This window comes from Carassius gibelio, chromosome A6 (genome assembly GCF_023724105.1).
Source record: "Carassius gibelio isolate Cgi1373 ecotype wild population from Czech Republic chromosome A6, carGib1.2-hapl.c, whole genome shotgun sequence".
Lineage (NCBI taxonomy): Eukaryota > Metazoa > Chordata > Actinopteri > Cypriniformes > Cyprinidae > Carassius > Carassius gibelio.
Window position 1 is genome coordinate 9,354,732 of NC_068376.1, and position 72,089 is coordinate 9,426,820.

The 72,089-nt window shown below is 37.7% G+C and overlaps 3 protein-coding genes across 7 annotated transcripts; all 3 read right to left on the reverse strand.

The window, feature by feature from the left end:
• Positions 1-2,919: 2,919 nt before the first annotated feature.
• Positions 2,920-43,212, reverse strand: LOC128015431 (leucine-rich repeat flightless-interacting protein 2-like). 4 transcript variants are annotated; one of them, XM_052599250.1, is made up of 18 exons: positions 42,621-43,212; positions 20,357-20,443; positions 17,689-17,733; positions 16,969-17,019; positions 16,172-16,240; positions 12,768-12,845; positions 12,415-12,444; positions 12,183-12,308; positions 11,926-12,096; positions 11,105-11,197; positions 10,854-10,946; positions 10,517-10,609; positions 10,242-10,377; positions 7,724-7,773; positions 6,721-6,838; positions 6,545-6,624; positions 6,217-6,321; positions 2,920-5,413 (listed from the first exon to the last, which is right to left on the reverse strand). In XM_052599250.1, exons 1-18 carry the CDS (start codon positions 42,708-42,710, stop codon positions 5,303-5,305), a joined length of 1,626 nt encoding a protein of 541 aa, XP_052455210.1. In that variant the 5' UTR covers positions 42,711-43,212; the 3' UTR covers positions 2,920-5,302. The 4 variants fall into 4 exon arrangements, with proteins under 4 accessions (XP_052455210.1, XP_052455209.1, XP_052455213.1 ...); XM_052599249.1 differs by having other exon boundaries at positions 16,969-17,025; XM_052599253.1 differs by lacking the exons at positions 10,517-10,609; positions 10,854-10,946 and having other exon boundaries at positions 16,969-17,025.
• A 3,175-nt stretch (positions 43,213-46,387) lies between these two features.
• On the reverse strand, positions 46,388-57,129 carry LOC128015432 (melanophilin-like). Of its 2 annotated transcripts, XM_052599254.1 has the most exons (16): positions 56,951-57,129; positions 54,727-54,871; positions 53,851-53,978; positions 52,464-52,685; positions 52,213-52,325; positions 51,180-51,221; positions 50,956-51,014; positions 50,171-50,260; positions 49,973-50,087; positions 49,549-49,745; positions 48,564-48,647; positions 48,231-48,449; positions 47,596-47,766; positions 47,271-47,435; positions 46,755-46,826; positions 46,388-46,656 (listed from the first exon to the last, which is right to left on the reverse strand). In XM_052599254.1, the coding sequence occupies exons 3-16, from the start codon at positions 53,958-53,960 to the stop codon at positions 46,603-46,605; spliced, it is 1,713 nt and encodes a 570-aa protein (XP_052455214.1). In that variant the 5' UTR covers positions 53,961-53,978; positions 54,727-54,871; positions 56,951-57,129; the 3' UTR covers positions 46,388-46,602. The 2 variants fall into 2 exon arrangements, with proteins under 2 accessions (XP_052455214.1, XP_052455215.1); XM_052599255.1 differs by lacking the exon at positions 47,596-47,766.
• Positions 57,130-67,780: 10,651 nt separating this feature from the next.
• On the reverse strand, positions 67,781-69,406 carry LOC128015433 (E3 ubiquitin-protein ligase TRIM63-like). Its single transcript, XM_052599256.1, has one exon. It carries the CDS (start codon positions 69,202-69,204, stop codon positions 68,167-68,169), a length of 1,038 nt encoding a protein of 345 aa, XP_052455216.1. The 5' UTR covers positions 69,205-69,406; the 3' UTR covers positions 67,781-68,166.
• Between the last annotated feature and the right edge of the window lie 2,683 nt (positions 69,407-72,089).

Genomic DNA, 72,089 nt, shown 5'->3' on the forward strand with positions numbered 1-72,089 from the left:
GTGTGTGTGCATTTCGGATGGGTTAAATGCAGAGCACAAATTCTGAGTATGGGTCACCATACTTGGCTGAATGTCACTTCACTTTCACTGTTCTGTTTATTGTGTTCCTGTTGTGGTATCTGTTGAGCACTTTACTACCTCTTGTATCAGTCTGTCTTGTCAATAAAACCTTGTTATCTCACTGCAATTGGGTCCTCCTTCCCAGATCCCTGACACTTGCGGGCCAACCAAATGACCAAAGAAGAGTTTGGGATAAGAGGAGAGAAAGAGCGAGGATCAATATCGGTGTTGCATTTTCTTGATGGAGAGAGCTTCGCGGCAAACTTCAACTAGAAAGAGATGCCGATCTCACTTGTGTTTTACTCGAAAGGTGAGTTGTTTTGATTTGTGTCTTTACAGAAAACGTATGCTATTAATGATCAACAAGATTGGTATTATGGGGCATAAACGCCAAACGCGGGGTATCGTGTCTCTAGACTCACGCGAGGACGTGTCTGATCCATAGTCTGATCCATAGTCTGATCGTGTCTTTGCATCAGTTAAATCCATGATTTATCTTTCCATCTGACTGATGGCCATCAGCGGTTGGGTAGAAGACAACAATTCCCATCATTCCACGCTCCTTCGTAGCATCATTAAACCACGTGATTGTTATTGTTTTGGTAGTGCGCCCTCTCATGGCAGGCCCTACAACCTGTACCTTTAATTACTTGTAATTTAAAATTTGTGGTTCGAAATCAGGCCTTAAACAAGTTTCAGGTTTCACTAGCCTGCAGCCTTCAGCACCAGCATATTGACTTATTTTACTTTAGCTCCTGTCAGTGCTGAGCAAAGATTTTTTTTGTAAGGATCGTGTTTTGCATGTTTAGCTAGATCATCTTGAGAGAATTTGCACTATTTAAATAATAAACTAATCATTCAGCCTGGTACTGGTTAAATGTTTTTGTCTGTTTATCTGTTGTATCTGCATTGTGTTTTAGGGTTAACAGAAATGTCCGTGAAATGACCAATACAGTTTTGTTTTATTTTTTTTCCCTTTTCTGAAAGCACATCATAATGTGAAAATATAATCACACCTACAAGTTAATACTGTTATGCCTTTTGGCTGTTCATTTTGTTTACCAATGAAGTTCTATTTTCAGATTCTAAATATAATTAGAATAATATTAGCAGATTATCTTTACTTTAGGGCTGTCAGTTGATTAAAACAATTAATCAAGCTTTAATCATATGATCATACATAGTCATGGCAGAAAGAAAGAGCATCCTGGTAGAGCATTGTTAATGGACTCATTTATAATTACAAATCCAGAAAAAAAGCGACCTTATAAACAGGAACTACTCAAATGACCAAAGACAAACAGGTCACAACGAATCAACTGATGAGGCCCTATTTGAACCAACAGCAAATGGACTTTGTACATCTCTAGTCTTTTATTTAATCTAAGCACCACCAGCACTTCATTGATGTTATCTGCAGATCTCATAAGTCAGTCAGAAAAGCGAACAAGGTGTAATAGGTGTAATTGTTTTTATACTGTACAAACTGTATATTCTATGGCCTTACACCAACCCTACACCTAACCATAACCCTCACAGGAAACTTTGTGCATTTTTACTTTCTCAAAAAAAAAAACTCATTCTTTATGGTTTAAGTGTTTTGAAAAATGGGGACATGGGTTAGGTCTTCATAAGTCCTCTCCTTGTAATACCTGTGTCATATATCTTTATTTGACCCTCTAACTTTAACCATCACTATTCTACTTCTATTCTTTAAAAAAATCTAACTACCTTTCCAATCTTTTTGTATTCTGTTTTGTTTTCATTTATTATGCAAGTGTGTGTGTGTGTGTGTGCGTGCGTGTGTGTGTGTGTGTGTGTAAAGACCTCTAACTAGCTTGCTCTATTCGTTTTTTTTATTCTCTCTGTTTTCTTTTTATGTATTATATTATTTAAAATCCCATGCTACGTGTACTGTGTTAACCTAACTGAGACTTATTATAGCACTTATATATCATTACTCTTTTTGTTGTTTTTGATTGCTTCCACTGTCTTCATCTGTAAGTCGCTTTGGATTAAAGCGTCTGCTAAATGAATAAATGTAAATGTAAATATATGTCATTATACAAAGTTGTATCCTGATGTCACAAAAACATGCACACACACAAACTACTACAGTTAACTACTACAGTTACAACACCATGTATTGTAAAGGTGTTATTAATGAAACGCATTGTGTGTGTGTGTTAGTGTGCATGTAACATTTCATCCTGCACAGGCCTAACATAATTATCATGCAAGAATGATGTATCACTCAACATTCTGCATTAGTCATCTGACTTGAATCCCTGTCATATTCAGTACAGTCTGAAGTGGTATCACACCAAAAAGGACAGGCCTGCTATGCAGTTTTCAAAGGAAAGAGCTCCGAGCTGCCAGCCAGAGATAGGCTGGCTTAATGGAAGATAAGCAAAATCTCCAGGGGCCAGTGATCAGCTGTCTGTTTCTGAGGGCCAGCATGTCTAAAAGACTTTTATTTTATTTTCTTTTTTTAGGGTTATCACTCTCTTTCTGTTCCTCTTTTTGATTTTGCATAGAATATTTAACAGATTTGTTTAGGAGGGATAACACAAAGGTAATATATTAAAGAAGTGTTTTGGCTATAGAGGCAATAAATAAGAAGAAATCTAATTGCCCAAAGGGTGCCAACTATGCATATTACTGAGAGATTTTATAGTGCCTGAATGCAGAACTGACTTCAGTGATCAGTGCTGCCCTCTTCTGTTCAAACTTGTTTTTATTGTTAAAAGGAAGCATGGTCCATTTATCAATTATTGTTTGCTTTCTCTTAAGACATTAATAAAACATTTCAAAATATTTAATAAAAGAATGAAATACATAAATAAAAACCTTTAAAAGTCAGTGTTATTGCATGAGTTTATTTCTTGCTATGCCATGTCATACAGAAGAGCTGTAATACCGGTGAACAATGTAATAGTTCAGCATATCATTTCTTTAGAGATGGCAAGTTCATGTTCACTGAGTGTGCAGACAAGGTGTCTCCAATGGTAGCACAACCCAGGGGAGGAATGCAAGTGAAACGCACAATCAGCAAAAAAGAATAATCTTACCACAACCCATTACCCAGCAGATACAGCATCATGTCGATCGTTATTATAGCTGTTTTCATAATGATGTACATTGGGCAGTTTTTGTGTAAATGCAATGGTCAATTTACACTTGAAAGCATTATTGCAAAACAATACCCCTTTTTTTTCTTAAAAAAGCCATGTTCATTTCTATAAAACCCAAATCCAATGAGATTTAATGTTAGACTTAATGTAAATGGCAGACCATTACTGAAAGTGCTACTATGACCAGCTTAAAAATATATAATAATAAATAAAAGAGCTGCACTCCCATTTATTGTCTTGGCTCAGCATGCTTTCAAAAGCAAGACTCAGATTATAGATTATATCTTTAAATGCTGGTGACATCTCATATGTCCATTTAGCCCTCAGATGATAAAGTTGCACCATGATCTAAGTTTAAACTGGACATGAATCAGTACTGATGATAAGCTGTGTTTCCTGTCCGTCTAATTCTACTAATCATATTACAACGAGGCTTCTGTATTTTTAAACAAAGAAAGTGTGTTCTAAAACCTGCATATTAAACAAAAGAAAAGTATTATCATTTGGCCCACTTCAACCTCAAGAAAAATATATTGAGTGCTTTCATAAAGCAACAAAGTATACTTTGAATACATCCACTGAGAACATTTGAAACAGGATAATGATTCAAATCATTTGAAGCCTGGCTTATCCCCAGATATACTCCATAAAGTTATAACAGCATTGTTATTGCATCATTATTTATTTATTTAAAGTTCCCCTTTTTTTTACACAAAATTAGCGTACAAACAAAATGACTAACATTATGAAGTGCTAGTCCACCTTATTTAAGTACAGACCAACACACACACTTACACACAGAGATTTGGTGTGAAATAAAATGGACATTATAGCAATTCTCCAATAATCTTATAAACTGTTGAGAGTATAAACAACACTCCCCGCCTGCACAAAAATTGCACGAACACACACTTTCTCTGTATAAGAGCATACATTCAGTCATATAATATCTGGGCTACATAAACTCCATTACCTCTTTTTGCAAATCTGTGTGCAGATAAGCTACTACGGTGCCGGTAAGGTGACTTGTTCGGTTTACTTAGTTTTGTCGTGGCCATGAAATAATAACTTGTGTGAACGTGATAATACGTCGTTTATATTCTTTTTTTTTGCTTCAATTTCGATCTCTTTGCTTACCATTCTGAATATTTTTGTAAACAATACCGTACTGTAAATACTCGACATTAACATAAAATGTCATAATGTAAATGCATAAATTTCATATGTATAAATAATATAATCATTTCTTAATTCAAAATAAAATATCAATGAATCCATCTCTGAAAATCCCGGGTTGCTATGGTCATGCTGGTTTGTTTACCCATTAAACTCGTGGCCACGAGAAAAACATGTCGTTCCCTCAACATAAGAAGTCTTGGACACGAGAAATGGATGTTGTTCCCTCAACATAGCATCTCGAGGCCACGACATAAGGATGTCCTTACCTCGACAACATGATCTCATGGCCATGACATAATATGACATTCCCACGAGTTAATATGACATTCCCACAAATTAATATCTTGTGGCCATGACATATTATCAAGTTCCCACGAGTTATTATGTTGTGGCCACGACAAAACTAAGTAAACCGAACAAGTCACCTTACAGGCACCGTAAGTTACAGTTTCCACATAACACAAAATTTGAGTACTGGAATGGATAAAGTGCACGGTCTGCTAAGATTATTTAATGTCCCTCACCACTGGATTACATAAGTAACATGCTACCATAAAGGAACATGCTGCCATAACTGTGCTCTTCCTGTGCTGAGTTGGTTTGTAGACTTAAGAGATCCGTAACCAGTCAAAACATTTTGAGAGCTCATTGAAGGCCTGAATTCTGCTAATCCAAACAAAAAGTCACTTTGATGAGCCTCAGTATGAGTTGTTGATTTGTCCGCCTCTTTGACTCCCACTAGAAGACAAATGAAGTTTGATGTACATGCCTGTCAGCCATAGGCTATTTAGGCCTACTTTCAATTAGGATGATAATGATTGGGCTTATTTGATATGATATTGATAGTTGTTTTAGTTTAAAACGGGTGGCGGATCATTAGTGCTAGATGGGAATCATGCCCCTGACTTCAGAGTGGGCACAGATGGGCGTCACTGCTGTGCCAAAAGGGCACTCCGATTGGCCTTCATCTTCTCTAGTCTCTTCGTAAGGTGGCTGTTGCTTGCTTCCAGCTCATCGATACGGTCAAGTGCAGACCTCAGCTAAAGAATAAATACAGCACTTGTTACATCACACTCTAAAATTGTAAATGGCAGAAAATAAATGTAAAATATCTGAATATCACTTAAGCGTTTGTTTGGGCATACCCAACTAATTGACCAAAAATCAGTTTACAGTTTATTTTGTCGAACATCTTCTGTAGTGAATGGGTGCCATCAGTTCACCCAAAAATGAAAATGATCCCACAGTTTAGTCACCATTGAGCAATCTTAGGTCTTAGGTGTATATGCCTTTCTTATTTCAAATGAACACAATTGCAGTTATATTAAATACTACCCGGGATCTTCCCAGCTTTGTAATGAGCTTGAAAAAGATCTAAAAAGCGCATGCATCCATCTTAAAAGTAATCCATACGACTCCAGTGGGTTAATGGATGACTTCTGAAGCAAAGCAATGGGTTTTTGTAAGAAAAATATCCATCGACTTAACTGTGGATTATTTTTGTTTTTATCAGATGGTTTAACTCTCATTCTGACAAATGTGCCAATAAAAAAACAAACGTATCTACAGTACATCTTTGATGGCCCGAGGGTGAGTACATTTTCAGCAAATATTCATTTTTGAGTGAACTATTCTTTTAACTTACTGGGTCTACTCAGTTTTATTTTTCATGGCACCAAATATACTTACTAAGATCTATTTTTATTTTTTTTAATTAGGAACATTTACTCAATTCATAAGGTATACTTCATTGATTTCACAGCTAGTACAAGAATGTTTCACCAAAAAAAGTTGCTGCTGAGTTGTTTGGAATATTAGTGGGTTTTTTCATGATTTAGTCTACCTCTCTCTGCAGCTTGCGTTTCTCCACTTTTAGTTCATCTTCGACTTTCTCTGCAGCCTCAGCAGACGTTTTATAGCGGCTCACCTGCCCCTCCAGCCGAATGATCTGCCACATGACAGAGATAACAGGTTATGCATGAAATAATATCAGATCGTTTCCTGTGGAACTGGTTGTACCACAATGCGAACAAAATAAACAGTGCATAAAGGGAGATTAAACTTTAAAGGAGAACATTATTAAATACTGATGATGAAATTGCATGTAAGAGCACAATTTGTGCCTTCAGATTTAAAAGTCTTTAAAGTCACTCATTTTATCAGTGACTTACATTTTGTTCAAGTGCTGTGACTTCTTGCTCAGACTTGACCAGCTTGAATTTTAGGTCACTGATGTGCCTGTTAGCATCTCCTGAAGAAAAAAAACTAAGAATTTACATGAAAACAAACAATCCTACATCAAACCAGCCTAAACTTCGGCCTACTGAAATTTAAAGGCATATCTTACTCTGCAGATCTAGAATATGAGGGTCCAGACCATTCTGGAGGTCATCCTCATCTGTGCTTCCTGCTTCTTCTGTCCCATTCTTTTGTTTCTGCTCTCCAATGGTTTTATACTTCCGTACCTGCACATTTACTGCAGTTTAGTCATGCTAACAAAGTCATTATGACAGACATTACAGATATTTAATGAGATGTTCCCCACAATAAAACATAGTCATAGTCATGAAAATAAAGAAAACTCTTTGAATGAGAAGGTGTGTCCAAACTTTTGGTCTGTACTGTGTGTATATATATATATATATATATATATATATATATATATATATATATATATACACAGTACAGACCAAAAGTTACAGACCAAAAGTTTGGACACACCTTCTCACTCTACACAGTACAGACCAAAGGTGTGGACACACCTTCTCATTCACAGAGTTTTCTTTATTTTCATGACTATGAAAATTGAAGAGTCACACTGAAGGCATCAAGGGCTATTTGACCAAGAAGGAGAGTGATGGGGTGCTGCGCCAGATGACCTGGCCTCCACAGTCACCGGACCTGAACCCAATCGAGATGGTTTAGGGGTGAGCTGGACCGCAGACAGAAGGCAAAAGGGCCAACAAGTGCTAAGCATCCTCCTCCTTCAAGACTGTTGGAAGACCATTTCAGGTGACTACCTCTTGAAGCTCATCAAGAGAATGCCAAGAGTGTGCAAAGCAGTAATCAAAGCAAAAGGTGGCTACTTTGAAGAACCTAGAATATGACATATTTTCAGTTATTTCACACTTTTTTGATATGTTTATAATTCCATATATAATTCCACATGTGTTAATTCATAGTTTTGATGCCTTCAGTGTGAATCTACAATTTTCATAGTCATGACGTGTGTCCAAACTTTTGGTCTGTACTATATATATATATATATATATATTTATAAAATCATATGTAGAACAATGAATCAATGAACAATGAACAATGAATAAAAAGCATGAAATGACAAAACTCACCTGGTCGAGTAAACTCTCTCTCTCTTCCACCAATTTCCTCAATCTGATCTCTGAAAGTTACAAATATTTTTTTTTAAACACACGAACGTCATTTAAAAAAAGGGTAATATATCATGCAATGAGACAATGTAGGCACTAAAAAAATATATTACATTTGTATGTATATGAAACATTTTTGACATTTGCATTTTATTTGTGGTGATTACAAGTATGATGACAATTACAACATTGGTAAACATCAAAAAAGTACATATTCTTCCAAAGTACAATGCATTTAATTGTATATACATTTGGATTTTTACGCATATAGCATTGCATACAGAATGTCTTCTATTTTTTTTTTTTAATCAAGCTTTTTAATTACAGAATATTAAAAGAGATGAACAGCTCTTGCATGTCCAAAACAAGTCTTGATTGGTCTCATTTGCACTGAAAATTGAAAGTACATATGCAACATTACATCGTAAGATCAGATTCTTGAGGGGGAAAAAAATCTAAACATAAATAGGGGTGCTCCGATCACGATCGGCCGATCGTTATGCGCATCTCGTCAGTAAAGCTGGTTTTCTAATCAGCGATTAATTCCATCAGGTGCGTGATTTCACATAGAGCAGCTGTTACTACACAGAGCCGTTGTTAATAGAGAAGATGCGCAAATCCACTGCATGTTCAGCGTTTATTAGCAAATCTTCTCAGTAACATAACCATCAGCAAATCAAAATGAGTCTGTGAAAAATTATGACACAAAGCAGCTAAAGATCCTCTTCATCTTAAGCTTGATCTTAAAGAATGTCTGTGTTTCATTTTCTACACTCAGTCCACTCACAGTGACTATTGTTTCTTTTATCTGTTCACTGATATGCATATTAACATCATCCGCCACTAAAAGAGCAGCATCCAATGCAAGAGCTTCCTCACAACTATCGAGAAGGAATGCTGTGCCCTTGTGCTCTACTGGCATGCTATATATGTCCTTCGCAAACTGTAACTCCGGCTCAGCCTCTGTCTCTTGCTGGCTCCTGGATTGTGCATCAGTGTCTCCTGTGGTATTAAAAATACCCCCTTCATTAGACTTTGTGGGTTCAAACATAGATCTTTAGAGGGTTTTAATGCCAGCATTGATTTCTATGCAGTTATTTTTCTCTGCTTAACCAGTCTGTGGTTCATTTACTGTAATTGACAGATATTATCGGATTCTACATTTTAAATGATTATAGTTTCTGCACTTGAATCAATGTATCTTTCATCCTCTGGCCTGTTTGGTTTGGTTTTAACAGCAGTTATAGGTTCTACATATTAATATGTGTACTTTATCTGTGGGGTGTTAAATCAGCAGTCAGTTGACTTGTATTAAGAGTTGGAATCCTCCTCCACATACATTGACCTTTAACTGAGAACTGCCATTTCTGATTCATTTACGGTTGTTGGACCTTGTGTTAGCTAGAAATGTACTTATTTACCATTTTTAAAAGTTTGCTAACGTTTGTGTACTAAATGTGCTGACTTTATTCTCAGATGTACAAGTCTTTCGCTTCACCATCTTGAACTGTGCAGTCTCATAATAGTTTTGAGTATCCTGACTCTGTGCTTGATGTGCAGTCCTGAAGCTCTGTCTGCAACATTACTGACAATAAGATGAAACGCCAGATGGAAAACACCACTTGATTGGAATCAAAGAGCGAATCACAATTACAGTTTCATTAAAACAGAATGACACTGATAATAATTGGATTGATTTTGTTAAGCATATGGCACAGCTGATCTTGAATGAATTAAAGGCTGATCAGTGGAGAGAGAGTTGTTGCTGACAACTAAAAATTTACATTTCTGGGTATATTGAGAATGGAATGAAGCAAGCAACATTTAATCAAAAACAATAGCCAGTTTAATATTTACAAAGAGCATTGGACACATCTTAGATCTTCTAATTTGCATTTGTATTCCTATTTGTATTCAGTCATTGTAAATATTAGAGGTTTTCAGGAGTTTTTCAGAGGTTTCTATATATGTGTTTTATTTATTTATTTTATTTTCATTTAATATTGGTATAATTAAACTGGTATAATTTTAAGATTTCACTTTAAGTTTAAGTTTTTTTTTTTTCAGGACAGTCGAGTCGTATTGCAATCTAGTGGCATTATCATGTCCAGTGCAGATTGATTCAAGATTTAAAATATCATGTATCCAAAACTGACTATAAAATTAATGTGGACATTTTTATTTCATTGTAGTTAGTTTGCAGAATGCTTTTATTATTTAGTGTCAGAATTTTTTATTTTATTTAATTCAACACAATTTTTTCTTTCTTGCTTTCACTTTTCAATTTCTAATGGTTTCTACAATTAAATAAAAATGCAAATGTGCAGCAACAAAATACCATAAAAACTGTAATTTAGTAAAATTGCTACATAGTCATCATTTGACTAAAATTAAGTTGCATATAAATTAGCACTAATAGCTGATTTGTTTAAAATGCTTAGATTATGAGTGACAAAGTTCTAGCAACCGTTTGTCTTACCTAACACGCTGTCTCCACTCATTTGAGAGTCTTGATTCAATCTTGAGGCTGTTTCCACATCAGCATGCCCATCAATCGTCCTGTCTGCTACCTCCCCATTGGCTGTCACCTCAGATCCCAGCACAACGCCATGTTTCTATGAAATAATACAATCTGGTGTCAATCTCCCTTTTATTCCATTACTTATTATGATCATTTGAAGTCAAAATAAAGATGCTAATACAATGACTTCTATATATTTACTGTGATTGCCAGTACTCCTTCTATATCTCTACCTTTAGAGCATCCCTAAGCCGGTAAACCTCGTCCCTGAGTGCCTCGCGTTCATCATGGATAATGTCTGAATATTCCTTCTGCCTCTCTAATGCCTAATGTGGCAGCCCGCAAAACAATCAAGGAAGAGAAGAACAAAGTAGTAAAGGAAACACATAAGGTTTGGAAATACTACAAGGATCATGTGACACAGTATCAAGCATTCAGTGATTTAAGAAGTTATTAGGTTAGTAAGTTACACAAGCTAAAAGGTATTTAGGGAATACACATTTTTTAAGTACAAAAGAAAGAATAGTTGTGATAAGATTAATGGAAAATGGCCATGGAAGGAAATTGTACCCGGATCTTTTTATCTTTCCATTCCAATGTTTCTTGCAAGTCTGCGATCTCTCTAATATAGTCCGGCTGCTTCCCACGAGACTGTTGGGTTACCTAAGCTCCGGCCATGAGGGCAAGCAGAGGAGAACAGATGGAAAGGTCAAAGAGAATTAAGAGGAAAATGTGAGAGAAGACAACAGAATAACACAGAATCAGGAAGACAAAGAGTCAGAAGAGCTTTGAGTAGTCTGTCATTTACTGGAGATGCTCACCGTCACCGACTCTTCACTCTGCCTCAGTGTTTCCTTCATCTCCTCAAACTGGAACTTCAGGACACTGTGGGCATGATGCTCTCGCTCGAAGTCCTAACAAACATAAGAATGAAAAAAAATATCTGTAAATGATTAATTTAATAACACTAAAGATTTCTGTTCGAATTCCTCATCATTAGTACTCACTTCCACAGTTATTTGAGCAGTTGTCATTCTATGATTTCTTGGAATTAAAGGACATTCTCTGACTTCATAATGATCATGTTTATTTCTAGTATATGAACAATCTACCTTTCCTTGTGTGTTGCTCACATTACTTCTATGTGTATATTGATAGCTGATATCTTTGTGTGCCATCCTCCACTTAAAAATTTAGTATTGAACCCCCCATTACTGCTTATGAATCATTTTATATATATATATATATATATATATATATATATATATATATATATATATATATATATATATATATATATATATATATATATATATATACCATAACATAACATTTTGCAACATAGTTCAGTTATGATTAGTCTTAACCCTAGAATGCACAAACCGGGTCAAATTAACACAATAAGAGTGGAGTATTTGGAGTATTTTATCAACAAAATTATTTAATTTCTTGATATTCGATTTATCCTTCTTGTTAATAATGAATTAAAAAAATCAAATATTCTCTACATTTTGGATGATGACTATATCAGTTTCATGTTTTGTATTTAAGAAAAATAAAAGTGTTATGTATCCGTAAAAGGGTCAATTATTCGACAGGATTTTCCTTTTTTTAACTGATTTCACCACTTGACGGGCCTTACTCTGGTTTTCTCCTCACACTCTCTGCGTGTCTCACACAGAAGTTCCTCCAGCTCCATCAGAGTGTCTCTCAATGTGTCCACCTGATACATTAGGTTTGTTTTCTCATTGTCCAGCTGAGCATTGGACACCATTGCCTTACGGTACTTCTCCTCCACCTCCACAAGGGAGTCCTGAGAGCAGACCAACAAAAATGAAGAAATTACATTCATATCATGGCCATTATAATAGAGTATTATGAATACACCTTCAAAATGACCTTCATTTCCCGTATGGAGGCTTCAGTGTCAGCTGAAATCGATGTATCACAGCTTCCTCTTCGTGATAAACCTCCCCCCAGAGATGCCAGAGTTGCAGCAGAGAGGGTGGAGGCTGTCCGGGACCCCTGAGAATTTAGTTTAAATATTTACTTGGTTTGGTGGATCACTTTGTTGCGGTATTATCTATTGTGATGTGTATTTATTCAACATCTTAAAAGTAATCCTACTGACCTTTTCCAGGAAATCTGACCTTTCCTCCACCTGTGTGAAAAAAAAAATGTGTTCAGTAGAAGTTACATTGACAAACCACCCAGTTTCTTTCTCTATTTATCTAAATTAAATGAGAAATACAAAGGATTTAAAACCATATTGGGACATTTAGAGATATCTTCCGTGTTTTATCCACTAGAGGGAGCACGACACAAACATGAATCATGCTAATTCCACATTATGCTAAAGATAGTGTGAGGAACAGGATATGCAGAGGAGCAAGAGTGCAGGTTAGTTTTTGCTACAAAGATGGCAGATGTGACCTTTAAAATGCAGAACTAAACCTTGGTCAGGTATAGAAAAGGGAAGCTCACCACTGGACTGGCACGGGCTGAACTAGCCCTAGATGAGGCCCTGGAACTGGAACCCAGAAAGCCATTGTAGTCTGAAGGCTGACAAGAATGCAGGTATTGAGAAAAACAGAATGACGAGTAGATGTTAGAAGGAAGAGAGCATAAATAAAACATACTGGAACTGACAAGTATAAAGAAGTTGTTAAAACAACGCTGTATACACTACCATTCAAAATATTTTTTTATGTTTTTGAATGAATTCCCTTGGTGAGGCTCACCAAGGCTTGAACAAAAACAGAAATATTCTAAAATATTATTACAATTGAATATATTGTAAAATGTAATTTATTCCTTTGATGGCCCAGTTGAATTTTCAACAGCATGATCCTTCGGAAATTGTAACACATTGATTTGGTGCTAAAGTATCATTTCATCATAATTATCAATGTTGAAAACACTTGGGCTGCTTAATACTTTTTGTGGAAATACTTTTTTCAGGATTTTGATGATAAAACAGAAGTTTCAAAAATAAATATAAAGAAATAATAATAATAATAATAATAATAATAATAATAATAATTTTTACAGAAAACTTCTTCAGCCTTATCAATGTCTTTACTGTCACTTTTGATCAATGTAATCCATCATTGCTGAAAACCAAATAGTTCCTTTCAACTAAAAATCTTTTGAACAGTAGTGTAAAGTCATGTCGTTCTGTAGATCAAAACACACATCGACATACACACTTCATTAGTGGGTTTCTGTGTGAAGTACCATACTTTGACCACACAAAAAACAAAAATACATTTAATCCAAGATGATTAACCATGCTTTAGATACAGTGCATACAACACCAGTCCCACTCTCATTACTAGGGAAAAACAGTAAAGTGGAGGCTCCCAAACTTTCCTCAGAGAAACCTCATGACATGAACAATCAACACCTAGTAAAGCCTGTGGTCTGAAAACAGAACCATGCAAGACGCTCAACAAGCCCAGACTGGCACTGGGTGTCAGGTCATGCCGCGGTCAGAAAGATAGGTAAGATCACGCCTTACGCCTCTAGAGCTGCAGCCACTGAAACGCCTAGTGCAAGAGTATGAGCTCTCTTCATGCAGTGACCCCTGCAGACAGAACAGAACACCTCACCATACTACATTCACCTCACACACTCAATATCTCTCAGACATAACACAATAAACATAAAGACCGTTAAATGACCTCTATATGTAGCCAAAATGGTTCAACACCATGAAATGTTATCTAGCAGGGCAGCTAACAATCAGGGAGGATGTACTTCAAACATATCCAGGGAGTGCTAAGAAAGCTTCTTTGCATGCTTACAGAACACATTAGCCATCAACCTTAATGCACGCTGATGTACTTGGCGCACTTATGGAATGACTAAACAAAGAACTGACTGCTGCATTAGATGGCTGAGTAAGAGGCTTTGGAAGCCAGAGACTTGACAACACATGTGTAACCAAACAAATTCTGTGTACCAGGTTACTAAACTGCATGCCGGTCGCATGAGGGATTGAACACAGACATTATATGTGCCTAAATAAGATTGAAAAGTCAGTTATCATTTAGCTCTAAAAGTGTTTCAAACATAAAGCTAGAAATGGAGATATCTAGCAGAATGTCCAAGCAGCTGTTTTCTACAGTGAAAGTCATTTTGAAGAATGTTTTCTTGTTAATTGCATTTAAGTAAATTAATTATAAGCTGTCATTTAGAATTTTAAATATTTTAACTTTAAATGTAACACTGAATATCATACTACAGTTAGAATTCTAATTAATTTGCTTTAATATGTTAGTGTACTTTATAGCATAAGTGTACTTTAGAGCATGAAAAAATATATTATTAAAACATGTAAAATTGTAATAAGGGCAACTTTCATGTTGCAAGTGCACCTTTTATAAAAGTGTACTCAATTGTGTTAAACAAAAGTCATGAAAGTGGCCTTTTATTTCTTTTATTTGTTTAATTATACTGTTGAAGTACACCACAAAAGCACATTCAAAATGGAAAGAATGGGGAAAGGGAAAGCTGTGTTCTTCATTCACTTTAATTTTATAGAAGAGAACAGCTTGAATACTCTGCTAGAGATCTCATTTTTTGATCCACACACACAAAAAAGAATGGCATATGGTTTCAGTGACAACAGAATTTAAATTTTTGGATGAATGATATATTAATGATCATTCATATATGTGTCATGTATTCACCAAAATGAAACATTTGAACAAACAATCTGCATGTAAGTTTGCATGCAGATGACAACTGGAAACAAACCCTGTGACTTCTTGAATGGGGGGTTTCACTAAAAAGCGTAGAGGGCTAAAACAAACAGAAAGAGGAGAAAGGAATATATATGCTCATAACATTGCATTTCAGTACTAAACATTCAAGTAAAACAAATAATCTCTCTCCTAAATATATAAATATATTTTAATTTACAACAACCTGATTTATTTGGTTTAAGGGTTAAAATTCAGTAGTCTATAAAAACTTATTATATAGAAATGTTGTGCTTTGACTGATGGGATTCACACCAGTCAAAGCACAACATTTTAAAACAAGTTTGTATAGAATACAATAATGACAAGCTCACTTTTGCAGCTGCCTTGTGTTTTTTACCATTCATTCCATTTTCCATTTTAGCAATAAATCAGCTTCCGGATGAATCACAACCATACAATATTTGATTGAAATTTTTAAACGGTTTACTGTGTACTTACATCCTATAAACTATTGAGAATCAAATCATTCTGCATTAAAAAAAGAAAAATCTGTAAAATTAGCATTTTCCTGAAAGTATTAGCATTTAGCTACATTAATTGAAAATAATACAATTCAAAAATTCACCAGAAATAGTATATCATCTAGACACATTTGACAATTTAAAACATGCTATGATTCGAGATTCACTAATTCAAATTATTTATTAGTTCTATTTATTTGAGGCCACATTTACCATTGTTTCACAAATTTTACAGCTGTATTTGAGAATTTGCCCTGTTTTGTCTACAGACTCATTTCACTGAAATGTTGCTAAAGTGGCTGCACCCTGAGATCCGTTTAGTTCTAGTTTCAATAACAAAGACTTCCCTGATTGGTGGATTTCACAGTGCAATCGTGGGTAATGTAGTACTTAAGAATATACAGTAATTAAAATTATTTATTTATTTGTTTGTTTGTATATCATTTATTTAGCTGAAAAGAGAAAGAATTTTGAATAGGATTTTGAATAGGAATTTTACATCCAAAACCCTACTGTTGTCTTCTGCTGACATTTGTTTGAAAAGAAATGTTCCCATGGAAGGAGGAGGAGTCAAAATGAAGAAAGGGTTACAAAATAAAACAAGGAAGAACAGATCTAATTCTAAAGGAAGAAATAATGGATTGTATGAGGGACAGACCCGTCCATTTTGTAGTCTGGCTGTAGGCAGACTGCTGCTGCTGCTGCTGCAGAGATCTGTGTGGTTGCCCTACGGTAAGTAGAGGAGGACAAAAGGTCAATGTGAGAATGAGAGTAAAAAAAAAAAACATGAAAATAGCTGAGGTGACAGATTGTCGCACAAGTGTGATTCAGCAAGAAATAGTTTGAAATAATTGAAGATGGAAGAAGAAGTGACAGTGCTCTTTGTGCAAAATGCAGATACACAGAATCTTGATTCATTAATCAGTTCCATCATTAATACATATTGATTAAATACATTTGTTACAAATAATCAAATTGGAATTTAAAAATGTCTACATAACATCAATGTTTTGAGCAAAGAAACACTTTGATCGAACACTTGACAAGTTACAAACGTAAAAATAAACTGATGGAAAATGAAAGAATAAAAGCAAACCCAAGCATGCTCTTATACTACATAACCACATTGTTTCTCTTTGAATTTCACTGAAGTTTGCTTGCTAAAATTTTCTGTGCATGATTTATACCAGAAATATTTGTCTATTAAGCATTTTCATTTAAATGTTAGAACATTAAAATTAAGTTAAAGTCGCTCTGATACTGAGACTAATGTTACATTATAAAATATTAAATATAAAATATTTAAATATAAAATTACAAACACAGGAATTTTCTTTTCCATTATTTGAACCTGGAACCTTAATAAACTCTTATTAACCATCCATCATTCTGAGTGGTAACCACTGGGCATAAAATATAAAAGTATCATCCAAATGACATCACAATTATACGTACCCTCAAACTGCCCCGACTGCCAACAGACATCCGCTCTTCATCATCTGATATCTGAGACAGGAAGACAAAGAAAACCTTGTTTTAGAGATGTCCTCATTTGTGAAAATGCTTAAGATAAACAAGCTTGTTCTGTTACCCACAATGGTAGGTTTTCAACACTACATGAAGAGATCACAGATACTGATAATCATTTAATATTAGGGATGTTTAAAAGGAAATAAGTCTTGATATCATTATATTAAGATGAGTAGAAAATGTTCTTCCTATCTTAAAGAAAGAAAGAAAGAAAGAAAGAAAGAAAGAAAGAAAGAAAGAAAGAAAGAAAGAAAGAAAGAAAGAAAGAAATCTAAAACAACAGTGAGGTAGAGGTAAATCCAAAAATGTTGGTTCAAAAGTATATTGTAACCGTGTGTGGAAATCATTCTGTAAGTCTATTTTTTTTTTTTTGACATAATCAAGGTGATTCTAAATATGAGGTCTGAACAGCACACTACAAAACTGAACACATCTGTAGGAAGAGAGGGAAGGAGAAGAGGACAGAATGAGGAAAAACTGGAAGGGAAAGGGACTGAAGAGATAGAAAAGCAATGACTGGGGGCAATTTTTTTATATTAAATAATAATAACTTTAGAACACATGGGAGAGTAGAAATCAAGAGGATAACATAAAATAAAAAGTGAATAAAATAGAAGGATGAAAAGCAGAGGGAGAGATACAGACCGAGGCATGTCTCCGAGAGTGGCGGGAATACCGCTCACTGTCCTCCTGAAAAGCAAAGCAGGAAAAGAGGAGAGAAATTAAGAAATTTTAGGCCAAAAGGTCACGCGATTTTCAAACACTGCAAAAGCTGAACAAAGCATGCACTGAGAGATTATGCTGTCTGTCATATCATGGTTTATTACAGGGTTCAGACAGGGTGTCTGGAGGGGTGGGAGGGGAGGGTTGAGTACTTTAAAATGTGGGTCACGCGACCGCCCCATAATCCTGCTGTGTGTTATGACCACCTCTGCTAAGCCCTAACATGTCAGATTGGCCTCCTGCCCCTGACTGCTCAATTAAAGCCTGTGAAATGAGGATCAGACACAGACGGCCTAAGAGACATGCAACATCAACCAATCACATTTCATTCTCCGAAGGACATTGTGATAGTTAGGGAATGATTAACTGCATTCGGGACCAGTGCTGAGTGAATTTTCTATCTTTGGTGGTTTACTACATGCGGCAGTGTGGTATAATGTCAGGTCATACCATCCACTGTTCAATATGGCCCCATTTGCTGTCCAGCCCATAGTATTTCTGGTGCAGAGAGAAGCAGAGCAACAGGATCAAATGAGGAAGGTTATGAAAGTATGATGAAAAATAGGAGGATATTAAAAACAGGTGCGAATGAAAACATGGTTTGAATGTGGGACTGGTCCTGTTTTTTGTTCTTCAAGGTTTGGTTATATTTTTGTGAAATGATGTTTAAAAAATTGCATATATGTAAAATAGTGCAAAATACTGCAGCTTGTATTTCTACCTTTATTTGTAAATAAATCAGAATAGATATAAAAAAATATATAAATGTAACATTTAAAATATATTTTTATTTGTATAATCTGTACCATTTACAGAACCAAAAATACCCTCAATAGCCTTTTAAACATGATGCTTTTAAAGATGATTTTCCCATATAACACTGTAAAGCTGCTTTGACACAATCTGTATAAAGCGCTATAAAAACAAAGGTGACTTGACTTGACTAATGGCTGCTTAAAATTCAGTTTCCCCACAGCAGGAATAAATTACATTTTAAAATATATCCAAATAGAAAGCAGTTATTTTATGTTGCAATAATATTTCATGCTTTACTGTATTTTAATGCAGTCTTGGTGAGCAAAAGAGACTTCTTTCAATTAAAAAAAGTCTTACTAACCCCGAACATAAGCAGTGCATCAATAGCAGTGCACATTATAAATGAAAACCCCTAATACTTTCACTAATCCATTACAAGTATTATCAAAGCAGCCAATCTGAAATATGAAACGTAAAAAAAAAACAAAGAAGTTACACAATGGCATAATTACTAAATAAAGTATATACCGTATTTTCCAGACTATAAGTCATACCTTTTTTCATGGTTAGGCTGGTCCTGCGACTTATAGTCAGGTGCGACTTATTAAACAAAAATAATTTGACATGAACCAAGAGAAATGAACCTAGAGAAAACATTACCATCTACAGCCACGAGAGGGCGCTCTATGCTGCTCAGTGCTCCTGTAGCCAACCCCTGAAAACATAGAGTGCCTTCTCGCGGCTATAGACGGTAATATTTTCTCTTGGTTCTAAATAAATGCTACTTATAGTCCAGTGAGACTTATGTATGTTTTTTTCCTCGTCATGACGTATTTTTGGACTGATGCGACTTATGCGACTTATACTTGGGTGCGACTTATAGTCCGAAAATTACATCCAATGTATGTAAAAAGTGATAATATTCCCCGATCTTATAAGCCGTATTAAGCACTACATACATATCACATTTTTACAGTTTAGTATTACAGAGTAGCTTTTACTAAGCTAAATACCAGCGCGCGCACACACACACACACACACAAAAACCTTCATATAAAAGACAGGAATATTTATACACTCTTTTCTCTGCTTCACACAACTCATGCACTTCAAGACTGGTTTAGATTGTTAAAAGTTTTAAATAATAAATAACTATGTTCATGATCCAGTTCAGTTGTGAGAGTGGTATTGTACTTTAATCCTGAGGTGGTTTATGAGAATTAAAGAAAATTAACGCATCTTTTTAGGTCAGCGGTTCTCATTACTTTTGAGTGAGTGATTGAATCATTCACTAATCTGACTTGTTCAAAAACACTTATACTTTCGGGAATGAAACTATTACTTGCAAGTATGTGCTGAATGAGACATTCAACAGTTTAGTCTGCTTTGGCTTCATTTGGGAGTTCTTTTCAATGGCAGAGTAAAAAGAGACAAAACTGGCAATATTGTTTTTAAATGTACATTACTCAGTATTAACTTCTTTTTTCTTGAGCTGTTATACTGGAACATTATATGGTAAGTGTTTATTTAAGTAACATCAAACAGCAATAGTACTGTTGCTCTGAATATCAACACAGCCCAAGTCACAAGATATTGAGTATTATTCAGTAACAATTGTTTTGTATTATTGAATGTCACAAACTATTTAGTATTTAGTAATTGCACTCCTGCTTGTATGATATTGCTTAAATAAGAGTGAACTACGTGTTATGCCAGTTACATGTTATGAAATAGTTATAATCTTATGTAGAAACTTAAAAGCAGTTTCCTGTCTCCTAAGAAAAGGATAGAACAGTAGAACTGTAACAGTCTGAAAAACAGATTATCTCCTGACCTCCTTCTGTTGCCTCTCCAATTCCTTCATTCGGATTTCTCTGGCTTCTGCCCGGGCTGCCCGTTTAGCTGCCAGTCTTGCCTCCGCCTGATAGAAATACATATAGAGAGAGATTCAGAGTCAGAACATTCAAATAGAGAAAAATTTTTGTTAATACATAAAAAAAGAAAATTAAATAAAATGTACAAAATGCACTTGTATTTCTATTCAGTACTTATGAAAGTCAGGACTATTTAGCAGTGTGAGTAAGAAAGGCTACAGAGTATGACAGAGAGAAACCTTTTCTGCTAGAGCTCTATGCAAAGCAAAAGCTAAAAATTTAAGTTGAAGAGAGTTCTTGGAATGAAATCAAATTAAGCTATTCATAGTCTTTCATTGATTAAACCATTATACTGTAGTTTAAATCTCATCACTGACTTCAACTGCAGATGAATGCCAGTTGTGAGGGGGTGGAAGGCCCATGGAAATGAGGACTGATCAGAAGCAACATAGAAGATTAAGAGCCATTAAAAAATGATTATTCTCCCTATTAAGAACATTTTTAAACTATAAGAAAAAAAAACATAACGGTCCAGAGAAAGTTTAATTATCTAACCATAAAAACTGTTTTTTATAGATTTTAATATAGTAATGTGTAAACACAACCACGATAGTGAACTAAGGTCACCAGTTAATCATACACACACACACACACACACACAAACAGTGTCAGAAAGGAATAGCTCATTCACTGCCTCCAAGCTGCCATTTCCGGTCAACATGTGAATCCCAAACCATAAAAGAAAAAAAATGGCTGCTCACTAACCCAACTGGCCCACAACACTGTCAAAACTTAAAATCTATCATCATAAAAATGAAAAATGTTAAGGTCCTTAAACTCACTGAATTTTCTACAGCTGTGATTCTTTTTGTTTGAGCAAAACTAAATAAATTCCTTATAATCAAATGTTGCAGTTTTTCTAATATTACAATGAAATTAAACACAACATAGGCTTGTTTTCATTGCTTCTATGGTGTTTGATTGTAACTGAACTGAATTTAATGTGTGCCTAGATTATATTTTCTTTCAATGTTGGTCCCTTTATTCTTTGTCTGAAATGACAGTTTAAAATTGGGCTTTGTTTAAAAGATATTACTTAATTCACTGCACTGTTTCCCCCCTCAACTTGCATAAAAATCACAGTGGACAGTGGTTTGTGATTGCTAATACTTAGCCTTAATAATTTGATCCGGAGCATCCTCTCCTGTGACCCATGATTTGTATTCAGAGCCAGTGAGCAATGGGCTTTCATAATAATAATAATAAAAAAAACTGTTTTAAAGCTGCAGTAGGTAACTTTTGTAAAAATATATTTTTTACATATTTGTTAAACCTGTCATTATGACCTGACAGTAGAATATGAGAGATAATCTGTGAAAAAATCAAGCTCCTCTGGCTCCTCCCAGTGGTCCTATTGCCATTTGCAGAAAGCCATCCGCTCCCGGTAAGAAACATCCAATCAAAGGTCCGGTCCGTAACTTTGTTTGTGTTCAAAATGTAGAAAAATTTATATAATAAGCGAGTACACCATGAATCCGTTTTCCAAACCGTGTTTTTAGCTTGTCCTGAATCACTAGGGTACACCGATAATAAGTGTTTATATTCGGACTATTTTAGATTGCTTCGGGGGTACTGTGGTGGAGTAACCCAGTACCTTTGTGATTCTTCATAGACATAAACAGAGAGAAGTAGCTCCGGCTACAATGTTCTTTCACAAGACGCAAGCAGTTCTGTTTATTAACCGCTAGAGCATCAAAAGTTCCCTACTGCAGCTTTAACGTGCAAATATTTTGCGTTAATTCAGTCAAGAGCAGTGAGTGATTTTCTTTCTTTAATTGTCTTGGATTAACATTAAGGACACCATCAGCAGATAGTAAACTAGGCACGGTCACTTTAAAGGGGTCATATGATGCTTTTGTAAAGCTCATTATTTTGTGTATTTGGTGTAACAGAATATGTTGACATGCTTTAATGTTCAAAAAACACATTATTATATACACTGTTTACTTTCACTGTTTACTTTCACATGACAGACAGTTTTATCCACTTAAGACATGACTCTCCAAGACGGCTATTTTGAAATAATTTTGTATGTATTTGTCAGTACAAGATCAAGAAGAGGCACATTTCAGTGTTGAAGCGCTTTGAGACCCATTTCTCTGCAAATGCCATGTGCACACTGAACAACGCGTGTGGCTGCTGAAGTGAGCCCTTTTACGTCTTTTTCTGTTTTCAGTTTTGTATTTGTTTGTTCAGGTGCAGGAGGTGTGCAGGAGGATACTTGTGGCATGATACAATATTATTGCAATTTTAAATATACTGTGGTATTCTGTGATATATTTTGATATTACAGTGCAACTTGATTTATATTGAATTATAGTATTATTATTATATGTAGCCTATCTTTTTATGCTTGCATTTCGGCCGTTTCTATCTATGATAATTTTTGGATGCCAAAAATGTGGTGCATTCCTACTTACATCCCCTACTTGTTTACAAATCCGAAAATTCAGCCAAGTCCATACATCCGATTTAAACGCAGAGGGGGCTTTCCTGATTACTTTCAGCAATGCCGTCATCTTTTATTTTACTAACTTACTGCATGCTGAAGCTGACCCAGCTGATCTCACCAGAAAAAAATTCAAAACCTACATCTAGTGGATTGTCAAAAATAGATTTTATTATTCTACCAAATAGCATACTAAAAAGATACTTGGCGTCCATGTATCTATACAGTATTGCCGCAGAAAATATACTGTATCGATTTCCCCCCCACCCCATATATATATATATATATATATATATATATATATATATATATATATATATATATATATATATATATATATATATATAATTGAGCAGAAAACAGAAAACTAACAAAAATCTATAAATAACATTTGAATAATCTGTGTACTACAAGTATTTTTTTTACAGGTTTACAAAGTTAAAAGCTATGGAAACTATGTCTGTATTGTCTCTGCACATCCATAGAGACAGAATGTGTAATATTATGTATGAATTCTGGCTAAGTGTCTGACACACTGGTCAGAATAACAAGCTTGCCAAGTGACACAGACACTTTTAGAAAGCTGCTCTGGTTCTTTTGTCTGTACAAGTCACAGCTCATTGAATAAGGGGCTTCAGACAAGTCTCTGCTGTAGATCCTGCCAACCACATCCAATGGCCTGTCAACAGCAAGCAGAGAGCTGAAGTGTTCACACTGCCCAGCAGAGCAACTCCCACAAGCTGTTGACTATCACAGACTACCAGAACAATGGAAAACAGAAATGACAGAGAAACATAGTTAAGCTACAAATTTTACCTGTATATTATGTTACGCCATAAAATAAATAAATAAATAAAAAAGTTAATTACAATGTACAACACAGTCATCAAAAAAATCCATACAACAATACTATATAGTATATAATAATAATATAGTAATATTAATACTGAAGTCTTCTGATGTGGGTTGTTTTCAATTAAGGCCTGTTCAATCCAATGTGAAATAAACATTTAAATTTGAAATGTGTGTGTGTGTGTGTGTGTCCCGAGCTCTCATCAGTGTCGCCCTGGAAACGGAGCAGGCACACCTGCACCTGCTTGTTATGGGCTGAGCGGTCACACCTGCAGCCCATCAAGACTGGGCTTTATAAGCTGCACCAACAAACGGAGAGGTGAGAGTTGTCTCCAAAAGCTTCGGCTAATGTTTCTCTGTTGTTCTCCTCCAGAAAGTAGCATGTGACCTCCAGCCCTTGACATACACGGACTACACGGACCCACGCAGCACTGTGCACCGAGAGAGAGAGAGAAAGGGAGAGAAGGCCAAGCACCAAGCACCGGAAACCCCTCACGTTGGCTATTTTCCCCTCACGTTGGTCAATAAAATCCACCCTTTGGGAACTCACCTTGATCCTCGTGTCGTGTGCTTCTTTACCCCGTCACACTGGTGGAGAATCTTGGGGCGGGTTGGACTGTCGCCCATTAGCGCCACCCAACTCTATTATGACTGGTCCTACTACCCATAGTGGCCGGCCCGTGTGCAAGTTACTGACCTCTCACACCTCGCCCAACACTGACTACTGCCCGGGGGTCCCACCATACACCTGGTAGTAGAGTGCGTAGTAGTGGACCACCTCTTGCGGGCCCTTCTCCGCCCTCTCTGGCAGGCGGCCGATATGCAGAACCCCACCAATGTCGATGAGCTGCTGGAAGCCATCGAGCTGGCGGAGGCCACCCAACACCGGGAGGCTGGGGAGCGAGCGCTGCCCTTTCCCCAAAGGGTGGTCCAGGAGCGACGCACGCCGGAGGGCACCCAGAGCAGGACGAGCTCCCCACTCCCCTGGAGGGGCTTGGCTGGCAGGCTGTGCCCTACACACGGAACCTCACTATCACCGCGCCACCTGGCTGGTAGAAGTCAGGGATCTGCCAGTTCCGGTCGTCTTCACCAGGGATTGGCCGGTATTTGACCACCTACTCGCTTCCACTAGCCAGCCTGTCAGACCCGCCGGGAACCGCCCACAGTGTCAGAAGGCAAAGGAACCCCGATGGCGCCCCGTGCTGCTGGCCTCGGTCAGCCCCAGAGAGGGTGAGTCATCCCACCATTACCTTAACCTCTACTTTGACCTCTTCCAGCATGTAACTGGGGCTGGGGCCTTCGCCAGGGAACAGCACGAGGATGACCGCCTAGAGAACTGCTTAGCCCAAGTGAGGATCGCTGATGGGAAGGAGCTCCAACCGGCACCTCATCCGACGCCTCACTTCATGGTGAAAAACGGCCTGCTTTATTGTGTCGCGCAGCGAAGGGGGGAGGAAAAGACCAAGACAGACGCATACGTGACCACTTCCACTGGCAGGGTCTGGAGGCCGAAGTCAAACGCTTCTGTCAGGCATGTATAGGGATGGGTATCGTTAAGGTTTTAACGGTATTACTACTCTTACTGTTACTGCTTAACGGTCCTGTACTTTAATGGTATTCTTATCGGTACTTTGTGGTGTGTTAGGCAGTCGAAAACTTTGCATTTCTCTGTCTGCACATAATGCAATTTTGAAAGACGCTTTGACAGGTTGCTTGTGTTTCTGCCCTTACATGCAACAATCATCTTATGACAGCCATTGCATCCACTCTAGTGAAGTATAACCACACTTTCGAACGTTTTGCTGTCTCCGCCATCGTCATTCTTTGTATCAAGCAGGAGTTTTTGTACTGTACATGGCCGTTTGCATATCGCGTCTAAAAACGCGTGGAAAACGCTAGGCCCGCCTTCGGGCACTTGCGCTCTTGAGGAGTCTGCCGTTGCTAAGCAACCATGACCTGCTCTCTCCATGAAAACGCGGAAATTTCAGCAATGGATAAATGGATTTGCAGCACTAAAAACTGCTTGCAGTAGCACTGCTACTAAATTAATTTAAAAAATCCACATACAGCTATCAGCTGTTCCTTCACCTTGGCTGAGCTTCAACGTTGTTACGGAAAAGGTGAGGAAGTTACATGACCTGCGGTGCGCTTGCGGCATTCTGAAAAGTTGAGATGTTTTTAACTCGATGCGCCTGGAAAAAAACGAGCTCGTTGGACCGCGTGCGCGTCGCGACCTCGTCGCTTACATTATGAGCGTGCATACCGCGCACCTGCATTTGAAAAATGTGTGTGTGTGTGAGTGACTGACAGACAGCCTCGTACCGTCAGATCTTACTGATACTACGGTCTTTCATAATTTTGCCCTACCATGAGGCCATCCCCCTCCGTTAGGCCACTGTAAAAGCCATCGCCCAGGAGCTCTTCCTGCGGAGTAGTCGGGTCGGCCTACCATCCCAGATACTGACTGACCAAGGCACCCCCTTCTTGTCCCGGGTGATGGCTGACCTCTGCAAGCTCCTCCAAATTAAACCGCTCCGCACCACCGTGTATCACCCACAAATGGACGGCCTGGTCGAGTACTTCAACCGAATGCTCAAAGAAATGCTGTGTCGAGTGGCTGCTGAGGACAAGCACGACTGGGACAAGATGTCGCCCTATGTCCTGTTCGGCATCCGGGAGGTACCCCAGACTTCCACCGGCTTTAGCCCCTTTGAGCTCCTTTTCGGCCAATAGCCCCGCAGCCTGTTTGACATTGCCAGAGAAGCCTGGGAACATCAGCCAGCCATCCAACACTCTACAATAGAACATGTCCGGGAGATGTGGGAGAGGATCGACAGGGTCATGCCCATCATCCGGGAGCACCTTGCCAAGGCCCAACAGGCCCAGCAACGGCATTAAAACAGGGCGGCCCAGCCACGGGAGTTTCAGCCAGGAGACCACATCATAGTCCTAGTCCCCACCACTGCCTGAAAATTCTTGGCCAGCTGGCAAGGTCCCTACAGCGTCACGGAAAGGATTGGCCCTGTCACCTACCGAGTCCGGCAGCCCGGAAGACGGAGAGAAGACCAAATATACCTTGTGAATATCCAGAAGCGCTGGGTCGGGATCGGACCCCAGCTTGCGGCCCTCACTCATCTATCTCCCGTGGCTGTTGACATGGACCCCCACCTCTCGGCCGCCCAAAAGTCAGAGCTGCAACACCTGGTCAGTCAGTTAGTCCCCGATGTGTTCCTGATTAATAGATTAATTTATGACAAGAGTGCACCCTCAAAAATCTACATTATAACAGGAATTTTGACCTTTGTTAAATAAACAAGACGTCTTTGTTGCCTTTTTCTCTATCACATTTTAGAAATCATGAGATATTATATATCAACTGAAAACTTAAACTCTCAAAATTCATCCTTTAAAACTCATTTTAAAATCAGTCATTGCATTACCATGTAAATGGTACATCAATATCATGTTACAAAATGTTTTCATTCATGAATAATACAAATTTAAGTTTGGATCGTGCACTACAAAGTCAATGTTCAAAAATATGAGTGACAGTTAAGGGGTTAAGTAATACATTTAATTTAATTAAGCAGCGTGTGACCGCCAGCCCTCGACAGACACAGACTACACGGACCCACACAGCATTGCTCACCAAGAGAGAGAGAAAGGGAGAGAAGGCCGAGCACCAAGCACTGGAAACCCCTCACGTTGGCTATTTTCCCCTCACGTTGGAACTCACCTTGATCCTCGTGTCGTGTGCTCCTTCAGCCCTTCACTATATATATATATATATATATATACAGTATATATAGGCTGGTGAGTGGTGAGCAAACTAATTTTCACACAGTTTTATGCCAAGGTGTGAGAGCTTTTGTATAAAGACAAAGTAATGCTAATTTTAAAAACTGAGTGAATATGACATGAATACAAAATACTGTAGAAGCCAACTGTATATAGCACAGCTTACTTTGAAATCAACTATTTAAAGTGTGATTGTGCATGTCCAGTGGCAGCTGAACTATCCTGTCTGCATCCAATTTGCACAAACCAACCATTGTGCAAATTTTTATGCAGTCTACAAATGCACATTTCACTCATTGACCAATTGGATTCGTAATGTTTATTAGATATTCAAATTAAATTGTTTAAATTATATAAATGCCTATTCACTGACTTCTGATGGTAGATGATTAAGTATTATAGTCTTATTATAGCATTTTTATTATTAATAATAGCAAATGCTATTTTACTTTCATATACCATTTACTTTCTTTGTTTAACAGCTTTGTCTAATAATTAAGTTGACTTGAGAAAGACAACTTACTAAAATCTGATTTAAACTTCTTCTTCATGTTCTTCTGATACCAAATTTTTAAATGTATCTCCTCCTAGACTTTTAAAGCTACAACCAAAAAAAAACTCGGGTAAGACCTTCAGACTGGTCTGACTTGGGTTGCTATTTTTTCTAACTGATCTGGCTTACATTTTTCATAAACCAGACTATCAAAAAAAACCACCTAAAATCCCATAGATTTTCATTGAGGTGGTGAAAACTTTAATTCAATAAGACATATGGTGTATTTAAGCTGTCTAACTGACTGACTGCTTTGACTGGTCTCCCAAGCTGTTTTTACAGTGGTTTTCGACACAGGCCAGGCTGGTCTTAGCTGGTTTTGAGCATGCTAACAACATACTAGTAACCTGCTAAGGATAGAGAAATGCTAGTAACTTGCTAATCATACTAGCAAAATGTTTTGTCACTTGTTAATCATGCTACCAACATGCTAGTCACATTTACAACATGCTAGTCAATCTCTAATAATGCTAACAACATGCTAGTCACTTGTTAATAATGTTAACGACATGCTAGTTACTTTGCTAATCATGCTAACAACATGCTAGTCACTTGGTTGTCATGCTAGCAGACATGCTAGTCACATGCCAATCACCCTTGCAAAATGTTAGTCATTCTAACAACATGCTAGTCATTCATTAATAATGATAACAAAGAGCTAGCCACTTGCTACTAATGTTAGCAACACGATAGCAACATCCTTCACACTTGCTAATCATGCTAATGGCATGCTAGTCACTTGATTGTCTTGCTAGCAGACATGCTAGTCACATGCTAATCACCCTTGCAAAATGTCACTCTAACAACATGCTAGTCATTCGTAGGGCTGGGCGATAAATCGATTTTATCGATGTTAACTCGAATTTGACGTTAAGGGCGATTTGTTTTTAATGAAAATCGGTTCTCTCTTTAACTTTCACCACCGGCTCTCCCCTTAGGCTTCCGTAGTTCAGAGTGGGCTCGCCCTCCCCCCGCTTACAGCCACACACAGACAACATGACAGTTAACAGCGCAGAGCTCGTTCCAAAGAAAGGCACCGTTTCATCCGTTGTTTGGAATTGGTTTGCTTTTTTAGTGTCAGACACAGAACAAATAACGCCACATTGCAAAGTGTGTTTAAAAGCCGTTGCTACAAAAGGTAGCAGCACAACAAATTTATTCCAGCATCTTAAACAGTAGGGATGGGTACCGAAACCCCGTATCAAACTGGCCCCGCGGCTAAATTCTGAAAGACCGTAGTATCAGTAAGATCTGACGCTACCGGTTCTGCTTTCGGTACTGGAGGAAAACAATTTATGTACTATGTATTTTTCCTTAATAATGTTATCGTGCACATTTTATCTCACCAAACATTTCTAATGTGCGATCATATTAAGTCATTTGTCTGTGAGATCTGCAAAATCTGTCATGCGCGCTGCGGAGGCTGTCTGTCAGTCACACACACACACATACACACACACAACAAGAACGAGCGCGGTGCACACACACAAATAACAGAACGAAAACTCCCGCTAAATAATAAAGAGTGACGATGGCGAAAAGATTTGCTTAATAATGTTATCGTGCACATTTTATCTTACCAAACATTTCTAATTTGCGATATTATTAAGAATTTTGTCTGTGAGATCTGCGACATCTCTCATGCGAGGAGGCTGTCTGTCAGTCACACACACACAACAAGAACGAGCGCGGCGCACACACACGAATAACAGAACGAAAACTCACGCTTAGTAATAAAGAGTGACGATGGCGGAGAGAGCAAAACGTTAGGGTGACTAGATGAGATTATTCAAAGATCAACAGTCTGTCATTAGTCTTTAGTGTGCCACAAAAAACAACAACATTAAAATCATGAACTCAAATGTCAATGTAAAAAGAAAAAAAAAGAAAACAAACAATGACTGTTGTAACAGGGCGTAAATCAGACCTTTCTGTAATGCTAACGCTAACGAGTTTAAAGTTTTGTTAGCACTTTATGAATACCACTGTGACAAGTATGTATTTTTGTAATAAATCTAATTTTGTCATTTTTGGTACATTTATTTAACCAAAAGTGTTTTATCAAAGAGGGACACACAATTATTTTTTTTTTATATTTTACTTTATTTTGAAGGTGCATTGTGTCACTGTAAGTTTGAAGTTATTAGAAAACTGATAAGCTACATTTTCACTGTTTACAATGGCAGTGCCTGCCATCTCGTTTACAAGCATGTTTTGAGGCTCGTTTCCTGTTACATTTATGCACAAAGGGGAAATTTAGATTAAACTGCATAAGTGAAAATCAGAACAAAATAAAGAGTACATTTGTTTTGAGCAATTGCTTTGTCGTTGTAGTTTGTTTTTAAATAGAAAAAAAATCTATTAAAATCGAAAATCGGGTTTGGTGTGAAATCTCCTCTTGTACCTTATTTTACGTTTAGCACTACCTCAGTTTATAACACATACTAGTCATTTGCTAATAATGTTAGCAACATGTTAGTCACTTGCTAACATGCTAATCATGGTTACCTGCTAATGACATGCTAGTCACTCGTTAATCATGCTAGAAACATGTTAATGACATGCTTGTAACTTGCCAATCATACTAATCATGTGCTAATCCCTGGATTGTCATGTTAACAACATGCCAGTCACTTGTTAATTCTGTTAACAACATACAAGTAACTTGTTAATTATGTTAACATGATAGCAAAATGCTAGTCACTTGCTAATCATGCTAGCGGCATGCTAGTAACTTGTTAATCATTCTAACAACATGTTAGTCACTTGTTAATCATGCTAACGACATGCTGGTCACTTGCCTGTCATTCTAGCAACATGCTTGTCACTTGATAATCATGATAGCAACATGCTAGTAACATGTTAATCATGCTAACAACATGCTATTATCTTGCTTATAATGTTAACAACATGCTAACGACAAATGCTCGTTTTCACTCAATATCCTGTTAATCTTGAGTACCTATAGAGTAGTACTGCATCCTTCATAACTCCAAAAAGTCTTTAGTTTTATTATATTCATAAGAGAAAGATAGTCTGTACCGATTTTTCCTGGAAAAACACGAGCCGCTGGAAGCGTGACGTGTGGGCGGAGCTAAAGAATCACGAGCACGAGAAAGCTTTTGCGTTGAGAGCGTTTGGAAGCTGTGACAATACCGTGAAGGAAAAAAACATCCAAAACAAACCATGGCTAACAGTCAGATTCAGCGTATATTTATGATCCAGAATCAGATCCAGAGGCTGAAATTTAACAAGAGCAGCATCAGCAATGACTACAGCAGGACGTCTCTATGTGGTATGTACTGAAACTGTATATATTTGCTTAGCATTTTGGAAAATGACTAAGTTCCACTTTATGTCGTCTATTTTTTTTTTTTTAAGCTGTAACGTTACATGTGGAAAGTGCAGTTTGATGCCAACATCGCATGTTGTTTACTTGATGTGCTTACGCGCCGATAGCTAAGTTAACAACACAGAGATATTTGAAGCAGTTTTACTCACCGCCTGCGGTTCCAACACACGATCATGACCCTTTTTCGTTGGGACTGCATTATCCTTAAGAAATAAACGATGTGCAAATCCGGCGTCCCTTAATGCAGGTTTTTTTGGTAATCTGTGCAGGGTTGTCTTGCCCTCGCAACCAAAAACACACTTCTTTTGTGACATTTCGCAACGCTCTTGCTCTGATCAGTGAATGTCTGTGCTCTGCTCTACGGGAGCGCGCGCTCTTCCGGCAGAAGTGCCCTTAGGACCCATATAAGGAAATTCCGCTCCATTTAACGTCACACAGACCCATACTCGAAAAAAAACTTTCCGAAACTTGTGACAAACCGGTGAAACTTGTGTTTCAAACGTACAACTTAATTTTTGAAACTTTGTCGATGTTTAGCATGGGAATCCAACTCTTTAACAGTGTAAAAAACTCAGTATGTATGAAATAGCATTTCACCCCCCCCCCCCCCCTTAAGCATTTAAAACAACTTTCTTGCTAGGCTTTTTCAAGCCAACTTAAAGTTTGCCTACAAACTGACACATTAAACTAACAAAGGTGGAGAATGGGAGCTAAACCATTTAGGCACTGATCTTCTTAGCACTGTCAAAATAAAAGTCTATACTTCCAACTGTCATGTTTCTAAAAGTCCAAAGATGAAGACAGGTCCAAAATTTCCAACATGAAGGCATTTAATGTTTAAATGAACATAAAATGACCCAAACATATCTAGTGTGTACAGACAACAACCGACAAAGAACTGTTTAAACAAAGAAACTTAAATATATAACAAACTCAAATATGTACAGCAATGATGATTAAATTCATGTCCATAGTAACAAACAAATGGTGGGAATGTTAACAAAGACAACAGGAAATCTTTGCTTTTAGTATACTAAAATCATGTTAATATTCCAGGTGACACCATGATTATTATGGGAATATTTTGTAAAAGAAAATGAACAGAAAATGAATAACCCACCCAGTCAATAAGAAAAGACAAGAGATCCCAACCACAGCTTGAGAAATATAAACCCAAAAGTTTCCATGCCAGAATGTCTGCTGAAATACTGCACCAATAAAGAATGGTTAGTCTAAACACATCCACATGCCAGTGGACTCCACAGGTCAAAACCCTTTGATCAGTAATTCAGCATGAGACACATGTGTATGTGATAAACTGGTGCCTTATCGGTCATCCCAGACTTGTGTACATTCTCCACTTTAGACCAGTGCTTTTTGTTGGTTTTGTGTGTTAGTGGAAAACTAAACGGCAGAGAAATAACATTATTACTGCTATTGCAATAGTCAGCTTTTTTAATTATGAAAGGCTTTGGCTTCGCTGATTGTCGCAGCTGTCTCACATAAGTGATTTCTAATGCACTAAATCTGCTCTCAGACATACTCTACTAAAAAGAAAAAAGAAAGCAGTCAATCAAGTGCAATCAATCTTTGTTTTCTTTATTGGCCCGATTCCTTCACTGGGGAAGCTATATTTTGAGCTTTAATGTTTAGTTTCTGGTTTCGTTAAACATTGCGTAAAAACAGACTATAAGTCACTGCTATTAGAGGGATTTGAGGTTCTGTGAGGAGAAAACAGAGTGCCTGTCCTAGATCAAGCAAGAGTGTGGCAGAATCTGACAGATGTTGCTTTCCTCCTCAGCTGTGTCAGGACCCCACAGGCCTCCCTATGGAACCAAAAGGAACTAGATTCTTTCTGTGCCAGGAAAAAGATCAACTCTGCGAACTCACATAAGAGCAAAGAGACAGTTCAGTGCTATAGTGCAAACACTACAATTCAAAAGTTTGGGGTATTAAAGAAGATTTTTTTTCAACAAGGACACGGAAGTAAAGACATTAATACAAAGAAAATCAGTTTCTATTGAAATAAAGAAATAGAAATAAAGTCTTCCACAAAAATCAACATTGATAATAATAAGAAATGTTTCAAATCCGCACATTAGAATGATTTCTGTAATATCCTCTGACAGTGAAGATTGGAGTTATGATGACTGCTGAAAATTCAACTTTACTACCAAAGGAATAAATAAAACCTCAAATATATTAAAATATAAGACAGTTGTTAATAATCTTCCACAAAATTACTCTTCAATATATTTCTGTATAGGAAATTTCTGTTTGGGAATTTTTACTGTGTGTGTGTGTGCATCCACATGCAGTTACAGTAAAGGATCATTTATTTATACATAAGTTTATTACAATGTGTAAAGTGAGAAATGCAGCGCGCTTTTGTCTATAATTCAAGGTCAAGTGATTCTTAATAACTAATTATTTTTAACTAAATAAACTCGCACAGTAAGTGAATCATTCAGAACCATTACTGAGTTTACAACTGACTCCCTCAATGAACCAAGACATTTTACAGTTATTTTGATTCTAAATGAAAATTGTAACCTGACACTTTTTTCCCCAAATGGGCCGAAATATTCTTTGATAACCGCTATATTTATATGGCACAAATACAAAAGAGAAAGTGAAAGTCAATCAAAGTTTGTTAATGGTACAATTTGTAAGATTTTTTGTAGTAAAATATCCAAAAACCACTAGGCTAGTGTTATATTTTGTCCAGCTGATTACTAACAATAGCTCTGTTTTCAACTACTTGTAAATCATGAGAAAATTCCTATTCTAAACAGTGACACGGGGCATTGCAGTCGCCTGTCAATGACGTTAGTTACCCTTTGTTACCGACTTTACTGATGTAGAAACTCAAACCACGCGATTGTTATTGTTTTGGTAGTGCGCCCTCTCGTGGCAGGTCCTACAACCTGAACCTTTAATACTATATTTATTATATAATTATATAATTTTTATTCATGCAACCATACATATTTCCCGTGTTATTTTCAGATAGTCAAGATTACAAAAGACAATGCCTGTCAGTCAACTCCAGTGGCGCAGATGGTAAAGCATGTGTTATACATACTGTGACGTGATCGACCCAGGTTTGAATCTACCTTTTGCCAAAGAATTTCCTCCCTTTTCAAATTTCAAATCACATCAGAAAATAATTTACAGTATTTTCAACGAAAATTAAGTAAATAAGCAAAAAGTTAGTGTAGGGTTGGTGTAGGGAGGGCTTTATTGTCCCAATAAGGTGGCATCCATTAAATTAGGCTCAACGAGTTATTATTGCATACTGTAATATAATGTACTACAATACTGAGGTGCAAATACTTGCCACTATTTGCAGAAAGTAGTATAAATAGCAGAAAATCATGCTATTTTAACATATAAGTAGAATATAAGTAGAATCTATATATATTAGCACTTAGTGTAAATAAGCATATCACAAAAAAAAATGCTGCTATTTTGCCTTTTTGGATAACTCCCAAATTAATGCCAGCGATGCAATGTTTGCAAGATGTTGATATTAAAATAAACAAAAACCTTTAAATAAATAAAATAAACCAATATTATTCCAAATATTTTGGAAATTAGAAAAGATAAAGTTATTGCTGACCCTAAACCGCAACTTACAAGTTTATTAACTTTCTAAAGTGTAAAATTTTGTGGAAAAACAAGTCAAATTTCAGACTTCAGCCAAGAGTATTGAGGGAGGAAGAGAGCATTGTTCGTTCATTCACTCCCCCACCTGTACAACTCCTTCCAGCACCAAGAATCGAACCAGCGACCTTCGGGTAACTAGTCCAGCTCTCTAACCATTAGGCCACAGCTGCCCCATCAAACAGTTATGTAACTAAAACTTATTTTACCTTGTAAATTGTTTTTGGAGCTGAGGTTCTACAACAGACACATTGGTGCTTATCATATTTTGCTATGTGAAGCAAGATGTCTGTCATAATCCAACATGCCACATAAACAGTATTAGGACGAATTTAATATTCATATATTAAAGAATAATCATTAATCAAGTGCTTGTAGTTAAGAAGAGAAAAGACTTTAGAATGTAATGTTTTCAGACTTTACTTGTTTGTGCATATGTTTGCATTTGCAAATCTCTTCCAACCTTTCACAAAGGTCCAAGAAGGAAGAGATGTATAATTGATTCAAATTGCCACAGTGGAACTAACGAATATCTGAGATCAAACTCATGCTTTGGCAACCCCATGTGAATTAACTTTAACATTAACTGGCAATCCAGTAACAAAATCACAAAGCCTTGATACACCCTTAATCTATTTGTAGAGAACTCCTAGCACGGCAACACTGAGTCACTTTGATATGAAGTCCACATGGCAGAAATGAAGTAGGCAGTTGTTGTTCAGGCCATTTTAACTTACACTCTTGATGTCTTTGGAGACCATGAGCACATCTAGCATTAGACTCCAAAGCAAACAAGCCTGCACCTCACAAGCATATTTAACATATGTGGCTCGGAGCAAGAATGCCAAATGAACTTTGCATAGGGACTGATGGAACAAACAATAAGAAACAATAAGTTCCTCCTCCTCCACAGTCTTGCGGAGAGGTTCATTTGAATATCAAGTATGCTGACTTACACTACACCCAGATCACAAATGTGTGTGTGCGTTTGCATGGACTGAAAATGGAGAGAGTCAACAGGACAGAAAATTAACAATAAATTAATAATATATAATAATAAAATTAATAATAAACCAGTTGCGTTAAAATGTGTTTATAAGAGATGATAATAAAGATTAATTTGGCAAACTTCCTTATACGGTTTTCTTTTCAAATTGTTATTCTTTCAACACATTTATTTTTCTTCAATGCAGTGCAGAATTTATATATTCTTTATTATTATAAATTAAAGACAAGCTCATCACAGAAAAACTGAATTCAAATTTAAATTGTATTAAACATATTTTTGAATAAATGAACAGTAAAAATAAGTGTCATGTCATTAACATGATTATTGCTTGTGGAAAACAGCCAGTAAATATTTTCACATTTATAAAATGAATGTTTGTTTAAATTTACTACTGATTATTGTTGGAGATGAGTATGTGTATCTAGAAATGCATTAATTGTGTACACTTTTAGCATTTTAAAGAGCTTACTAAGGTGCCTGGATCCCAGTTGTCAAATTCCTCTGCAACTAAGCACTCCGAACTGGCCTGCAAAATGGGAAATTGCACTGACCAATTTGCGTTCAGCTCTAAAGTTGTCATTTTATTTGTGGCAGTACATGATTTGCATAATTATGTTGGTAAATCAGACAATAAAATAACACAGTTAGCAAATAAACTATCCTTAAACGATGTGGTTATATAAACTGCTTTGACAGTAATTCTGAGTAAATGTAATACACAGTTATAGGGAACGAGTTGTTTTTGTTTTCCAGGTGACAGTGCATAAGATTAGACGTCATGGAGAGTACCTCCAGACTAATCTGCCCATAACGCATCACTTCCTGCCTGCTCCTCACCTCAGTCTACTTAATTGCAGGCTTACTGCAACAACCCCCACTCCACACACACACACGCTCACAATGGCCTCAGTGTTGCCAGATAGGAAAAATGTTAACTGTCAAAAGAATGTGATAGAATGTTGCTGCCATGTCAATCAAGGCGTTGATAAGGACCATTTTTAACTTAATGATGATGACAAAATAATACAAAAAGTATACATTTCACAAAAAAAATAAAAATAATAATAATCAGGGCAAATACATTAAAGAGAATTACAAAATATGACTAAAATATGCATTCAGGGACTATGTCAAAACGACAATCAAGAAATTAAACGATACCCTTAAAAAAAAAAAAAACGTGGATCTTTTTCAATGTCAGCAGTCAGAAAGTTTAAATGCAAAAAGTGCCCAATATAAGAGATCAGAATAAGCACAGTAATAAGCAGGTAATTCATGTGTAATTCATTGATACATACTGTATGATAATCCGACCATAAAAAATTAACAACAACAGTAATACATTTTCCTTTGTGTTGCACTTCAACTTCAGACAGAACTAAAGGAAGTATTTCATGAAGTACATATTGCAGAACATAACACAGATCTTGGCACAATCCCAAATTCAGATTAGATTTTGATTAAATTATTCAACTGTTCTCTGATTTACGATGTAACTTACATTTAGGCCACTTTGGCATTGTGATCACTTGAATATACAGTTATACATTAAAAATCTGATCCCCTTTCGTCCTAAAAACCCATCAACTCATGCATCATCATGGCTGACTGAAGTGTGGCAGGCAACATCAGCATCAGCCAAATCTGCAGTGGGTGTGTGTACTGTATGTTAGGTAACGTCATGAATACTGACTGGATGCAGTACATGCACACTTGAGTTTTGTTTGTTAGCCAATTAGCCTATACAATTTAGATGTCTGAAAAACACTAAACTGATCCCAAACCAGCCCAAATTTTGTCCATCCACCCAAATAGATTTTTACCCGCACAATCAAATTCAAAACAACCCAATCTGGCAGCACTCAATGGCCTAAAACATCGACTTTGCCTCCCACTGCACCACAGAGAGCAGAATAGACTGATATACTGTATGACCCTGCATGACTAAAACTGCCTCTGCATTCCTGGCACTTCACGCTGGAGGTCTTTCTCTGTTAAACTGACATCAGTACCCCTGAAAGGGAATACATTTCAGATGGCTGTGGAGTCCCAATGAAAGCAGCTAAAATGATGAACAGTAGTGAGGTTCCTAGAGGGGCGATTAACACAGGATGTTGTGGAGAGGCTTAAAGGATGCAGGTCAGTGGGTGATGGCTGGCCAGTCTGTTGCTGCAGTGGAGCAAGGGCTAAATACTCTTTTTCTACTAGGTCAGCTAATTCCCTCCCCCCAATGAGCCAAAAAACCACACCTTTTCCTCCACAAACCCAACTTTTCTGCAACAATAACTCAATAATATTCACAAGTTCCCGAATGTGATCCTAAACCTTTGCGGTCTACCTCCAAATCCACACATTGCTGATGTAATGTTGCATCAGCTGTCCGTCAAAAGTTTGCCTGAGCCTGCATCAGTGCTTCTGCTAGAGATCCTTAAAATATCCAATTGGACGTTCCATGGTCTCACAGGCACATGAGCCATGGCAGGTCTGCAAAACCATATCAAGAGCACCATTTGAAATATAGACGTTTACACCCTTAAAGGCTTTCTGCTTCGTGTCTCAGGAGTCGGAAAATACAAGGGCAGTAAGTGGAAAAAGAGACGAATGTGAACGAAGTCCAAAGTTCCAATGGAATCCACATGTTGTGACTGAAGTAGATGTTAAATTTGGATCATGAGATGTGATTTGTGCTTCTGTGCAACTAAAACACAGTGAAGTGAAATGGCCTCTCTGAATATTTTTACGCAATGTTCTTTGTTCTGATTTAACAAATGTTTTTATTTTTCCCTTAATAGCACATTGGCTAATGCATCATCATCCTGCACATACTAAACTTATTATGATAATGTTACAATTTGAAAATGCATGCACATTGTTCTTGTTTTGATTCAGCACTGGCTGTAGCAATAGCTCCAGGCATAATTTGCTCAAATTTACAGGGCCCAAATATGGGTAGACCCCTCTCCCCTGGTCCCAGTAAAGGACCTCAGAGTCAACCAACCTCCCCATGCTAGTTTGTACCATTTTACTGACTGTAATGTGATGAACAGACCAAACCACCACTGCACATTAAAACAAAGAGTGAACAGCTGAGACACATGCTGCAAAAGCCCAAAAGTCTATGAGCACATTATAACAGTGTTTAAGCTAAATAAAAAAAAACATGAACTCAATTATAAAATGCATGGAAAAGACTATGGGAAGACTTCCAATAATTGTCAAGGCAAAAACTAAAACTTCATTCTGATTACATTAAAACTCCACTACTGCTGCAAACAAACAGAGGAAAGAAAGGTGGTCAAGTTCTTATAGAGAATGATTGTTCTGTAATGCTTTTCCTTGGCATGGCTGTTCTCTAATGCACGGTGTATAAAACCAGCTCAGCCAACAGAGGTGTTGATAATACAGTATTCATTACAGATCAAACATGCAAGTGCTAAAGCTGTCTCACTGGCCCAGCATCTTAATGACTCCATTTCACACTGCACACCTAATTCATGCCTGAGAGAGCTGTCTAATGGGTTGCTATGTGGCTAGGCTTTTTCCAAATACAAAGTTTAGGCATATGTTTAAAAGATTAGTTCACCCAAACATTATTTCCAAATCTGTAGAAATGTAACACAAAAGAATACATTTTGAATGACATACTTTTTGTCATCAATATAATGACTGTGGACAGGTGCTTTTAAGTGTCAAAATTCAAATGCAAACCCATGATAATCTCAGTCTCAAGTGTGCTGTTGCAACTGGATCATTGAGTCCAGGGCTGCATGTCCCGAAAGCATCATAAGCCTAGGCAGGTGGGTTATGTAGCACAGATCATAGTGAAAAAAATATTTGGATTTCTGTGAACAATTCAGGTTTTGCAAACTGGATCAGGTAAATCACTGAAATGATCAGACTTCAGAGCATTCTTAAATCATTTTTGTGCCAGAAAGCTTGAATCAAAATGCATAAATGATTCAGTTGTTCACGAATCAAAAAGGCAGGACAGATGGAATAATCATTTTCGATGAATGAGAACTGTCTGCCTGTTCTTGGATAATAGTTCACACATTGTATGGACAGCATCATATGACTTTTATGGTACTTTTTTGGAGCTTGTTTAGCTTTCATTACAATGAAAAAAAAGATGACCATTGACACCTAGCACAAGGAGGGCAAGACACAAAAGTTAATTGCAAAAGAGTCTGGCTGTTCACAGAGCCCTGTGTCCAAGCACATTAATAGAGAGGTGAAGGGAAGGAAAAGATGTCGTAGAAAAAGCAATAGGGATAAGCAATAGGGATAACCGCACCCTGGAGATAATTGTCAAACAAAACCGTTTCAAAAATGTGGGGGAGACTCACAAAGAGTGGACTGCAGCTGGAGTCAGTGCTTCAAGAACCACTACACACAGACGTATGCAAGACATGGGTTTCAGCTGTTGCATTCCTTGTGTCAAGCTACACTTGAACAACAGACAGCGTCAGAAGCATCTCGCTTCAAAAAGGACTGGACTGCTGTTGAGTGGTCCAAAGTTATGTTCTCTGATTAAAGTAAATTTTGCATTTCCTTTGAAAATACCAGTACCTGGTTTAAGGACCATGATATTCCTGTTCTTAATTGGCCAGTAAACTCACCTGACCTTAACCCCATAGAAAATCTATGGGGTATTGTGAAGAGGAAGATGCGATATGCCAGACCCAACAATGCAGAAGAGCTGAAGGCCACTATCAGAGCAACCTGTGCTCTCATAACACCTGTGCAGTGTCACAGACTGTTCAACTCCATGCCATGCCACATTGGTGCAGTAATTCAGGCAAAAGGAGCCCCAACTAAGTATTGAGTGCTGTACATGCTTATACTTTTCATGTTCATACTTTTCAGTTGGCCAAGATTTCTAAAAATCCTTTCTCCGTGTTGGGCTTAAGTAATATTAAAATTTTCAGAGATACAGAACTTGGGATTTTCATTAGTTGGCAGTTATAATCATCAACATTAAAAGAAATAAACATTTTAAATATATCAGTCTGTGTGTAATGAATGAATACAATATACAAGTTTCACTTTTTGAATGGAATTAGTGAAATAAATCAACTTTTTTATGATATTCTAATTATATGACCAGCACCTGTATATTCCAAAAGCTTGCCTTCTGTTTAAAAATAGAAGAATAACCGTTATATGACTTTGGAATGACACAAAGATAAGAAAATAATGACAAAAAGTTTATTTTTGATTAAACTATTACTTTGACTTTCACTCAATTTCTCTCTGACTTTGGCATTATGTCTGATTGTGAAGTATCTGTGAGAATGCAGAACAAAAAGAAAGGAAAAACATTAGAGGATGTAGAGTTTATTCTACTCTTCAGGGACTGATTCATCCTGTAAGAGGGGTGGTGAGTTTAATAGTGGGTGGGTACAGAGTTTTACAAGAACACAAGGACTAGAGGGCAAATGATGCAAAGCATCATTACTTTTCCATCCCTTTGCTAGAGCTGGAAACGAAATGTCCAAGATACATTTCCACACCACACCCAAAGAGTTTACCTATTAAGGGCACCAATCATCAAGATAAGGTCACGGTCAAACAGAAAAAAATAAGTCTGTTGGTAAAAAAAAAAAAATGGCCATGTGTGGATTCTTCAGTAAGGAAATTCTTTCCATATGTGGTCAGCTTATCCAAAAGGTCACAGAGGTCTTTAAGTAAACCTGAAAACCTGGATATTGTTGCAAAGAACTAAACACAAACCTTTTACCCTTAATATGGAACATCTTTTGGAACATAAGCAATAAGATGACTTCAATTACAATATCAGTTAATTGTTTAATAATAATAGATTAGTATAAATAAAAATAGCAAGAATGACTAAAGCCCTGCACCATACTTTCAAAAAGAAACCTAGCTATCTGTGTCTGTTTTTCATTAAGAACTGAAAACCGAAGATACATCCCTGAGGCTTTTCGGGCCATTTACTGGGTGTGATGTGCCGCATCAGAGCAGGTTCTGACGTCAGCAGTCTGGGACGTTCTCTTAGCTTTTTCGTTTGATCGTTGCTTAGTGACGTCACGCCGCTGTGCAGTTATCCAAACATGAGGATGCCGTTGCTCAACTGCACTAACGCTTTTTGTATATAAGCAATTGTTTGTTTACCACAACAATTAAGCCTAACCTACAGCTGAAGTCTTTCAGTCATGCTAGCAACAATTCAAACTGTGTTTTTGTCATTCATTAGCGCTTAGTAATTGGGAGGAGAGGAGGTACAATATTTCCCATTCACATTTTAAAGGACACGAGCGTCACCATTTTCGTGTTCATTTATCCCTACTGCATGGAAACGGGGAGTGAGGACAGCACAACCGCCAAAACCCTTTAATTATTCAGTAAAATCATTGGATATTCCCATTAAGACTTTAAATACTACAGTATTTGGAGTAAAAGGGCGACATTTTGTGCAGTATGATAAGAGTCTATAGGAGCACGTGAAACGTTGGTTGTCTTACCTCTCGAGCTATTTGACTGAGAGTATCATCCTCCGCCGATAGTTTCTCCCGGTTGGAAATTCTTTTCCTCCCCGTTACTTGCGTTGCCATTTTAAATTCCCTTATAATCTGACACAAACTTCTACAAAAAATGACTTCGCCAAATTGAAGTGCTGTCCAGTTGTGTATAGATCAAAGAGCACCATTCAGTGTGTCATGAGCAACGTTAATAAATGGTTATATTTGTAACGACTACAAACAAATATGTGTAGAGCACTAGGACACATCCTCCCTTTGATTCCCCGTCGTCTCCATAAACCGCATGAATATATGGCGGGAGCCTGTTGCACATTCAAACGGCACATCGATATGTCAAAACATCACGGATAGGATGGAAGATTGGAAGATGACAGTTTGCTGATACGCCATGAGTAGGCTACGATAGGCATTCCCGAGAATATAGCCGGTCATCCCTTAACATTTCTTCCTACGTTAGTTCGGTACTTCAAACCAAATGAGGAATAAAGTCATCTGTCCAAAGCTGCATTTGTTTCTAGGTCAAATCGAACCAGTATGAAGATGAGCGGCTCTCGGATGAGAAAGAATACACAGCAGCCCAATGTGCGGGACTCTGCGCGAAAAGTGGGCGGCACTTGTGGGCGTTACCTGACATTTGAATTGTAATTATTTCCGTCTTCTAGCATATTAGGGCAAGTTCGCAAATATGATCCATGGGTCATTTCATCTATCTATCTTTCTATCTATCTATCTGTCTGTCTGTCTGTCTGTCTGTCTGTCTGTGTGGTCTGGGCTAGTGCATTAGCTCCACCAAGAGGCTTTATTAGACAATTAAAGTTGATGTGCTACTGGTGCATCGTTTCATGTCATAATTTTCATGGTCGTTGTAAAAACAGCCCCTAAAACTTTATATAAACCGTTTATATATCTGACTTATATGTGTTATTTTTTAACCTCAAATATATCAATGTCATTATCTTATTTCCTATGTTTTAATACTTTATTATTTCAAATAATGTATTTTCAAAATTCTAACTAGGCCTATAATAAATTGAATTACAGAGATAATTAAATAAATGCAACTACAATGGCAAGGTTCATGTGTATAAGATTAAACGCGTTAGTCTTTTTATACATACTGCAGTCTAGAGGGCAGCACAATCCTAGACAATTGACCACGAGGAGAATGAAATATTTTTTTTTGTAATAAAACTCCCTTTTGTGAAAGCCAGCCCAATCTAACTATTAATACAATTAATGAATAATAATTTAGGCGTAAGTAAAACGATCCACGTGATAACCTCTCACCTGACAACCTCATGGGATGATCCATCACGTTCAGACAACTTTAGGCCTAATTTAGTGCACTTCCAGGATACTTTCTGATTCGTTCAGTCGCGCATGCACAAAATTGTATAGGTTCTGTACTGGAATTAGTAGTTCACCTGTTTCAATCAATGTCTGAGCCGGAAAGAGAATTGTTTAGTTCATCTCATGATTCGGGTTTTCGAGTTGTTCCTTTATCACGTGACAAACCCATAAGCGTAACCAATGCAGTCTGAGCTGGAAAGAAAATTTATTAGCTCTTTTTATTTATTTTATTAAAGGTACCAAAGATAAAGTACAGAGAATGTCAATATTGCATATAAAGAAGTGGCATTACATGCAAAGCACCATTTACAAACGTATGTAAACACAAAATAAATAATATTAAATGAAAGCTATAACAAAATAAATTAAAAACAGCCTTAAGATTTTTGGAAGATTAAATAGTTTGGATATACTGTTGAGCCTCTTTAAAAAAACAAATATATATATATATATATATATATATATATATATATATATATATATATATATATAGGATTTTGATGAGTGAATTTACTGCGGTGAATATGACATTTTCCAAGAAGTCATAATAGGTTAAAAATAAAATATTCGTTAATTTTGTCTTTATGAATATTAAAGAAGCCAAACAGCACATTCTTAAAAAGCAAAGAGAAACCCTGGAGCACACTGCGATGGATAAAATTAGAGAATTCAATCCAAAATAGTTGTGTGAGGACAATCCCAAAAGATCAACAAATAGAACAGTTTGTCTGACTTAAACCTTTTGAAAAACACTTTAGCTGGGTAAAATCTGTATAACAGTTTGAATGAGATTTCTCTAACCTTGTTATTATGTATTCCAAAGACAGAGTCCATACTTTTTTCCCATCAATATGATCAGCCACATACCTCAAATAAGACACCAGATATAAAGTTGTTTCAAGCTCTTTTTGAAAAAGAGATCTAATCTTATAGTTACATGATGAAGGATGTGACAAAAAGATTCCTTTTCCTACTGGGATTTCAAATGAGTCTAGAAATAGTGCTCGATGATCTAACAGAGTCCAATATATATATGGTGAGTTAAAAGCATAAAAGCATAATGGCTCCTTTAGGAATAGCGCCCATGACAATGGAGAATTCTTAGCGAGTTACTGGAAAATTACATTTACTTAAGAATTTTTTGTAACTTAAAATAAGACCTTCCGAGTTAGATAACTGTGAAACAACCAAAATAATTCTAAAACCAGTTATTATTTTCTGTTATAAAATGTCTTGATTGTTCCAAATGAAGTACTGGTGAGGGGAGAAATTGTGCTTAAAAATTAATGACCATGCAAGTAATGCCTGTTTATGAAATTTAGATAAATTGTAAGGGATTCTAGCAAAATAAATCAAGGAAATTCAACCCACCATAATCATGTGTTCATTAATACAGACTTCTTAACATAATGGATATTGTTTTTCCAAACAAAATTAAACATGATTTTATCAACTGAATTAGAGATTTTGTTGTCCACATACAGAGAGAGTGCGTGTATGGAAGCATTAGCAAGCAGTATTCTGACTCTCAAGGTCAAGTCTTTCTGCAACCATGCATTGAATCTTCTTTGAGCTTTTATTAGAACTGGGTCCAAAAATAATTGATTAGTTCATCTATAGAGTCATCAGGTTTTTCGAGTCATTTATCCATCATGTGACAGGCCCATAAGCTTTAACCTGTGCAGTCTGAGCCAGAAAGAGACTTAATAATAATAACCAACTCTTTATTACCTTTGTTTCAACATTAAGGGGTATAAAAAATAATAATCATGACAGAAAATCATGCATTTATAAACTGTTAGAAGTAAAAAGCTACAGTTTGAGACAGGAAATGCAGTAACTGTAAGAGAAAATAATACTTATAATAATGATGGTGATAATAATAATGACAATTCTCTTTGCATTAAACAATGCATTAGTATAACGCTGATGGGTCTGTCACATGATAAAGGAATGACTCAAACCTGAAAGACCCATGAGATGAACTAATCAGTCCTCTTTCCGGCTCAGACTGCATTGGCTTAGATAAGATAAGAGGTCAGATAAGGTGAGGTGAGCTAATCAATGAATTAATCTTTTCTGAATTGCATTATAGTTTTGTATTGTTTGTAGATCAACGTTTGCATAAGTACTAGTAGACATCAGGGAAGTAACACGTAACATTTTAATTATATTTGATAAAATTAATTTAAATGACGCAAAAAATGATTTGTAAAAAGATTTGTTCTTTTTACTGAATGAGACTCAAAGGTCCGAGTCGGTAAAATGATCTGAACTTCTCATCACTACCAGAGATGGGTAAGTGTTAGATATTAAATAATTTGAAATGTATAGCTTAATAAAGTGACATCTTTAGTGTATCTCCAAAAATACTATCTATGCACTGAAGAAAAAAAAAATTGACATACCAACTTTATTATTAAAATCTCAAAGTTGCCAAGGTACAAAAGTCAAAAGTACCTTGACAAAAGTTTACTGGTGCTAAGTCAAGATCTGTGTCAAAAATCTTGAACATACGATAAAGCACATTGTCAAGTAATATAGGCACAGATATCTTGATATAAGGAATATGTAAGACTATGCTGAAGAAGTAAACGTAATGTCCTGGATACACTTAAAAGTGTACTCTGTCTTGGGAAAACTTCCTTTTTTGTTGTATACTCAGTGCCTGAAAGAAAATATGACCAAAAACGCATAATTAGTTCAAATCTGCAAGAAACATGAGTCAATACATTTTATTTTACTAAGGCTGTTTGTTTAGATCACCTTTTTCTTGGCTTGATCAAATGATAATCCTTTAGCACTTAGAGCAGAAATCTTGCTCTCAATGTCTGAGACCTGATAAATAAATGAATAAATAAATAAACACATACAGACAGATAGACAGATAGACAGATACATACAATAGAGGGAAGTACAGTAAGGGAAGTCGTGGCCTAATGGTTAGAGAGTCGGACTCCCAATCGAAGGGTTGTGAGTTTGAGTCTCGGGCCGGCAGGAATTGTGGGTGGGGGGAGTGCATGTACAGTTCTCTCTCCACCTTCAATACCATGAGCAAGGCATCGAACCCCCAACTGCTCTCCGGGCGCTGCAGCATAAATGGCTGCCCACTGCTCCGGGTGTGTGTTCACAGTGTGTGTGTGTGTGTTCACTGCTCTGTGTGTGTGCACTTCGGATGGGTTAAATGCAGAGCACGAATTCTGAATATGGGTCACCATACTTGGCTGAATGTCACGTCACTTTTTAAAAAATAGATAGATAGATAGATAGATAGAAGCTCACCTCACTCTCTGTGCTCTGAACCTTAGCAGCTGCCAAAGCAACCTGGTCCTCCAGTTCAGAGAGCTCTGAATCAGTTAACGGGCCGCTGTATTGATTCTTAGCATTCTGCTCAATCATGTGCAACTTTTTTGCCATTTCGAAGGATGTCCCTGCACTCATGTACACCTGCAGTAAAAAAAAAGGAAAAAGAAAATACAGAGTTCTGATCAAATAGCTTATATACCTTAGTGATATAAACTCGCTTGGTTATGCCAATGACATTCCAAGTGTGTAAACTCGCTCCTTCAAACAAATATAAAAGTATCTATTAGTGGGATCAGCTTACATTTTCCTCAAGTTCCCTGAAAGCATCATCAGCCTGCTTAAGATCTGTGACCGCTAACTGAGGTCTGTCATTAGGATTTGAGGGGGCCAACTCGTTCATAGCGCTTTCAGTGGCATTAATTGTTCTTAGAATCTCAGTTGTGATGTCGCATAGGGCCGCCGCGGTGGATCTCTGAAAGCAATTAACCGAGAGGAGAGAAGCCTCATCAGCAAAAATCCTAAAAATGACTGTAGTCAGGTATTAGTGTTGCTAAGGTTATAGCTAAACGAGGCATAAGTGTTGCTAATGCTTCATGGTCTTTAGATAAGACACTGATTAGTTATGAAAATAACCCAGGGGGACTACAAACTTCTTTCCGCTGTTTCTTTACCTATGCTTATAAAGATGCTATTGATAAAATTAAGCTTTTTACAATTATTAATAAAGTATTTGTGCTCTGGTATTCTAAAAAAAAAATATTTTAGCGACAATATGGCAAGCTTGTAATAAGTTGTGTGACTTTTAAAACCCACTTGTATTCCACTGGTAGCCTTGATAATGTGATACCTGAATCAGCATAAAATATATTTTATCAGGAAAACCTTACCTTGGACAAAGACAGCATCTGTGGATGTTTGTGTTATCCGAGTCCTCACCTTTTGTGCTTCAGTGGGCATTTCATCACTGGAGGAGCTCAAAGGTTCTTGGGATATAGGGGCCATTGGTGCATGGTCCCCCCTCACAGCGGGCCCTTTGGAATGAGGAGGTATTTTCGGCTCATCCTCGTCAGAGGACAGTGCCTTGTCACTCATCAGCTCATCTAGTTTTCTCCTCAGCTTCTCCTCCTCCATCTGCCCTGCTGTGGGCTGGACAGGCTACAGACATACACAATAAGTACTTAATATTAAATTCATGAGATGGACCTACATGAAACTTTTTCAGTGTGAAGGGCATATCTGCTATGTTCTACTTAGAGACTTTACTCATACCTGATCATGAGGCAAAGTCATTTTCTCTTCCAGTCGATTTAAGAGACTCTCAATGGCAGACATTCTCTTGTTCAGGTTATTGATCTACCTCACAGAAACAGAAAAAAGCACAATTGCAGAGTGGTCAAATGATGAATTTAACACAAGGTAGTCAGACATTTGTCTAAGTCAAAAAAGTGGAAATCATTCATCATAATCAATCATACTATAATAACAGTCAAAACATGAGGTGACTAAAACTAATCTAACCCATAATTATTTATTAAAAGGTGCAATTAAAAAACAACTGTACTTTTAAAAGATGCATTACTGTTTCTGGAATCGGTAAGATTTTTAAAATTGAGTTTCTTATGCTCACCAAGGATACATTTATTTGTAATATTATGTACAGTAATATTGTGAAATTTAAAACAATGTGTTTATCTCTTTTTTAAATATAATACAAAATGTAGTTTATATCTGTGTTGGCAAAACAGTCTTCAGTGTCACATGATTCTCCAGAAATGATTTTAATATGCTGATGTGGTGCTAATTAACATTTTTTTATTACACAGCAGGTTATAAATGGTTGCATTGCTTAATACTATTGTAGAATATTTGATGCATTTTTATTTCTAAATTATTCAATGAATAGAAAGTTCAAAAGAGCAGCATAAATTATTCAGTTTCTAAGTCTTTACTGTTACTTTATTCCTTGCTGAATGAAAATCTTAATTTCTTTAAAAAATAATCTTTCTGACCCCCAAACTTTTGATTGACAGAGTATGTTTAAAATCTTGCACATCCACATGAGCCAAAGAATCAAGTCATATCAGTATCAGTCAAGGAGTGGCCTTGTTTAAATTCAGAAACCTCCCTATCCTTAAATATCTCCTCTAACTGTGAATAGAGCATTTCTTCAATGCTAGCTCAACAAACAAAATATTTTGCACTTTTATGTATTATTCAATTTCCAATGTGAAGAAAGTCCCTTGATCTCTGATACCGGTGGTGCACTCTGATGAATGTTTTCTTGAGATGATGCTCGACTGCGGCGTCTTGGGGGCAGCTGGTAGACAGGGTATCGTAACATATCTTCCTCCTCTGAAGTATCCAGATAAATCTGGCGTGGAGCCAAAGAGGAGTTGATTTTAGAGAGCGAGCGAGCGCGTACCATTCTGTTTTCAGAGTGCATGCCATCATCTAAAACAGAAAATCAAGGGGACAAATTAGCTATCAGTTTAATGGCATTTAAGGATGAAAATCAATCAAAGATCCCAGATTTCCAGATTGTTCTGGTTTTCACACAAGAAAGAAAGAAAGAAAGAAAGAAAGAAAGAAAGAAAGAAAGAAAGAAAGAAAGAAAGAAAGAAAGAAAGAAAGAAAGAAGAGAAAAATGACAGAATACAGACAGAATATGTTTGCTTCACCTGGGCGTGAGAACCTATCGAGACTTTTCCTCCGGTTCATGCGATGATGATGGTGATGGGACATCTCAGAGTTGTATTCTACATCATTCCGCTGACCTCTGTCTTCGTGCATGTTCTGGAGAAGAATGAAAGTGTCTATGATGCCTGAGTGCCCTGTTCCACAGAGTGGATGTTTAACAATATCAGCTTTCTCAATACCTGGATAGACTGTCTGCGAGAATGAGTGGTATAATCATCCATGTCAAGATCCATGGGGTGGACAGAGAGAAGACGCTTGGTCTTTCGTTTCTGTGAAGAAGTCAGGACAATTTAGCTTATATAAAACATGAGTGACAAAGACTTACAAAATACTGGTTTAAGAGAGCTCTTTTATCATAATTGCACACTTTAAAATATTACCACTCTGCTTATAGACAATTTTAAACTTATTCACAGTGATTTATGATATGATGTATAGCATTTAACTGCAACATAAGTATCATGCCTTTCAATGAGCCACTTCAGCCAAGTGGATTTTGAATGTAACTTTTGTATCTTTAATAATTCAATTGCAGAAAAAAAAGTGTTTGTCTAATTGTTGTGGCAGAAATCCCTTGCACAGATAATTTGCTTTAAACTGTAGATTTATGGAGAGGGGGGAAAACACCTGTAGGCTAAGTCAATATAACTCATTTCTGTTTATTTTGGTAAATCGTAATTTTTAAATCATAGTTATGGCTTTATCTCATAATTTCCAACTTTAAGTCATAATGATTTAGTATGTCATAATTTTGACTTTTTATTTCATAATCATGACGTAGTACACTGTATTTCATAATTTGATTTTATTTTGACTTTTTATCTCATTATTAGTTATGATTTACCAGTTATATTTTTTTAAAATAATAAGCCATTAAGTTAATTCACCAAGGGGAAAGCCTAAACAAAGCCCTTGAAAGGCATATTGAAAAATAAATTCAAAAGCATTATAAAATTGAGTCTACCTGCTTATAATGTTGAGCTTCAGATGCATCCAAATGTTCATCATGACCATTATATACATCTAAGAATAAAGCATAAATTATATATTATTCAAAAGAGAATGCATAGTTTCAGTACTGATAAATGTAAATAAGGCTTGGCCAAGTGCTCTTAAGCTTTGCTCTGTGACAGCACCAGCTATGCTCCTGTTGTTTCCTTCACAGCATGAATGTATTTGTGTACTCACTGCGCACATCAGTCATGCTCTGTGTGTCATCATCACGGTGCCCTAAAGAAACAACGGACAATGACTTGAGTCTTGTGCAAATGAGAGTATTTAACTCATTTATCAGGCATTTTGAACAAATAATTCAAAGAGTAATTAGTTGTTGCACATAATACCACAGCAAAACTAATAAGAGCAAATATATTGAACCTACAAAATGGTAAACATAGAACATTAACAGTTTTACAGTTGTCAGCTTTATCCTTGGGGTGTAAAATCTACACCTCCATTTGTGCATTCAACCAAGGTTTCTCATTTTTCTCTTTAACATGTCCTGTCATGCAAGTCTATAAACAACATCAGCAAGTCAGTGCCCCAGACACAGCATGTGACCCAGTTATGGCCTAAGCACTTGGGACACAGCCAATAGACAGAGTTCTTTAAATTCAACTGAGTGATAAACAAATCCACTTGGTAACTAAATACACACAGGCATCTAACGATAACACATGCGTTGCACCATTGCTGTCTCTTGCTGTTCTTCATCTGAAAGGCAGTGTATACAGGCTTTACATATTTACTATATATATTTACATATTTACTAATGAGAGGAATGTTTGTTGAAATGTGTTGAATGTGAAATTATTTTAAAATTAAAATATATATTTTTTTGTACTATGCTGTAATTACTGCCATAGTTTTATATTAGCAGAAGCTTAAAGATAATATATTTACATTAATTTAGCAGGTGCTAAAATTATCAAATAAGTTCAATTGAAAGACAAGTTAGTAATATGTCATGGATAATGTACAGCTAGGTCATGATTGCAAAATAAACTCCTTCAGGGTGATATAAGACCGCTCTAATCCAAGGCTAATCATCATGCCAGGGTTTATTTTGCATTAATGACCGGCTGACTGTACATTATCTCTTCTTAGCACTCACTTGCTTGCTTAACCACTTAAAATGACTGGGGATACTGAAACAGGGTGATGATGTGGCAGCTCATTTCGACACAATAAAGGTTATCGGGAAGCTTTTAATAGCACTCACCCTCTTCATTTAATCTCTTGTACAGTGACCTCATCACTTTTGCGCTGCCAAAACGCTTGAAGCGAGAGTGTATATTGTCATGGTACCACCCCAAGGTTCCAATTTTCAGGACCCTGCATATAGAAAAAGATTTTGTGCGAAGACTTAATATCAGGGATTAATTATATACATAACTTTATAGTTTACCTAAGAGAATAAGCTGTAAAATGTTTCCATTACATTTGTAATCCAATGTTGGAACCTTTTCTAACCTGGACATGCGGCAGGGGTCGCATACCCAGCCGTGCTCCTTCTTGTTGTAGCGGCTGCAGGTCTTGCAGGTGTAGAGTTTACAGTCCATACACTGCCGTTTGCTGTTCACCAGGAACTTAAAGGGCTGCAGGCAGCGGATACAGTGAGAGTCAGTCAGGTTTGTCTGAGACCCCAGGAGCTCCCTCTTTGTTTCTTCCCTCTCGATCTTAGATTTAATCTCACTGTGGTGTAATACAAACAAACAGAAAAACAAATTACATACATGATTAAGTCACTGAAAAAGCTTTGTGGTTACTTTCTGAAGGCAGGCTTGGCTTAGCCCTAAACTAATAAACTGATACCATTCCCTATTATGGACACACAGTATATCTGTACCATATCTTGACACCCAATATTAGAGATGTTTTAATTTATCTGTACTGAAGGGTATATGATTAACCGTGGATATTGCTTCTGTTTTAACATTTAAATTACCTCTGCCTTCATTTGTGTTCATTTACGTTAATCCTTAATAACACTTATAATTTACAAACCATGTTAAATATCATCTTTAGAAAGGTGCAAGGTGATTAGGAATGTTAGATGATGTACATTATAACCTTATGATGCCTGAATTCACTGGTGATATTTAAAATGACTAATTTTAGTTTTTGGTTTTCCATGTTTGATTTATTTAAACAAAACTTTACAGAATTATTTAATATAATCCGTAAAATAAAACATAATTTATATGATTATCAACTCTGCCAGGATTTTTAATATCAGTGCCTCTCTGATTTTTATATCAAGACTCAAAGAGTCCGTTTGTGAATGCAATGTTTTCAAAACCTTAGTAAGTCACACAAAGTAAATTTTCCAGTATATTCAACATAATGCATTAAATTTGCATTACAACACATAATGGGTGTTGTAAAAGAGCATGATCAATAATTCAACTTGAACTGAAGCCATATAAAAACTGTCCTTCCCAACAGATAGAAACGAACATATTCCAAATAACAATTCAATAGCCACACAGAGACCTCCTTGTCCAAAAAGAATAGAGCTCTGGGGCATCATGTTTTCCCAGCCAGTGGAGAATGGTGTGATCAGGCCTTGTGACTGTACCATGATCATCATGATGTCTTTACAACAGCAGCCTTTCACGCATTGTGGCCTTTCTCATAACATTGCTCCGCTAGCGTTTACTAAAGACAGAGTATAATATATAGATAAATATAGAAGAAATAATGCAATTGTACCTCTCAGTTCACTAAACCATTTGTATATTTTGGAGTCAGTGCTGGCTGGCTCCAATGACATATATTAACCAATGAACCAGTGTTAAATCATGTCCAATTTGTTTCTATGGTAACATAGATTAATAATGTAATTTAAAGTCCTTACCTGAGCCTCTCCTCTTCCTTCTTCCTGAGGTCAAAATCTCTTTGAATGACCTCCCACACATGTTTGGCCTCCTCTTCTGTTAGTCTGGACAGGTCCAACTTATTGTCCATATTCAGAGGTTAGTTGATCTTTTTTTAAACAAAATAAACAGTAAACATGACATATATAAGAAGTCTATGGATAATGCGAGTCTTATCATTCATAACAGGTTTCCATTATGAGCTACCAGAATATGCAATATGATCATATACAGTATGAATCACTGGAGTCATAATCATAATCAAAAGTTCATTCGTTGAGTTTGACTGTTTTCAGTCCAGTCTCAGCTGTTCCTTTAGATAAAAATACATTTAACTACTCTCAACATGTCTACAAAATATTTTTTATTCTGTAAACACCTGTATCAGTAATTCAAATGAAGTTTTGGAAATAAGTGTTAACTTATTAAAATAAATTAGAGCACAATAACGGCAATATCATTCATGAATAAATAAATAACATGCTGAATGATTTTCTTTAAATATCAATGAGACCACTGCTGTGTGTAAATGTGGTACTGCTCTCATTCTAATAGTGCACTGATTGTCATGGTTCCTCATAGAAACAACATTCATGATGTGATCATGTAATAATTTCAGTCAGTGCTATGAGTAACTGAACCCAGGAAATGAATCAGAGTCTGACAGATACCTGCTGCGATCAATAGAAAATTGCAGTGTGATAGCATGCATGCACTCTTCACATTCATAACTTTAATGCAGTAAGAATAATTGATATAATATAATTGAAATAATTTACTTATTAAAACATTAAAACAAAAGCAGGCTTTATGCTTACAGAAAAAGTTTCTTAAATGATAATGAAGATTTTGATTACCTTGCTTGCAGACAAGTAACTGCTCTTCCCAAGTCTCTCGGGATGAGGCAGATAATGTGAGGATAGTCAGAGGTATGGCAATCATAATCACATGTCTACTTTTTCAAATGAATTGTGGAGGAGGAAAAGATCCACCCTTTCCTTGCTTGAAATAAACAGAATAATGAATGCATTAAAATCTGGTATCTGAGGAGAGATTATTAGTATTTGTATTTTATTCTTTGTTTTTGTCGTATTGATCCTTTTTTTAAAACGTATTTTATTGAACAGTAAACAGTTGGTTGAACATTAGCCTGTTTTACTATGTGACTTCTGTTTAATGTTAATGTAGTAAAAAATATATATTTATTTATTTATTTATTTATATATATGTTGCTTTCTGTCTATATGGTATGATTTTTTTTCTTTGTTGTCAGTAGGCATTCTTATTAGAGGAGATAGAGGTATGACATAATATTCTTCTATAAGTTGTATTGTAAGTAAACTTCATTGGTTCTTGCACATCAAGCCATCACCTTCGATCTTCTGTTTACTATATTTGATTTGCTCCATGCATGTGCATCAATTAATAGACATTTGGGAATAAAAGCCTAAATAAAATCTGTCCATTACATTAAGTGATTGTGTCTCTTCAGAAGACTTTAAACTGCACTGTAAAACCTGACAAGTTCACTTAACTCAATTTTTTATTTTATTTTTTTAAACAGATTACATCTAAAATTTTAAGTCAAATTAACTTAATATTTTTAGTTCAATAAAATATATATTTTTAAGAGTCTGTTACCATATCACTGTAAACCCAAATAAGTTCACAGAACACATAAGTTTAAAAATTACATTACATTAAAAATTACATTTCCAGTTGCCTTAAATTATCTCAGTTATCTTATAAATATTTCTCAACTTATAATTAGAGAGTACTTCACTCAAAATTTTCTGTATTTGTAACTCATAATGTGGGAAATACCCTCAAATATAGTCTATTGTTGTCCATCCTAAACCTAACCAAAGGCTCTACTCTTCACCACAACGGTAACACTACAAAAACAACATAATAGAAACATTTGTAAGTTCTGATAACACAACATTTAAGTACTAACTTAAGTACTAACTTAAGTCCCTCTATGTTAATCTAAAACATAGTAAAAACACACAAAATAACACTTAATTTCTACATTTATTTTCCTTGTTTTCTGATGCAAAGCATGCTGGGAACTTGAAAACGCAATAATTTTAAGTTCACCTTACTACAACAATTTTGAGTTTACAGAACTTATTTAAATTAAGTCCAATGAACTTTCATTATTATTTGAGTGCAATTAACTAATTTCATTTGATTAATTTAACTGTTCGGTTTTACAGTGTGCTTGATTTATATGATTTTCTTTTATGATCTTTTTATGAACTTTTTATGAAGCATCGAAGAATTTGTGTTATGGACTTTCAGTTGGAGGAACAAAAATCTCAGGTTTCATTAAAAATATCTTAATTTGTGTTTAACTAAATAATTTCAGAACAACATAAAATAAAATAAAATATAAAAAATGTGTGGTTAAACTATACCTTTATGTGTACAACAATTAGTTTCTGTCATTGAATTTGATTTGGCTAATTGTCTTTCAAAGAGTGCTAATAATTACTAAAACTACACTGATTTCACATATTGCACCCCTACAGCTGCTTGTTTTTGTGGAACAGATCAAGCTGTGTAGTGTGGAGTGGAAGCAGAGCAAGGAACAGAGTTTGCCTGGAGTAGATTTTTCAAAAGTGTATAAACGCATGGAATATAATGCATGGGTATTAATTACATGTATAATAAACTTTTCTATAAAGCTTAATGGCAGACGTGATGACATTTAGTGTGACACTCGTCCTCATGCTTAAATTTAGAAAAAATTAAGATAATTTGTATTGCCATGTTCAACCATTTGAAATCCAAAATCAAAATCAATAGTAGCTTGTTTTCCCTACGCTTTTAATATTCCTGGAACTTTTGTGTTTTATAATAACTAGTTTTACAATTATGTGACTTGAGTAAGTAATGCTGGTGCACTCTACAGTGCCTATGAGGCATATGGCAAGATGACAGTGTGAAAGATTCTATTTACTGTACGCCCATCTATAGGCAATGTCTGTGGTGGCTAAAAATGAATGTGGGATAGTTTTACACATCATAGTGCAGTCTTCGATGTGCACCCTGCAATACCTCAGTAAGGTTTCATACCTTTTGTTGTTTTCAAAGTGACGCAGCAGTTACTATCCTTGTGTTTAGTAGATAAACAAAACACCTGCATTGGTGTTTCTGTTATCAGAAAAGTCCATCTCCAGAGCTGTGGTTCAGGCAAAAATAATAAAAGAAAATACTGTTTTATTCATGTTGTAGGTTAGGAGGTTGAATGAGAAGGTGCCCTTTAGTGCACTGGGGCTAGACTATGGGCAAGCTGATTCATTACTCTAAAATTAGCCCCCATGTATTGCTCTGGCCTTAGGTGCTGGCTAGGGGAAGTCCTGTTTTTATTTAAGGAAGCATTGCTGATCTTTCAGTGACTTTTCTAATGTACCAAATGGATCTTTGCACACACTTGTTGAGTATGTTGAGCTGTAAAGTATGAGTTTCTTAAAAGTAAATGTGGTTAAATAAGGAAGAATGAAACAGACAGATTAAGGGGTTAGCTGTAACCAGAGCCAGAAACGAAAGCACCTAGTGTGGGCAAAATTATTTCATGCTGTAACCAAGGTGTTGTTTAAACAATATTATTTTGAGTTTGAAGTTAATTTACTTATGGAAAATAAGATATCTCTATTAGGAGTGAAAAAAATATACAATATCATGTCACAATATATTGCAGGAAAAAAATTAACAATATGTATTGTGGATATTGACCATTTGTATTGTGTATAGTTCAGCCAAAACAAAAGTTTAAAATATAAATTTAGCATAAAATATGGTAAACCCAAAATGTTACATTTGAGCTTCCATGCTAATTATTATTAATGAATCAAAAATAAAATACATTATTAAATAAAATACAATATCTAAAACGTTTTAAATGTAATCAGGGACAGAGTGCAAGCATTTGTGTCTAACATGATACTGAACTCTTTAGCCAAGATTATTATGAATATTTCTATTTTTGTGCCACCGTACATGGGCAAGAAGGACCCCTGTCGCATGTCCAGGTTAGAAAAGGTTCCAACATTTAATTACTCTTAGGATAATGATCCAAACCTTCTCAAGGCCTGAATTTTGTTAAACAGCACCTTTAGTTGACTGATTATAATACGTCTTCAAATAAATATATAACTATATATATATATATATATATATATATATATATATATATATAAAGTCTATTTTGGTTAGGTCAGTATCAAACTTGGTTGTTTGTTTGTTACAATTCTAATATTTGTATACTGTTATTGTACTTAAAATTATGATTATTAATGTGCAAGTTGTGTACATGAATCATTTGTTTTATGGAAAATCATGGAAGAACACCTTTAAATAATTTGTTTCTAGAAGAAGGTTTTGACCTGCACATGCACACACTTCATCTCGTGCCAGTGGCCTCCAGTGTGTTAGAAACATGACAGCTGAGCCTCAAACTAAACAGATAAATATACATGACAGACGTGAACAACACTATTCACAGCAACTCAGGCTAACATACTTGGAAAGTTTTAAATCAAGAGGTCAACCCTGCAAACAGCTGTTATTTTGACCAGTAGTGGATAAAGTACTTTAAAGCCATACTTAAGTAAAAGTATAGATATCTTACAAGAAAATGACTTTGGTAGAAGTTAAAATCACTAGTTTGTTTTCTTTTGTTTAAAATATTACATGAGTGAAAGTTCTAAAGTATGTGATAATTATTTTACTTAAAGCTGCAGTCGGTAACTTTTGACGCTCTAGTGGTTAATAAACAGAACTGCTTGCGTCTTGCAGAAGAACATCGTAGCCGGAACTACTTTTCTCTATTTATGTCTATGAAGAATCACAAAGGTACTGGGTTACTCCACCGCAGTACCCCCGAAGCAATCTAAAATAGTCCAAATATAAACACTTATTATCAGATCCAGAGGCTGAGATTTAACAAGAGCAGCATCAGCAACAACGTCTTTATGTGGTATGTACTGAAACTGTATATATTTGCTTAGCGGTTTTGGAAAATGACTAAGTTCCACTTTGTCGTCTTTTTTTTTTTTTTTTTTTTTTTTTTAAACTGTACATGTTGAAAATGCAGTTTGAAGACAACATCGCATGTTGTTTACTTGATGTGCTTACGCGCCGATAGCTAAGTTAACAACACAGAGATATTTGAAGCAGTTTTACTCGTGCAGTTTGATGACAACATCGCATGTTGTTTACTTGATGTGCTTACACGCCGATAGCTAAGTTAACAACACAGAGATATTTGAAGCAGTTTTACTCACGGCATGCGGTTCCAACGCACGATCGTGACCCTTTTTCATTGGGACTGCATTATCCTTAAGAAATAAACGATGTGCAAATCCGGCGTCAAACTGGGCATTGTTTGTAAAACAAGCATCTTCGAAATGCAGGGGAACAAACACTTGCACAACTCCGTTGATGCTCTGTAAAAATAAACTCCATCCACTGGTCCCTTAATGCTGTTTCTCTTTTGGTAATCTGTGCAGGGTTGTTTTGCCCTGGCAACCAAAAACACACTCCTTTTGTGACATTTCACTACGCTCTCACTCTGATCAGTGAACATCTGTTGTGCTCTCAGTGCTCTGCTATACAGGAGCGCACGCTCTTCTGGCAGACGTGCCCTTAGGACCCATATAAGAGAATTCCGCTCAATCTAACCTCACACAGAGCCATACTCGAAAAAAACCTTTCCGAAACTTGTGACAAATCGGAAGGAGTATTTTTGGGACAGAAATACTCCTTCAAACGTTCAACTTAATTTTTGAAACTTTGTCCATGTTTAGCATGGGAATCCAACTCTTTAACAGTGTAAAAAACTCAGTATGCATGAGATAGCATTTCGCCCCCCCTTTAATGGGAGCGATGTATTTCTGCAAATGGCAATAGGACCACTGGGAGGAGCCAGAGGAGCTTGATTATTTCAAAGATTATCTGTCTCATATTCTACTGTCAGGACATAATGACAGGTTTAACAAATATGTAAAAAATATATTTTTACAAAAGTTACCTACTGCAGCTTTAAGTATGAAAAGTACGTATCCCTGCACATTGCGTTCCCTTGATTTACTATTGAGTTCGCTCGATTTGCTAAATCATGCACATGATTAGAAAAGTGTTTTCTACAAGAAAAATTACAAGTAAATTCAAAATATAAAAAGAGCTACTTTATATTGTCTATATGCAGTTTAAGCTACAAGATTGTGTTCAGTTTTAACTCTTCCATATTGTTTAAGAGCCACTTAGAATCTGCATCTGAAGTGGCATTTAGATTAATTTACACAGATTGTTTAAAGGGGTCATATGTTGTTGCTAAAAATAACATTATTTGTGCATTTGGTGTAATGACATGTGTTTATGCTGTTTAAGGTTAAAAAAACATTATTTTCCACATACTGTACATTATTGTTTCTCCTCTCTGCTCCGCCTTTCTGAAATGCGTCAATTTTTACAAAGCTCATCGTTCTGAAAAGTGAGGTGTGCTCTAATTGGCCAGCTATCCAGTGCTTTGTGATTTGCCAAATACCTAAAGCGTGTGACAAAAATGTAACGCCCCTTACCATACTGTGATGCCATGTCCCGGTGTTCCCACAAATAATGCTATCTATCAGATTACAGTATGCTACCAACACTGGATTTATCCTGCAGTAAGGGTAGGTTTAGCATTGGGGAAGGTGTACATGTTAATAAAGGCTTTTGCTTCTGAATTATGCCACCATCTGTTTTAATGGGAGGTAGTAAAATCTGACAGGGTAGCACAAATCATCAGAACACCGTCACGATGAGACAAAAGCAGTAAAACCCATTACAAACGAGGTATTTGCGGCATAGGGACATAATTACAGATCATAATGACATATACTGTCTTTTTATGCATTGCATTTCATCACGCCGCATAACCATAAAACCATATCTGCATTTGTGATCAGAGAAATGACAAACAACAAGCGCTACTCTTTGAGACCACTCCAGCACTGGCTTTATGGCCGAGTCCCGAGGTGGGCGTGGAAGCGCGGCACTCACCGGGTCCAAGTTTCACTTCGTACCATTCACATTCTGAGCCTGCTCAACCGTACAGCTGAGGAGCTGTCTCGAGCAGTGCTCTCAAGATAAATGGCGACTCCATCCCTTGATGGTCTAGCTGATTTGGAGATGGTTCGGAGCCACTCAGGTAGACCTGTTTGCTTCTCCAGAGACTGGTCACTGCCAGTGTTCTACTCCCTGAGCGAGGGAACTCTCGGAGCGGACACACTGGCACACAGCGGGACGCGGAGGTTCTAGGTGACCTACCCCAAGAGGTAGTGAACACCATCACTTCGGCAAGAGCACCGTCTACGAGACACGCTTACGCCTTGAAGGGGAACCTGTTCATCGAGTGGTGTTCTTCTCTCCGAGAAGACCCCCGAAAATGCCCGATTGTGGTCATGCTTTCCTTTCTGCAGCAAGGGCTGGAGGGAAGGCTGTCTCCCACCACTCTCAAAGTCCAGGTTGCTGCTATTGCTGCGTACCATGACCCCATGAATGGGAAGTCTTTGGGTAAGCATGACCTCATCTTCAGGTTCCTTAGAGGGAAGGTGCCCAAGGTTCCCACTACACCCTTCAAAGACCAAGTGGTGAACCTGCAAGCGCTGCCCCTGGAGGAGGCAGACCCAGCCCTGGCTTTGCTTTGTCCTGTCCGAGCATTGAGATGCTACGTAGACCGGACACAAAGCTTCAGGACCTCAGACCAATTCTTTGTCAGTTACTGGATTGTGGATGCCATAACCCTGACTTATTAGGCTCAGGGTGTGCCCTGCCCATTCAGGTTGCGAGCTTATTCAACTAGAAGTGTTGGATCCTCCTGGGCGCTGGCTCATGATGCATCGCTGACAGATATTTGTAGAGCTGCGGGCTGGGCGACCCCTAACACGTTCACTAGGTTCTATAGCCTTCGTGTAGAGCCGGTATCCTCCTGTGTTCTCACCTCAAACGGGTAGTGGCACTGAGAGGCCCTGGTTAGTGTCGGCTTGCTTAAACTGCTCCAGAGTGTCCGCACTGTAGACCCTGTTAAGATCCTCCATCACCCTAGGCAGCTAGACGCGGCGGAATGTCCGGCGCCAGGCCTTCAAGTGGGGGTGAAATGCTATTTCATGCATACTGAGTTTTTTACACTGTTAAAGAGATGGATTCCCTTGCTAAACATGGACAAAGTTTCAAAAATTAAGTTGTACATTTGAAGGAGTATTTCTGTTCCAAAAATACTCCTTCCGGTTTGTCACAAGTTTCGGAAAGTTTTTTTTTTTTTCGAGTATGGCTCTGTGTGACGTTAGATAGAGCGGAATTTCCTTATATGGGTCCTAAGGGCACTTCTGCCGGAAGAGCGCGCGCTCCCGTATACCAGAGCACTGACAGCACAACAGATATTCACTGATCAGAGCGAGAGCGTCGCGAAATGTCACAAAAGGAGTGTGTTTTTGGTTGCCAGGGCAAGACAACCCTGCACAGATTACCAAAAGAAAAACAGCATTAAGGGACCAGTGGATGGAGTTTATTTTTACAGAGCATCAACGGAGTTGTGCAAGTGTTTGTGTTTGTTCCCCTGCATTTCTAAGATTCTTGTTTTACAAACAAGGCCCAGTTTGACACCGGATTTGCACATCGTTTATTTCTTAAGGATAATGCAGTCCCAACGAAAAAGGGTCACGATCGTGTGTTGGAACCGCATGCGGTGAGTAAAACTGCTTCAAATATCTCTGTGTTGTTAACTTAGCTATCGGCGCGTAAGAACATCAAGTAAACAACATGCGATGTTGTCATCAAACTGCACTTTCCACATGTACAGCTTAAAAAAAAAAAAAAAGACGACAAAGTGGAACTTAGTCATTTTCCAAAACCACTAAGCAAATATATACAGTTTCAGTACATACCACATAGAGACGTCGTTGCTGATGCTGCTCTTATTAAATTTCAGCCTCTGGATCTGATTCTGGATCATAAATATACGCTGAATCTGACTGTTAGCCATGGTTTGTTTTTGAGGGAACGGAGACGCCACTTCGGATGACCGACGAATATGGGACATCGCTTCGATAGAACAATCTACTTCGAGTGTAAACTAAACGAGCCAATGCACATTGGCATGCAATTATTGCATCCAGCTGCCGCTGATCACTGCGTGAGTATAAGAGGGCAGCAGGTGCAATGCATACCAGTTTTTCGCTGAGGAGCCGAGCCGGGAACCCGGCAGCTCAGCGGCGGTACAGCAACCATGGCGATGGGACGTGGTGTCTCCATTCCCTCCTTCAGACGTTCCCTTTCAGTCGGTCACTCTCGACGCCACGTCGGATGACCGACGAATATGGGATCCCTATCAAAGCGCCATGGGTGCTGCCCCTTCCAGTGCCCTGTGCGAGCCGCCTGCGCACCTATTAGGTGTAGGCCGGGGCTCAGAACAAGTAGCTCCACTCACCATTGTCAAAGCACTACCTCACTGGGTGAGATTGGATAACACTGGGAAAACGTACCCGGTCCGCTTGGAGCCGGGACGCTGCGGAAGCCCCATCCTTTCCGAAGGAGGTCTTGGAGGCAAATACACATATAGCATCCGTTTAGGAGTATACGGAGAAATTTGAGGTGATTAAAACCCTCTTGGGAAGGCAGAAGTCTGCCGGGGAAACACGGGCTCTAAGGCTATACCGTGGACTATACACATACGAGTACCGCTTAGGTCTCAATAAGGAGCCCAGCCTTCCATGGTTCTCACGGATTCATCATGAAGGCCTGGCGCCGGACATTCCGCCGCGTCCAGCTGCCTAGGGTGATGGAGGATCTCAACAGGGTCTACAGTACGGACACTCTGGAGCAGTTTTAGCAAGCCGACACTAACCGGGGCCTCTCAGTGCCACTACCCGTTTGAGGTGAGAACACAGGAGGATACCGGCTCTACACGAAGGCTATAGAACCTAGCGAACGTGTTAGGGGTCGCCCAGCCCGCAGCTCAACAAATATCTGTCAGCGAGGCGCCACGAGCCAGCGCCCAGGAGGATGCAACACTTCTAGTTGAGTGAGCTCGCAACCTGAACGGGCAGGGCACATCCTGAGCCTGATAAGCCAGGGTTATGGCATCCACAATCCAGTGGGCCATCCTCTGCTTAGAGACGGCATTCCCCTTCTGCCGGCCTCCATAACAGACAAAGAGCTGGTCTGAGGTCCTGAAGCTTTGCGTCTGGTCCACGTAGCACCTTAATGCTCGAACAGGACAAAGCAAAGCCAGGGCTGGGTCTGCCTCCTCCAGGGGCAGCGCTTGCAGGTTCACCACTTGGTCTTTGAAGGGTGTAGTGGGAACCTTGGGCACGTAGCCAGGCCGGGGCCTCAGGATTACCTGGGAGTCAGCCGGCCCGAACTCTAGGCACGAATCGTCGACCGAAAATGCATGCAGGTCCCCTACCCTCTTGGAGGCCTGTGCAAGCAGGAGCACAGTTTTCAATGAAAGAAACTTTAGCTCAACTGAATGCAAAGGCTCGAATGGGGCCTGCTGTAGTGATTTAAGCACTAGAGACAGGTCCCAAGAGGGTATACAGGGGGGCCGGGATGGATTTAACCTCCTGGCCCCTCTAAGGAACCTGATGATGAGGTCATGCTTACCCAAAGACTTCCCATTCACAGGGTCATGGTACGCAGCAATAGCGGCAACCTGGACTTTGAGGGTGGAGGGAGACAGCCTTCGCTCCAACCCTTGCTGCAGAAAGGATAGCACGACCGCAATCGGGCATCTTCGGGGGTCTTCTCGGCGAGAAGAACACCACTCAACGAACAGGTTCCACTTCAAGGCATAGGCGTGTCTCGTAGACGGTGCTCTTGCCGAAGTGATGGTGTTAACTACCTCTTGGGGTAGGTCACCTAGAACCTCCGCGTCCCATCCAGGGACCAAACATGAAGTTTCCAAAGGTCTGGACGCGGGTGCCAAATGGTGCCCCATCTCTGAGTCAGTAAATCCCTCCTCAGAGGAACTGGCCAAGGAGGGGCTGTCGAGAGGAGCACTAGTTTGGGGAACCAGGTCCGAGTAGGCCAATATGGCACTTCTAGCAAGACTGGGGGAAATGCATACTTGCTTAGGCCCCGCGGCCAGCTGTGTACCAGTGCGTCCATGCCGAGAGTTCCCTCGGTCAGGGAGTAGAAAACCTGGCAGTGAGAGGTCTCTGGAGCAGCAAACAGGTCTACCTGAGCGGCTCTGAACCGCCTCCAAATCAGCTGGACCGTCAGGGGATGGAGTCGCCATTCTCCCGGGAGCATTGCTCAAGACAGCTCGTCGGCTGTATGACTGAGCAGGCCTGGAATGTGAACGGCACGAAGTGACCTCAGAACCTTCTGACTCCAAAGGAGGAGGTGGCGGGTGAGTTGCGAGATGCGACGAGAGCGCAGACCACCTTGGCGGTTGATGTACGCAACAGTCGCAGTGTTGTCCAATCGGACCAGCACAGGCTTGCCTCGTAAGAGACCTTTGAGACGGTTCAAGGCAAGGTGCGTTGCTAACAACTCCAGGCAATTGATGTGCCACTGCAGCTGCGGGCCCGTCCAATCCCCTGAGACTGCATGCCCGTTGTACGTGGCCCCCCCGGCGGTGGTGGAGGCATGCGTGTAAACCACAGCATGCCTGGAGATCTGCTCTAGGGGCACCCCTGTGAGGTAGGAGGAGCCCACCGGCTGGTTTCTGGCAGTAAAAGGTGCCATCCACGACTAGGTGAGCTCCTCATGCACTTCCGGAAAGAAAGGCACTGGGGTGGGGCGCTGAGAACCGCGGCAAAACAGAATTTATTAGCAGTAACTTTCCAGCAGTCTAGCTCAAAATCAATTCTTTCATATGTGACCAAAAAGCATTACTAAGTTTGTTGTATTTGTGGTGAATTCCATAATATATATCAGTATTTGTTTCTGTCCTGTTTTATGCATTAATTTATTTACTTAAATTAAAAGCCAGGGGTGAAAAACTGTTTAAAACTGGCATATCGAAACCAGTGCACAGGGCCCCAAAATCCTAGTGATAGCCCTGGGTTTAAGGCTTTAGTCTTTGCAACTTTAGGGATCTTATCTATTCACGAACAGCTTATAAAACTCCAATGAGAAAGGAAAACTTGAAATTGCATCATGTGACCCCTTTAATAAATGAAAAGATAGCCTACTTGAAATGTGAAATGAAAGCCGCTAGTAGGTGGCAGCAAGTCACTGTTAATGAGCAAGTCATTGAGATTAAATTGATTTATTAAAAAAATTTATTCATTCAGGAATGAGAATGAAACATGGAACTGCATTTCATTCAGAAGGGCTCACTATCCCTATGCCCTATCCTTCGTAGTGAGAGCTTGAAATGGTGAAGGGAACCAAACAACTGTTTCTTGAAGTGCCCTTCTTTGCCCTTCATCATCATGTGCCCACACGGAGGCACCATCATAACTCAAAGAATCTGCGCAAAGGACCATGGGAGCCTGAGGTGTCCATCAGTTGTACCCTTTTAAATCCTTCACTCCGAAGGGCCCTTTGAAGTGGCCAGTTTTGAGCACGTTGGTTTGGAACTACCCTTCAGTAAGGCAACCATGATTGTTTTCACTCTGAAGTCCCCTTCAGAGGGTGATATATCTCGTTTGGAATGCACAGGCCTAAATAAAAAAAGACATACAGAGGCATTTTGCTTGTTATCTTGAATGGGCATTCTGAATGCATTTTAATCTTTTTTTCTTAATCTTGTTTGTTGGTTTGTTTGTTTGGCTACTCCTTAATCTTAGATCACACATCTTTAAAACAGCACTTAAGATATTAGCGCAGATGATACAGTGTCACACACCCTAGTCTTTTTTTTTGTAGTCAACTTGCAAGTGCCAGAACACTAGTTGTCAAACCTGCTCACTTGCAGTCTGTTTTCTTCTGATTTTATTTTGTAGTAAGGAACGAATATGCTTTGGGGAAATGAATCAGAGTAAAAATTATACATTAGGTAAATCTGAAAGTTGACAGAAATATTAAAATTAAAGTAAAGTTCAATTCTCTGGATGCCCAGATTTCATATTGCATGTTGGATCTTGCCCATAGGGCACTGGGTTCATGGGCAGGTATGGGAAGAAACCTGACAAGTCAGTCCACTAAAAGCCTAAAAGGGTGAAAGTTGAACATCTTAATGCTTGATAGTTTTGCTAACAGGGTTTGACATGACTAAAGGTGCCATTACAGTAAACATTAAACATTAACCTTTTATCTCTCAAGCCTTTGTCTCAGTGTCAGTGGTTTTATTTAAATAAATAGAATGTATAATATACACACTTTACAGGACCAGCGTTACTGGTATAAAATACAGTTTTTAAAAATAAGAAATTATTGTTCAGTCTCTATGCTCAATCTATATACATTTTTTTTTTTATCTTTAGACGTACAATTGCACTCGATTACTTGAAGTACAGGATTGTTATTTAAATCCAGTGACAAGCGTTAGGGTTTGTTTTAGGGCCATAGCAACTATGTCTATAGCTGATATCAGATTCGTTGTTAACCTCTGTCCCATAACTTTGTCAAACACGCCTGTAAGCAGCTGTAATTGTCAGGGTTGGAAACATGAGGCCTGCAGCTCACTGTGAGTCTATTCCTGGAGTTCTGTGGCTTCTGTCATTCTCACCATGCTAAAATAGCCACTCACTTCAACTGTGTAGCGCAACACCCCACAAGGATAGATTGGAGAGAATGCAGATATAGCAACCCAGTTGAAAGCGGTAAAATGCCAAGAACTTTAAGGTCATCTGAAGGTTTGTGCAATTTAAAAAAATGAATAGTGTAATTTAAATAAGTGGCAAGGTTTTTTGGGGTTTTTTTTTGTAAGTCCTTTATTTTCACTGAATTATCCAATGAAAATGAACATTACAATACAGTCAAGTGCATTATTTAATATTTCAAGTATTCAAACATTTGTCGCTCACATGACACTCTAAAGTTAGTTAGCAGAGGTGTATTCTACAGCTTATAAATCTAGCTTTAATTTAGCAAACAAAACATAAACTTCTATGTTCTACAAAAATATGAAAAAAACATATTAATATTGATAAAAAAGTACAAAAGTCAAGTGGAAAAGACATTACAAATGGTGCAATTTGTACAATTTGTACTAAAACTGCTTTAAGATTGCACTTCCCTTGTCTCACAGTTATCAAAAGCAGCTAGAATATTGTCCTTGTCATGAACCATGAAGGTTTTTTTATCGACTGTTGTCCCTTTTTCCCCTACCAAGTCCTTTTTCAAAAGTCTATCATTGCTTATTCTTCCTCTTCCTCTTCTTCTTCTTCTTCCTCATCATCATCATTACCTCCAGGGACTCCAAAGTCCATTTTTGCAAGCATAGCCTCTGCGTCTTCTGTGAAGAGCGTGAAGTGGTCCATACTCTCAAAGCCGGGCTCTGGCCTCTGTAGATGGGAGTTTTTTGATGCATCTTTGGCTTCTGTGATCAGCTTCTTGGCAGCGATGAGGAACTCAGCCGTATTGCTGTTGTCCATAGTCTGGGAGGCTTTGTCCATCAGCTTGATGCTGGTCTGCAACTGTTCATTGTACTGCTGGATTAGTGATCGCACCAGAGCCACCTTCTCATCCTGTTCTTGAGTGATCTGCTCTAGCAGTTGGGTCTTGCGGTCTTCTAGGATGGCATAGAGTAGATCTAACTTCTCCCCCAACTTCTGCTTCTGTGTTTGGCTGTTTTCTTCAACTGTTTTGCAGGTTTCCTCCAATTGCGTTAACATTGCCTGTAAGCAGCTGTTGCTTGTGCCTAGCAGGTCGATTGAATTTTTAAGTTCAGACTTCTTGGCTTCATAAACACCTTTTAGAGTGGAAACTTCACAGTCCTTGTGCTGACCGAATACTTTGCACATGGAGCAAGTGGGTGTCTGGCAGGTTATGCAGTAGATGTTAATTTTTTCATCTTCGTGTACCTCACACACGGACTCTTTTGTTTCTTTAGATTTCAAAGGGGGTTCAAGGGCATTACCTCCTTTCTCCAACTGTTGCTTGTAGATGTCGATGATGTTCTCCACCAGAAGGTTCCTCTGCAGACCGTAGACACCATGGCGGTCCAGCACCACCTCAAATCGGCAGGTAGGGCATCGGAAGATGCCTCCAGAGAAGTGATATGGGTTTTTGGAGTCATAGAGGTCACTGGCGCAGCCACGGCACAGATTGTGCTGGCATGGTAGAATGACAACCGGCTTTGTGAACATGTCCAGGCAGATGGGGCAGCTCAGCTGCTTCTCCAGACTCTCCATGGGACTCGGAGCCCGGACTATTTGTCCCCTTTGGATGTCCATTGCTGTCGTTCGAGGTAGAGTCCTTATAACCTTGACCGCTTTGCCTTTTGGTTGAGCTTGAGCTTTTCTGGTTGCTTCTGCCTTTAGTGAGGTTAATTTGATCTGTTGGGGAAGGACGCACTCAGGGTTTATATACAGGCTGGCTGTCGGCTGACTGTCTGTGACACTTGATCCGTGAGGAGGCTTGGATAGGATTGCTCCCACCACTTGTTTGTGCGGCTTGATTCGGAGAAACTTGCAGCCCTCCAACACAACCCACTAAAGAAGAAGTCACATGCCAAACTTAGCAACACCAACCCCCTCCCTTTCAAGCTCTCCGTCTGTGGGAGAAATGTGTAGGTGATTCACATAGTCACACAGTCAAACAACACCCATGTGACAGCTGTTGGCATGTAAACATCCAGAACTTCCCTGACTGCACAACAACATGGCAGGTCAATTTTACACTACCATTTTATTGTTTCCTAAGAGCATTAGAATCAGTTGTTGTAAGGTACAGTATGTGAGAAATTCAGAAGGATTTTTAGGACAATTGAGCAAGGGGTTAATTTTGCAACACAAAAACTGTTTTAGCTTCTATTGTCCCTCACCTGTTTGTCCTGATGGCCACCTGCCATCATCATCTGTCTGTATGGTTCTAGAAGAGAGATCAGGGAAAGGTACGTCAGACCTCCCCCCTCCTGGAAGCCCCTCATCTTCCCATGACTGGGTGTTTCACAATTTTAGCACAGTGAATTTGTAAACAAACAGTCATCAGTCATGTCTGTTACATAATCATCTCACTCACATGAGAGCTGAAACAACATGTTCAGACCAGTATGTGCCCATCGCAGGTTGGAGCAAAATTTATCATCAACGAAAAATACCAGAGAGATGTTTTCAAGTAGCTGTATAGTGCATTTATTTATTTTACACACAAAGCTTTTTTATATATATAAATATATATATATTTTATTGAATAATTATATATAATATTGTACAATAAATTTTTGTCATGATAAAAAAATAGCATATTATTCAAACCTAGCATCCCCGCACATTAAGATGTAATCCAGTGGTTAACTTCCATGAAACTTATAGTCAGATGTGTCTTGGGACTGGCAATGTAGTGAAACTGTTCATGACTTTCAGAAGAAAAATACTTGTTTTGAAATATATTTTAATTTAATTTAAATTAATATCCATTAAAAAAAAATAGAAATAAAAACATTGTAATGTGACAAAACTAGTAAAAATTTAATTAATGTATCAAGAGTGTCCACAGGTCAATAGTGCGCTGTATGACCAAGAAGTGTCCACTAGGTGGAACAATATACCAATTTTTTGTCTCAAGCGCCCTTTTTAGGTTTGCTGTAGTTAATAGTTTTTTTTTTTTTAGTTTTTGGTTTATTTCACAGCTGCTATAGACTGAATGTGTTTAGGATGTGAGAGTCAAAAAGTGAATGGACATTAATTTAAAAAATAAATGTCTATCTATGATTTTTATACTACCCTCCCCTGTTCTGTCTATAGGGCAGGCTAAATGTCAGTATCGTAATGCATACAAAACAGTTCTTATTTCTGTGAATATGTGTTGTCACTCGAACAAATGTGTTTGGAGACACATTGTTTGTTTTGGGGCAGCAATCAAAGATAACTGATGAATGTTGGGGCAGCAATCAAAGATAACTGATGAATGTACATTTCCTGACTGGAGCCAGTTTGGCTCCTATCAACAGAACCATCTTTGTGTCCCATAAGTCTACAGTATGAGTCCATTGTTGCTGTGTGTACAAGAGACACAATGATTTGAATTTCTTATAGCAAACCAATGATGTGACCTCACTGTAAGACTGTTATTCATCAAAGGTGACAGCTATGACATGGTGTGCACACAAGGTTCCTGTCCTTGACAGTGTGTTTAGCTTCCACCACTCAGAGGATGTCAGATGGCCATAAATACAGCAGAGTGTTTAGTACAAAGGCACAGTCAATAACAACAACAACAACATTGATAGCGATTATAGTGATATCTTTCCCACGCTTCAAGAAAGTGGAATTCCAGCAAAAACAGTATGAACTACCAGTGCACTTATACAATGTAATGTGTAATGATCCTTCTCATTTTTGCTCATAACTGGCAAGAAATAAAAGATTCTGAAACAAGAAGGTATTCTAATGAAATCTTTCGTTTTTTCTTTTGGGGGCAGTCATGCCCTAATGGTTGGAGAGTCAGAATTGTAACACAAATTTGATGGGTTCAAGTCTCAGTACCAGCAGAATTGTACCCCCAACTGCTCCCCAGGCACTGCGGCAAAAAGGTTCTGCCCACTGCTCCACGGTGTGTGTGTGTGTGTGTGTGTGTGTGTGTGTGTTCACTATTCACCGTGTGCAGTTGGATGGGTTAAATTCTGAGTATGGGACACCATACTCTACACATCACTTCACTTTTCTTAATATATTATTTTGGATCATTTATAGATACATAACATACACTTTTCACAGCATTGATGAAATAAAAATCTAAAATTGTGTTATTCAAATCTTCGAGGTTCTCAAAACTACCGATCTACTCTTTTTGGCAAGAAGAGTGTTAAGTGTTATTTTACTACTTTCAGACCAGGTCAGAGGAGATTTTTTTCATCTCCTGAAAGCTGTTGAACAGTGAGCATTTAGCTAAAATGTCAGTTGCAATTGAATCTTATAAACTTAAAAAGAAAAAAGAAAAGTCCTCAAAACTGTTCTGTGAAAACGGTACACATGCTTTTGTGTTCAATCACACTACTGTGGGGCATGAGACTATGTCTCTGTCCGCCTCCACTCTGAAAGACCACAAATTTTTCAGAGGTAAAAAATAATTAAAGCAGCACTTTTTTGTGCTTCTGAGAAAAGACACATGTGTCGGG

Excerpts from the sequence above, each read along its gene's own strand:
- LOC128015431 (XM_052599249.1), bottom strand. The coding sequence starts at position 42,710 with ATGGCAACGCAAGTAACGGGGAGGAAAAGAATTTCCAACCGGGAGAAA. Across the intron at positions 10,610-10,853 it reads GGAAAGATAAAAAGATCCGG|GCATTAGAGAGGCAGAAGGA; the intron begins GTACAATTTCCT and ends CTGCCACATTAG. Across the intron at positions 6,839-7,723 it reads GAGAGAGTTTACTCGACCAG|GTACGGAAGTATAAAACCAT; the intron begins GTGAGTTTTGTC and ends GTAAATGTGCAG.
- LOC128015432 (XM_052599254.1), bottom strand. The coding sequence starts at position 53,960 with ATGGACAATAAGTTGGACCTGTCCAGACTAACAGAAGAGGAGGCCAAA. Across the intron at positions 50,261-50,955 it reads AAGCTCAACATTATAAGCAG|AAACGAAAGACCAAGCGTCT; the intron begins GTAGACTCAATT and ends ACTTCTTCACAG. Across the intron at positions 48,648-49,548 it reads TTCATCAGAGTGCACCACCG|ATCAATAACCTGAACAAGAG; the intron begins GTATCAGAGATC and ends TCTGTGAGGTAG.
- LOC128015433 (XM_052599256.1), bottom strand. The coding sequence starts at position 69,204 with ATGGACATCCAAAGGGGACAAATAGTCCGGGCTCCGAGTCCCATGGAG.